This window comes from Gallinula chloropus, assembly GCF_964237585.1.
Source record: "Gallinula chloropus genome assembly, chromosome: 17".
In the NCBI taxonomy this organism is placed as follows: domain Eukaryota; kingdom Metazoa; phylum Chordata; class Aves; order Gruiformes; family Rallidae; genus Gallinula; species Gallinula chloropus.
The window spans coordinates 11,747,222-11,800,411 of NC_140102.1; the positions used below are offsets into that span (position 1 = coordinate 11,747,222).

Sequence of the window (53,190 nt, forward strand, 5' to 3'; positions counted from 1 at the left end):
CAGATCATCTTTCCAATCATAAGGTCTGGAATGTTTTATATATTTACTTCTCTGTGAGGGAAGCTTCCTACTGTCACTGAGCAACAGAGTTTTCCAAACCCACTGTCTCGTGCGTTACAGAGATAAACGAATCCATGTTCACAAAGCACTTTGGGGTCCTAAGGTGGAAATGCAAAATATCCCATGTATGTTTTGGACAGGGCCTTGGAATAAGTTACGTGGTACAGTGTCATTCCCAGTGATGCAAGTTCAACCACATCCTCCATTCAGATCCTCCCGAAGGCTTATGTTTTCCCCCTCTGACAGTCACAGATGTTAACTCATGTCGATCCTGTTCTCCCTTCACTTATTATTTCGGTGGAGAAAAAGAGAATAAAATAATAACCATAATGCAGAGAAAGATGCAATGAAGCGTTTTAACACCATGTCCTTCAGAAGGCTCTGCTCTCTCTCCCAAATAAAGCCCGTTTAAAATTACAGCAATGCACTGGTAGTAAACCAAGAGATGTTATCCTGTAGTGTGTCCAACACCCAGCTTTTGTTTCTTCCCCCCCCCCTTGTGTTTGATTAGCATTAGTACCGTGCAATTAGGTTGGGCAATTCTGGAGCATGAAAAGCTGTGCCAGGTGACTCGAACACATTAGTTCCCCCCTTTGGAGTATTTGCCATCCAAATCGACCAGCGCAGGTGCCAGGAGGCAGCGCAGCAGTGGCGAGTTTGGGCAGCGAGGCAGGCGGCAGCGGTGGCTTGCTGACAGCCCAGCGATCGGCCGGGTGTGCAGCTATCTCAGGGTGTATAAGGGGAGGTGGCTGGGATGCTGCCTCAGCACCGGCACTTCCCCTGGCAGGGCAGCCCTTCCCAGTCACTGCCAGCTGCAGTGCCACCTCTGCACAGCGTTATTTTCCTTTCTCTTCTGCACCAGCCCAGCTGCCTCTCGGGGCACCTCCACCCAAAGCGGTGACTTCAGCCCTGTGGAATGATGAGTTGGGTTGTTCTGGAGAAGCAGCTCAGCCTGGGCCAGTGGCGGCAGAAGCTGGGGCTGTGTACCTAATTTCCCAGAGGTGTTGGGTGTATTGCTGTGGCCCACTATGGGGCCAGGAGGTGGGATGGTGTCACTGACCCAGCTCAGGAAATGGAGTATGTGAATGGTGGTTTGGCAGAGCTAACGGGCAGAGGATGAGTTTAACTCAGCGTTGCAGCCACAGGCATCAGGATGAGCCTGTGTAACAAAAGATACTATTGCCAAGCACTGCTAAAACCAAAGTGTCCTGGTTCCTCTCCAGGAGGGAGATGAGGTGTGCTGGCAGGTGGAAAAGCAGTCATGAGAGAGGGGGAAGAAAGGTCAAATAAGAATGGCACAGCCGTGAGAGCTGTCAGTACCCTGTGCCAGGAGCAGAGCCAGAGATGTGTGTGTGTAGGGAGATATTTGGCAGTGCTGGCACACACACCTGGACCCTGCGATGCCCCTTGCCACGAGGGGCTCACTGTATCTGCCACCAGAGGCTTTACATACAGGTCTGTTCTGGTGCACCCCAGGTGGAAACAAGTGCCTTCACCGAGAGAGATGCCACAACTCTCACCTGACTCTAGCTTTAACAACCAGCCTTTCCATTGTTCCTCTCGGAGCTCCTCCAGCCACCCAGGCCGGGTTCCCGAGAGCAGAGGCAAGCAGTGCACAGACCTGCTCCAGGAGCCACCAACAAGCGGAGGAACTTGTGTGGCAGCGGAGAGGCTGGAGCCTGGCACCAGCCCATCTGCTCACCTGAACGGGCGAGAAGCTGCGCCGGGAGTCGGGGTCCAGCCCGACCCCCTCCCGGCCGAGAGAGCCGGCTGGGCTGCGCCTACCTGGCGCTGCGGGGGCTCCATCGCGGTGCCCGGCAGCAGCTTTGCTCGGAGCCCGCCGGCCAGCACTGCCCAGGCACCGCCGTGGGGGCGGCGAGGCCGAGCAGCCCCTGACCCCCGCAGGACCCCGCGGGCGGCGAGGGGACACGGAGGCACCGGGAGGGCGCCTTGGGTGCGGGCGCCAGGGCTCCCCGCTGCCCGGCTGGGGTACCGGGGCGAGTAGGGCAGCGCCGGTCCCACCTCTGAAGCGCCCTCGGCGGGAAGGGGACCGGTCCCGGGCCCTTCCCACGCCGGCTTTAACCCGCCCGGTGCCCGCTCGGCGGCAAGACAGCGGGGTGGGGGCTGTGTCCGGGCTCCGCCGCGGCGAGCCCAAAGCGCATCGGGTCAGGCCTGGCTCTGGCGCGGCGGGGCTGAGCCCGCCGCCCTTTGTCCGCCGCCCCGGGGCAGGTGCGGGCGGCGCGGCCGGGGACAAAGCGGCCGCGGGCTCCCGGGCTGCTCTCGCCGCGGCCGGGCGCGCTCCCCCGGCACGGTGCGGGCGCGGCTCCCGGCGCTCGGCCCCAGCGCCGCCGGCGGGTTTTATGCGCAGGGCGGCCGGCGGGCCGGCGGGGGTGGGAGGAGCCGGGCAGGTTGTGCCCGCCGGGCCCTCCTCCCTCGCTCCCTCCCCGCCCGGCGGAGAGGGGTCGGGGGAGGGGGCAGCATGGCCTGTCCGTCCGGCCCCTTTTCCAGCGCTCATCTGCCCCGGGAGTGCGGCGCCGCTCCTCGCAGGGAGAAGAGGTCCGAATGGAGACAGACGGCAGCCAGCCCGGCCTCGCCTCCCCGGACTCCCCGCACGACCCCTGGTACCGCCGTGGCCGCCGCCGGCCGGCCCCCCCCGCCCCCCCCCCCTCCCGCCCCCACCCCCCTCCCCGGTCCCGGCCGCGGCCGCCCCCTCCCCTCGGCTCTAGCCGGCCGGGCCGGGCAGGCGCGGCGGCGGCGGTGCCGCTGCCAACATGGCCGATCCGCGCCCTCCCCTCCCCGCCCGGCCCCGCCGCCGCCACCCCCGCGGGGCGCCGCGGCCCCCCGGCGCGGCCCCGCTCACGGGTCTCCCCTTCCTCCCGCAGCAAAATGTTCATCGGGGGACTGAGCTGGCAGACTACGCAAGGTGAGCGCCGCGGCGGCCCCGCACCTGCCGCCGGGGCCGGGGGTGGCGGGGCCGGGGCCGGGGCCGAGCCCGGCGGGGGCGGCGGGGCCGGGCCGGGCAGGGACACCCACGGTGGGCGCTGTGCTTGCAGAGGGCTTGCGGGAGTACTTCAGCCAGTTCGGCGAGGTGAAGGAGTGCCTGGTGATGCGGGACCCGCTGACAAAGAGATCCAGGTGAGAGGCCGGGCCCGCGCCTCCCTTCGCCCCCGCCGCGGCCCGGCCGCCACTTTAACCAACTTTCTCTGTTCTCTCCGCATCCCCTCTCCTGCCCGGGCTGCGGGGCTCAGGGGCTTCGGGTTCGTCACGTTCATGGACCAGGCTGGCGTCGACAAGGTCCTGGCCCAATCCAGACATGAACTGGACTCCAAGACGGTGAGATGACTTCTCTCATCTCAGGGGTGCGTTTGCCGGCGGAGCGGAGCGGCTGTGCTCGGAGCAGCCGTCGATCGCAATGTTTGATTTCCAGTTAGAGGTTGTAAACTATCGATTCTCAATCCGGATCGATTGGCCTCTTCTCTGTCCCACTCGGCAGCCTGGCTGCTTCCTGAGCGCCGGGCTCGCTGTCCACCCGGGGACGATGTCCTGGCGTGGGGTTTGCAGACCCCGGTGATGTTTTTTCCTCCCACCCATCAGCCCTAAGGCCTCTCCGAGGAGTGACCGTGGCCCTTTTGGAGCTGGGACACCTGAGCATGTTTGGGCCGAGGATTCACACCGGGAAATGGATGCGGTTGTGTTTGGGGAGCGGGGAGCCGCCCCTTCTATCCGCCCGTTGCTGAGCACCACTCCCTCCCCAGGGGTGCCGTTCCCCAGCACCCAGGCCCGGCTTCCCCTGGCCCTCCCCTCTGCCGGGAGCCCCTCGTGCTGTGTGCCCCAGAGACTCTCTGGTGGTTTCCCTGGGCAAAGTTTTTGTAACGGTCATGGAGGTTTAAGACTTTATTGTCTCCGAGTGTGGCCAGCACCCGCCCATGTGGGCCACTGCTGGCCTGTTGGAGCGGCCGCAGCTCTGTCCCTCGCTCTACAAGCAGGGGATGAGTAGGAGTCCTGGCTTGGGCCGGCAGAAAGGATTTGGTGGCTCCCTGGGTCGGTGTCCTATCGTGCCCGGTCCTGCCCTGCAAATCTGCGGCGCTCAGGAGATGTGCGGGCTGTTTCAGGGAGTGGGGGTGAGGTGTCTGAGTGGGAGGTCCCTTCTCTTTAGTTTTAGTGACTTGCCTTCCCCCGAATTCCTTTTCCCTATTGCTGCCCCAGGGTGAAGGTGAGGGTAGGGATGGGGGAGCAGCGGGGGCTGTGAGGGGGTGGCATGGTGAGGGAACGCCATCTGACTCTGGGCATGGGCTGCTGAGGAGTCCAAACGCTCAACTTTATTTCTTGCAGCGCATGGCTCGGGCGTTCGAGCCTTTATCTTGGCAGAAGAGAGAGGGCGGGAGAGCGAGACCCCCTTTCTTAGGGTTTACGGCGTGAGTTGCAGCGAGATTTATGTCTGTTCCTGTTTAACTGCCTGGATCGCTCCCTTTGATGTGCACAGGTCCTTCCTCCCCACGGGAGCTCCCGGTTAAACCTACCCCAGCCTTCCTGGCCAAGGCTGGGTCCCCAGGACTCCCAGCCCTCCTCTTTTCAGGAGTGATGTAAAGTGAGTTTTGCTCTGGGGGAGGGTTTTGGTAAGGACTTTTGAGGAGGGCCTGGGGCTTGCTTTTTTCTTTTTCTTTTTTTTCTTTTCTTTCCTTTCCCCTTTACTAGCCTGTGTAAATGCAGTGTCTGCTCAGCTAGTCCCATCATGAGCCTGTGGGCTGGCACACAGACCCCTCTTGGAAAGGCAAGTGATGGATGTCTGTTGTAGCACTAATTCTGAAAGCACTCTGGGGCTAGGAGCGGGCTGAAACCCATGGGTCTCCATTCTTCTCCCTGAATCACTGCTGCTGCCTGTGCGAAGCCGCTCCGCTGCCCGCTGTGCCACCCACGGGGACAGGGAGGGATGGGCAGGGGCGGACGGGCGGGTGCTGTGGGAGAACAGAAGGGCCTCGTGGCACAGGGCGCGTGGGGACCGGCCGGCCATTGAAATTCCCAGCTGCATCTGCTCTGCTCGCCCAGACGGCGCGGCAGAGAGAACGGGGGCAGTTCTACCCTTCCTTTGTTTGGAACTTCGATCCTCTCCCCTCTTCCTTTTTTAGTTTTTATTTCGTGTGCTTTTCAGCTGGGTCAGAGGTTTTGGGGTGCTTTGCCTGGTAGTTGCCGGGTGAGAGGTTGGTCCTGTGGTACCACATGGAGCCTTGCGTGTAGCTTCTCGCTGCCGGGCTGAAGGGCTCTGCTGTGAGTCATGGGTTACATGACACAAAACTCATCTGAAGCCTAATTTAGGGGTATAAGGAACTTTGCAGGAAAAGGCCTGGTGTCTCCTGGCCAGCTCCGTGTCTCCTGGCCGGCAGCGCTTGATAGACAGTGTCAGCCCAACTTGTTGCTTCATTGTTTTCTGATTCTTCCTACCCTGACGAGGGCCGTTGGCCCGATTCTCCAGGGAAACCTTGTGCTTTTCAGGCTCCTCTTTGTTTGTAAGCGAGATAGCAGCAGCCTACGGGGTTATTTATGGACATGCTTGATATGAGAATTGGCTTTGCAGTCTCAAGGTAAAAGACCGGGATGACTTTGTAAAGCTGCAGCTGGTGGCAGCCTTGAAGAGGGGTGCTGGGTCTCCCTGTCCTTTCTTTGTTGCCGTTGTGAGTTTTTGCTGGTTTGTGTTCTGCGGCGGAGGGAGCGACCCGCGGCGCTCGGGCAGGGCTGGCTAACGGAGCCAAGGTAGCTGTGGAGATGCCATGAATGTGCAGAGGTCTCGTGGGTCCTTCCCTGCCCTCCCCCTGCTTTGGGGCACCGACACCAGCCAGGTTAATGCAGGAGTTCTGTGACCTTGGCTACTAAATGGTGCTGTAGGTGGCCTGGGAGAGCGTTCCTGAGGAGCCCAGCTGGCCCACTGGTACACCTGTGCCATCAGTGGGGCTCCTTCTCCCCAAAGCCTTGCGACCTGAAGCTGTTTGTGCTCAAGTGACTTTCACTCACTGCAGCCTGATCCTGGGCTTTTTGTTTTTTGGATACGATCTGAGCTGTTCTGAATGCTCTTACTCTTAGCAGATTTCTATCTAGGCTTGTAAAAAGGATCTGTTACGTCAGCGGGTGACACTGAAACACAACTCCTCCGGGGCTATTTGTTTTAACACCAGAAACGAGGGAATAAGGTACCAGCTCCTTTCCTTTAATTAGAAGGACTCCAGCCACGGAGAAGCAGTCCAGTTCCAGTAACTTGAGTCCGGCACTGAACTTGCTCCCCTCTGCATGTTCCCAGGGCTGCCCCTGCAGTCGGTTGCCCCGGCCTCCCTCTACCTGCAACAATAGCTGGTTGTGCAGAAGAATTTGTTGAAATGACTGCCTGCTCCCTCCAGCCAGGAGGACGCGTTATCTCTGCCCAGTTGATCACACTCAGGGTAATGAGAAAATGAGGCTGAGCTTAGCATTGCTGAGTATGAAAGCATCTTCTTGGCAGGAGCTGAATGACACTGGCTGAGAAGTAAAAGACAGTAGATTATTGTTTTTGCTTATTATCTGCCATCAACCTCCTGGTCTCCTGCCGTCCCCTGTCCTCAGAATTCGCTGTGGGTGTCTGCACTAGCCAGGAAGCGGTGGGGGGGGTGTCTGCCTGTCTGTGTGGGGAGGGGAGGGACCATTCGGATGCCCTAGGGAGGCACCCCAGGGTATGCTAATCTGCCGGTGCCTGGAGCTGGGGAGGGAGGTTTATTTTTGAGTTTATTTGTGCTCTTCAGTTTTGCCTCTGTTTACTTACGTGCTGAGTTTATTTATGTTGTAGGCTGTGAGTCAGGATGGAGGTGGGGAAGGCAGGGAGAGGAGCCGGTGGAAGGGCGCAGGGAGGCCAAGCTCTGGGGCTCTGTGACAAGTGAAAGGACGTGGGACGGGAGGGCGGCCAGGCTGGAAAGCTGAACAAAGCAGCAAGGGGAGCTGGAGCAACACAGCTTCCTTTTGGGCTGTTTGAGCCACCAGGCTGATGGGACGATGCTCCGGGCTGCCCTTCCTGCTGCCTGGCTGAGTGTGGGGATGAGCTGGACCTGCCTTAACCACAGGTCTTTGTAAGCTGATTTGTAGGTCTGGATCATCCCCGATATGATGTAACTTTCCAGGAGTTGCTGTAAAAATAGGTTGTAAAGACCGAGGTGGTGGCTGAGGAGGAGAGGAGCCTTCGTGGGTGTTTTGGCTTGCAGCTGCATTAGTGTTGTCCTGGCTTTTGTGGTGGTGTGAGGCCAGTGCAGGCGCAGGCTCGGCCGTGCTGAGCCCAGCAGAACGCAGCACCTGGATGGCGGCAGGGTTACAGAGCAGCGGAACAGGCACAATGGAGAGCTCACCCTGCCGAGGGGCTGCATCGCCTCATTGTGTGCAGTGCAGCCCGGGGAGAGGGGCAGCTCTGCCCTGCGGCCTCCACAGCCTGTGTGGCTCTGGGCTCCTCTGTTCAATGTGTTGGCCTGTCTGCTCTTTTATCTTCCTCACCGTGTGTTTTGCAGGATGAAGTGTTTGGCTTTTTGTGTTCTGCCTCTTTTTTTCTTTTTTTTTTTGTCCTGTTACTACCCAAGTGAGCTCTGTATTTGTAGGGAGAGCAGAGGGGGAGAGCAAAAAGGCAGAAGAAAGCACTTCTAATACGAGGCCGGTGACGCAGGGCACCCAGGGGCAGGCTGAGTGGGAGGGTGCAGCTCAGCCTGTTAATCCCAGCATGTGATGGGCTCTCGGGTGCATCTGGCCAGAGATGGACCACTGCATGCTGGGACTTGTAGTCTCCCTGGATTACACCTTACCGAGAGGGAAAGATGTCTGCAGCCAGCTTGCTTTTGTGTACCTCAAGCTAGATTCTGTGGGTTTTTAGCAAGGTGCCACCTGGGCAGAGACAGCCGTGTGCATGGAGGAAACCCCGTGGCTGTAAATAGGCAGCAAAAGCATGCTGACCTGTTCTTCCCCACATCTCTTTCAGATTGACCCGAAGGTAGCATTCCCCCGCCGAGCACAGCCCAAGGTAAGTGCTGCAGGCAGCCCTTGCTGCTCCTAAGAGGGATGAAGTTTGTGGTGCTGAATCTTACCCCTCTGTGCAAGGTTGCCAGTGCATGCAGCAGAGTTGCTCTGTGGGGTTTGCTCAGGACTCAACCTGGAGTGGGAACTGCTGTGCTGCACCACCAGCACGATGTGCTGTGCTGTGGTACGTGTCTGTTGGGCTTCCACTGTGGCTCTAGGGGGTTGCCTGGCACTGGCAGAACCAGGAGTCCCTCAGTTGTGCCTTTGGAGATGCTAGTTAGAGCTGGTGAAATAAAGGTGAGCTTAGTCCTTGTGGGGCTACAGCTGGTGTCTGGGAGTTCCAGGCCTGAGGAGATACATCTCCACGCTGCCGTGTGATGCAAGGAAAGAGGCTCGTGTGTATGAATACGTGTATGGCAGGGATGGGGAGAAGGATTTAATTCTGTGAAAAGCCCTTGTGTGCTTCCGCACCAGAAAAGGCAGAAGGAGTTTGGTGTTGGGCCTTATCTACAGGAGGCTCTGGCACTGAAATGCACAGTTGCAGGAACTTTTTCCAGGCGTGCAGATAGAAACTTTTGACTGAGGATCTTGCCACAGGCTGGAGACAGTCTCTAGACTTTGGGTCTCCCTTTAATCTTTGGTCTTGAATGTGAGTTTTAAAGTTTAGAGTTCTATTCCAAGTGTTGTCATGTGAGAAAGAACTGGGGAGAAGCAGTGTCAAGAAGTGAAGAGGGAAGAGTTGACTGGTGCTGGGAGGGAAATAAGGGGAGATCAGGCACTGAGAACAATTGGTGAGCAGGTATCCCGAGTAACTGGAGCCAGGAAGCACATGGTAGGAATTGGGTTAATTCCATTAAGCAGTTTGGTGACAGAAGGTGCTTTAGTGTTAGAACGGGCTGCTCTCCAAGCCAGGGAATTGCTGCGGATTAGCCCTATGCTCCTTGGGGTAATTAGGACCATGTGTTCCTCTGAGAGCAGGGGTGTAGCCAAGCAGCTAAGGGGAGGATGCAGCTGGAGAGCTGGTTCAAAGGATGTTGGTGTGCCTCAGCCTGGCAGCAATGGCCCCTCTCAGGGTAGTTAGTTTTCTTCCTTGTCCCGTAGCATGAGTGACAAGGGGCAGAGGGATCTTCCCTTTGCCTTCTTGCAAAGGCAAAAGAGATTTAACTGAGAGTTGATCGGGCTCCATTTTGGTGATGGGGGAAGAGGTGCAAAATGAGGCTTAGTCCACGCAAGACTGGATGCCTTGTGATTTGCAAGCTCAGAGGGAGAAGCCTGGGGAGCCTACCTGCGCTGGCAGGCTCCTGGGAAGCAGAGCAGGCATCTCTGGAGGAGGCTGGCTGTGCAAAGTGGCAGGGCTGCAGGAAGAGCTGGAGGGCTGGGGAGGGGACAGCCATGCCCCGTGCCTCCGGGGTGGTGTGGAGGTGCCAAGAGAGTAGCAGCAGGCTGGCGAGGGGAGAGGCCTGTAAGGTGCTGTCTGATGATGAGGTGCTGGCTGGCCCCTGGCAAGCACGGTGGGGCAAGGGGAGAGTGTGCCTTGGGGTCTGGTGTGGGCCAGGCCTGCTGGCTGGGCCAGGCCTGCTGGCCGCGTTAGGCCTCGAGGGCTGGGACAGGCGCTGGAGGGGCAGCAGTGGCCGCTGGTCTCATTCTCCGCTCGTTTTGGATTTATCTGGTGAATTCTTGTCCTTCCCTTTTCCAGATGGTGACCCGAACGAAGAAGATATTTGTGGGTGGTCTGTCTGTGAACACTACTGTGGAGGATGTGAAGCAGTATTTCGAGCAGTTTGGGAAGGTGAGTCTCCTGAGGGGTATTGGATCAAAGCTGCTGTTTCTTGGGCAAAAAGGAGTTTTCTGAACTTCTGTAGAGGTGGGATTACAAGTCTGTGAGTCTTCTGCATGGGGGTTAAGTAGATGGAAGGTCAGTCACAGATGTGGAATGCCTATAATCGCCACAGCCAGTGATTCCTGCCCTGTGTTGGTTTGAAACAAAGAGTTTGTGCTTGTTCCTGGAGTCAGTAGGACCCAGGCAAAGGAATATGTTTTTAACATGTCTTTCCTATCCAGAGGCTTCTCATGGCATTTGGTCCTTCAGATGTGCAGTTTATTGAAACGCTGGGCTGTGGGTTTGTAGACACTCCTAACAGAGCAGCCGCAGTGTCAGACCCACGGCGTTCACCTGTTTCTAACTCTAAGCCTTGTGATTGATATTTCAGTAATCCTTTATTAAACTAAGCTTTTTGGTCCTGAGACTTCTCCTGCTGAGTCTTGGGCAAGCGGTGATGTTGGTTTTTTGGTGTTTGAAGAAAATTTGGCACTGTGGTTATCCCTTGCGTTGCTCCAGCTCTTCTGTGCCAGCTGGTGGCTCAGGGTAGGGCAGGCTTCTGTGGGTTGAAGTTGCTTGTGCCGTGGTCCATGAAAGCCTGGTGTGCAAACTGTGAGTTGGGACTGAACCTAGCTCAGCCTTGGCCCTTCAGTTCCCTGTCAGGAGGTTGTGAGCATCCCCTGCAGCAACCTCAGTAGTATTAGACTAAAGGATCCCAAGATTTTTAATGGGATTAGGAACTGAAGGGGATCAATGTGCTGAAATGATGAATGTGGTCACCTCTGGTGCAGGACGCTGTTGTTCAGTGGTGTTGTGTGCGTGGGTTTGCTGTTTGGGGCAGGAAATACTGGATTCTGTATCTGTTGGGACCTTGCTGCCTGGCTGGGGAGGACAGAACACAGTCTGCTGGGTGGTAATCTGGCCAGGATGTTGTTGATAGCATCATGGAATACTGAAAAAGGTCCTGCAAAGGGTGATGTTATGTTAAGGTACATTCATTGGTGAAAGGAAGGGGGGGGTTGTAAACAGTTTTGCTGTATTGTTGCCAATTTTGGCCAGAGAGGTTGGAGCAAGTGTTTTCTCAGTACCTTTGTTTGTTTCCTGAAGTCAAATCTGCATGTCCTGGGGTACTGCAAAGTGGGACTCCTTTGTATTTCTGTGGCAATAGCAAAAGTGGTCAGATATCCCCATGTTTGCAGGTTGTTAGCTCTGTGTACTTTTATTTTCTGTGAGAAATAAGCAAATTATTGTGCCACCAAGAGCTTTATTTGGCAGCACTAAAGGTGGTGCTGTCCGTGTGTCTGGGCAGTCTGAAGGTTGCTAGTTTGACTTGGATGTAATTCTGTGCTGCTGAAGGATGCATTTGATATGAAAACAAAATGTCTTGGGCATAATCCCCTTTTAACCTTAACAGTGCCTCTGCTAATCTGAAGCAGAAGCATGTCATGTAGACTGGGTTTACAAGCAGTTAGTTTCTCTTACTTTGAGAAGTTCTTTTGGGGTGTTATGTGTTACGTTCCTCCTGTGTAATGGTCACATGCTGAGAGGTGTCCTGACGTCAGAAGACTGGCAAGAACTGGTTGTGTTGGATTGTTTCCTTGGGACTGGGCAGAAGAAGGGAGAGTTCTGCATAGCTCAGTGCGATTCATTTCCCAAGAACCATCCCAGGCGACATCCTGTGCTTGAAATCTGCATGAGGCCGGTGCAGCTGGCCTCTCAGCTGTGGGAAGTTTCTGTGGGGAGAGGTCAGGGCTGATCAGATTGACTCTCGGGTTTTGGGGTAGTTTTCTGACTCAGCTGGCAGCTTCAGCTGAGGTGAGACTGCTCGGAGCTCTTGTATAAAGCATCCCTCGTGGCCTGTAACCGTCCTGCAGGATAAGCCTCAAGCAGCTCACTGAAGGTTAGGCCAGCTGTTTTCTGAGAAACCCCCTTCAGTCCACATGCAGGGGCAGTGGGAAGTGTGTTTTGAAGAAAAGCCCCCGTGTCCATCGGCTCTGGGGTTCTCCCATGTGCTGTTCTGTGGTTTCTAGGGCCGAGAAAAGCCTATTGCCTTCAGTTTCAGATGTGACTCATGGAGAAACAAGATTTTGGTAGACAGGCTCTTCTGGTGTTAGTTTATGATACTCTGGGGTCTCCTAGCTTCCAGAGGATCCCTTCTTCAGAGGTGCTCTGGGCTCCTTACTCTGATCTTCATCTCCTCCATTTATGGCATCTTTGAATGAGAGGTGGCGAAGCTTCAGTTGTGTCATCCTCATCTTGGAAAGCCTCTCTGAAAAAAATCTTTTCTGAGTAATTTGGGCCAGTACTTCTGGAATTGGGTAGGGACTGTCTGAAAAGGAATTGTTAAGGATGCACTTCTGAAGCATTTCCGTGGAGGATTTATCCACTGAAGAAATGGCTTTGTCTGCCTTCCCTCTTCTTCACAGCCCCACAGTTTTCAAGGATCTGATGGGAGAAAAAAAATCTTTCCTCTTTCCCCGTCTGTCCAGGGAGGCATGGGAATGCATAGAGCCTAGAGGAGAGAGCAGGGAGCACCAAGCCATCTTGTCGTGATTCCTTGACATCAAGGCACCAGGTTACTGGGGGCTGGTGGAGTGTGACTTCTAGTTTATCTATCTTTGAGAATCCAGTGGCAAGCTCCAGTTTGGATCTCAGCTTCAGGGAGAGATCATCCTCTGTTTCTGAGGACAAGGGAGTATAGACTGATTGAGTGGGTTTTGCATGAAGGTTATCTTCTAGGTAGCCCTCAGGCTGCAAGCCTAAGAGTGTGTTAGATTTACCACCACTTAAGGCCTTTAAATTAGGATAGATGCTTTTTGAGAAAGACATTTTAGTCCAGACAGAAAGGATGCACGTGCTGTAGGAATTACAAGAGGAAGTGCTATGGCCTGCAGCACAGACAAGGTCAAATTAGATTATCATAATGTTCTCTCTGGTCCAAATCCGTGAACTGCAGCTCACAAGTCTACCAAGGTAGCTAGTGTGGGTGTGTGTTGGGTCAGGAACAACACACCTTGTGTGCCCATTAGCAGGGAAAAAAGTGTCCCTTTGGTTGGGCTGGCAATGAAATGGTTCCCCATTTCAGAAACTGAAATTCCCGAGTCTGATTTTTCTATTTTGGGCATTTCTGCTTACGTTCCTATTTTCCTTCTGTGTTCTTTCCTTGCCATGTCCCAAATCTCTCAGCTTTGTAAAATGGAAGTGGCAAAAGAAAACTGAAAATGTGTGAGGAGGAAATCCACGAGTATTACCTAGGGATAAAGGAAGAAAGGGAGAGCCTAGCACCCCAGTTCTTCATAGCAAAATACATGGTTTTAACAGGCACAAAAGGTGAGGCTTCAAAGAGGATCCCAAATACAGTGCGAGTTTCTTGGCTTCAAAGAAGGATCACTTTTTCCTTCCAAAACTGTGAATGAAAGCTATGGACTGCTGTCTTCCTGAGGAATAAAATACAAAGGGTTTTGGTTTTGGGCTTGGGTTTTTTTTTTTAGTATCGATAGAGACTGAGAAGTGCTCTCAAGCTGGCTGTGGTTTGTCAGGTGCAGCTGGTAGGGCTTTGAACATAGTGGGATCTCTAGGAAACACTTCTGGCTCCAGAAGTCGAATCTCTCTGAGATGCAAGCTGAGGCCATGGACATGCTTTCTAAGGGAGATTAGTTGTTCAACTGTAGGACAGAAGTCCTGGAAAGAATTGCATTTGCAGTATGTGTAGCCAAGTGTCTTGGCTTAAGTTGGATGGTGTTGGAGATCTTTCGACTGCACAAGGAAGTATTTCAACAGCCTCTTTCCATTCAGGCTTCCACCCTCACTGAAACCTGAAACAGGGAGGAGGAAGATACCTTGCACCTACCACCTTGGGCGTAACTAGTCCTCTGTGTACTTCAGTGCATATGAGGATGCTGCAGAGAGGCTCAAGTCCTAGCTTCCTCCTTTTCTATTTCAACCTGTGGGACAGAACAGGATGCTCTGGGGGGAGAAGGGGTTGTCCATCAGATTAATTTCTTTTCACCTTTGGGTAAACAAGGTTATTTGTTTCAAATTATTACTGAACATACTCAGATTATTTTTCTTTTTCAAGGGTTGGTCTGATGAGGTTTTGCAGTAGAGAAAGTCAAATAAATGGCATGATAGGTGACTTAGAACAAGTAAGGTCTTTTTGCCATGGAGCTTATCTAAGCTGTGAAATCTTTTCCCCAGGATGTCGTTGCTAAACTTTGCACAGGCTCCAAAATGATCTGACAAATTCATGGAAGGCCTTTTAAACACACAGGCACCCCTTTGGGTTCAGGAAATCCCCAAATCACAAATGGCTGCATGGAGTATTCTGGGGTCTGTGTTGTAATGCCCTTGCTTTGCCTTTGTGTTCTTCTAAAGGTGTCTGTTGTTGGTTGGTATCTTGGGGGTGTTGGGCAAGACATGCCTCTGCTGTAACTTGGTGCAGCCAATTGGGGTTTTTTTTTGTCCTTTGAAGAGAAGTTGGTCCTTTCAGAAACCAGAAGTGCAGAGGGACCTGAAGAAATGGGGGTCTGGACCCAGTTCAGGTATTGGAGCTCAGGGTTTTCTTGTGTGTTTTTGCACTGGGTGAAGCAGAAGTGCAAGAAATAAATTTAGAATGTCGTCTTTGCATGACTCACTCATCAGCTGTGGCTCCAAGGCTGCTTGAGAAGTGCTTAAAACCAGTCTGCCCCTCTCCCTGGGCCTGCAGGTGATCTGCCTGTGTGGATGAGTCGGTCACGAAAGCTTGGCCTCTCTGTGAGGCAGATCATGCCTGGAGAGAGATCTGCTCTCTAAAAATATCCTGGAAGCAAACAAGGAAAAAGGTCTGCCAAGGTCTGAAGGCGATTCTGACCTTTAGGCTGCCATCTAATACACAGGCCAAATCCTGGGCTGTTTGCATGGACACGTGCTGAGATCTCTTGGGCAACAACTCCAGTCTTGTTCTGAGCAAGAGAAAACCACTGCATGTGAGGCCCTGGAATGTGATGAAGGTTTGTGTGTCTGTCACAAATGCATATTCATGTACACCTGCCAGAAAAATGGTGTGGTTGACTTGGGTATGTGAGTTTTCCCTGCTGACTAATTGGAGAACCTTTAGATACTGATGGGGAGTTTCTTTAGAGGAAGACTTGTTCCTGTGCTTATGGTGGGCGTGATTTCCCTCACTTTGGATCGGAAGAATGTTAATTAATTAATCCTTAATCTGCTGCTTTCTGGAAGTTTCGGGGATCAAAGCTACTTGTCAACCTGCTGTGGATTTCCAAACTGGATTTTTGGATTTTCTTCCACAGATCAGAGGGCAATTTATGCAAATTCTCACATGTAACATGGTTGCAATGAACAGATGGGGAGGGGAGGAGAAGGGGAATCTGATCACCTCTCTTGCGGCAGTAGGCAGTTTGGCTCCTGGTAACAATGCCACTGGAACAAAGGGTTCTCTGTGCTCCGCATCTGGTAGGCAGAGCGCCAAAAATACTGTAGCAGCAGTGGTCATTCGGGGCTTGGGTGGCTCAGATGATATTTGCCAGGTGCCTGTGGTGCAGGAGCGCACAGGAACACCTGGGCAGGCTGTCCTGCTCACCTGTGGCACAGAGTGGGCTCTGTCCCGTGGTCCAGTCTCATTCCCAGAACGTTGAGAGCAGCTCTGCAGAGCAGGGTGAGAAGGGTGGTCCTGGTGCCGTGTGGGTGCAGCCCAGCTCCCTGGAGCCACGCAGTGGGCCCATGTGTACTCCTCTCCAGATTGGCCTGTCCTGTCTGAGCAGCTGGTAGAACCACACATGGGTACTGATGGCCAAGGTGCTTCTGGATTGTTTTGGTTTTCATTCCCCATCTTGAAGCTGGCTGGGCAGTTACTCTTCAGCTGGCTTGTTCTACCACTATGTTGCCATGGCTCCTTCTAGGACCAGCCAGACATCTTTAGTTGCTGTTCAGGTGGAAGTCGCCTGTTTCTGCAAAGCCTTTGCTTGAGTATTTACAACTGTCATCAAGGTCTGCCTCTGTAGAAGTGCATTCAGTCTTTCTCATCACACTTGTGTTGGAAATTTTAGTAGCATTTTTTTAAGCATTTTTTTAATCTGCATGAGGCTGTCATTCTCTTCCTCCTTCGCAGACACCTGTGACTGTCCCAGGAAGATTGAAAGGTATTAAGAGTAGGAGTGAGCCACTGAAAAAGAAAACCAGGGCCTTTTGGCCAGGGCCAGGCAGAGCGTACTGTGGTCTGGTTTGGTATGAAATGCCAGCTCACATCTGTGCACCCGAGTACCTTGGCTAGGCTGAAGGCTGCTTTGGTGGACAACGTCTCTGTGAGACTGTGACTGTCACTTTCCCTTCCTGTCACCACCACGCTGCTCTCATCAAAACCAGGTGCTGGTTTGAGAGTGACCAGTCTCTCCTTTTAGGAGGGTGCTGCCTGCTGCCCTCCCACAGGGCTTGGCCAGGGCAGATCCATGGAGGATTAGAAGAGCTTCCTCCCCACGGACAAACCTTTTTTCACTTTCTGAATGTGTTACCTCCATTGTGCCAAAACCTTTCTCTATCTTCCACTCCTGTTTGGTTTAACAAAGCTGGAGAGAGCCACTGGAAACACAATTGAGAGGAGGGGATGTTGGACAGCTTGAGTTTAAGCCCCAGGGGTGTGGTGCCTACCCCCTGAACTACCAAGGACCTGCCATAGAAGCTGCCTCCTGCAGTTGGTTTCCTTGGGAAGGACACAGCTAGACAGCAGGAATCGCTGCTCTTGGGGCTCCCTCTATTTTCCTTGATATTTGTGACCCTTGTGGCTAAACATGGGGAGAGACACCGTTCCTCAAAATTAACAAACCTTGAACTTCTAACTTCAAATGTTGGATCACTGCAGCCTAGACCAGCAAGTTACAGAGTTCCCTGGGAGAGAGCCTTGACCACTAAGCTAAACAGTTTTCTAGTAAAGTGATCTGCTTCTTTGACTATGTTTAAAGAATTGAAACAAATATTTATTCAAGGGGGGTTGGGAGAGAATGGGGAGAAAGACAATTCACCAGGCAAAAAGGCCTTTGTTAAAAGTACAGTTATGATCATAGATTATTTCCACACCCTATTGAAAACGAACTCAGGGCTGTTTTCTGGCGCTCAGGTGCTGTTTTCTGGCGCTCAGGTGCTGTTTTCTGGCGCTCAGGTGCTGTTTTCCACGCACTTCTCCATCCAGCTCTTGGGTAGTTGATGTGTTTTGCCTCTGCCATTCATTGGGAAGTGGCTGGAGGTGGCAGCTCCCCTCCTGTCCCTCTGGGGGACGCAGACCCCCTTCCCACCTCTCTTTCCTCTCTTCCCAAACATCCCTGTCTCCGAGTCCCCTCGGTCCCTCACAGCCTGCTCAGCCCAGGCCTGCTCCCTCCCTCGGGGGGTGTGTGAGGCAAGATGGCGGCACCTCCGTCCCGCCAGAGGCAGGGCCGGGAGGGGGACGCAGTCGATGCGGGAGCGGCTCTCGCAGTGAGACCGGTGTCCTTGCGGCGCGAACGCCCTGCCTGCGACAGAGGCTCGCCTGTGGCGGCCTGCGGGAGGGCACCGGAGGGCGGCCGCGGGCCCCCGGCCGCTGCCCTCCCGCAGACCCTCACAGGCCGCGGTCTGTGTGAGGGCGCCGCCGCTGGCGGGGCGGGCGCAGCGGGGCGGCTTTGTGCGCGGCGCTAATCCGGGCGGCAGCTGCTATTGGCGGCCGCGTTGCCGTGGCGACGGCCCCGCCGGCGGCCGCCTTTGTTGGGGCCCGGCGCGGCCCAGCCGGGAAGGGCCCGGGGCGGCGCGGAACGGGAGGGGTGTATGTGTCTCGGTTTGTCGCCACAATAGGTGCCCGCCGTGGGGCTGCTACTCATGCTTGGCCGTGGCTGCCGGGTCGGCGCGGAGCCGGTTTCACCCCTGCCTGGGAGAGCCGGGGCCGGGAACCTCCATCCCCGTGCTTCGTGTGAGGGTTCGCCCGGGTGTTTGGGTGGTGCCTTTGCCTCAGGGAGTCCTCTGAGTTGAGGCAGCTGGTTCCCATCTCCTCACCTGGGTCTCCAGGAGGGGAGGTGATGGCAAGAGCTAGGAGGGATGTGGCATGAGGCCAGAGCCCGTGGTGCTGGAAATGGCTGCTCCCTGTGTGTGCCTTCCTCCCAGCTCTGTGGGGTGCTGCCGTCTGCAGCCCATCCAGCTGGCCCTTGCAGGCTCCAGCACTACCTTTGCCTGGGTTGCAGGGCCCTGCTTTGCCTCAAGGCAAGGGCTGCCTGCTGTCTGAGCTACCCGACTCAGCTCACCTGTTGCCTTGGAAGGACAGGAGAAGATGCTCATATATAGGTTTTGTTGGCAATAAAAGTCACCAGTTGTAGCTATACACAAGAGTTGGAGCCCTAGAGTTGAGTGAGTAGAGTGAGGCTATTTCACATGTTGTGTTCATGGCAAGGAACAGCTTTCAAATAGACTATTTGTGTTACTGTCAGTGGTTTTGCAAGATAAATACGTTTTGGGGTTCTGGGTAGGCACCTGGTCTCAAAGCACCAGCAGAAACTGGGAAGAAGGCTCAGAGGGAGAAAGGCTGCAGGTTTTCTCTAGGCATACGGAGCGTGGTTTGGGATGAAGCAGTTGTATGTCTCAGCTATGAGTGCTTGAGTGCTGCAGGTGCAGTCATCCATTGCCCAGGACATGGCTGTGAGGTGTGTTTTTGTGTGGACATGTGCTTTGCCACTTGGCAGCTGCTACCACTTTCCAAGCTCTGGGGAAGAAGGAGTTGTTGCTGGGGCTGGTCGGACAGAGTAAGTCATCAGCTGGACTGTGGTTGTCCTTGCTGAGTGTATTTTTCTCTTGTCCATCTCTCACTGTGATGGGTTTGTGGGCTCCAGCTTTCTGAGTTGAGGGGGAGCACTGCCACAGAGTGCTACTGACATAGCTTTCTCCCAGTGTTTACTGGGGAGGAGGACAGCGATGTCCCCAGCTTTTCTGAGAGCTGGATGGAAGAATAGGTCTAGCTTAAAAAACAAAGGCAGTAAACTGTCTTGAAATATTTTTAAGCCACATCAGGTTTCCCCCCAGCACATCACAGTTGTGCTGCCACTGTGAAGGGAAATGGTGCAGGAGGAGAAGTGAGCAGTGATGGGGAATGGCAGCGTGATGAGTTGTCCTAGCCCCCAGCTCCCCGACTGCCTTGGGAAGCTGCTGAGGAGTTGCTTTGGGTCTGTGTGAAGTCTTACATCCCCCATGGCTCTGACTGGCTGTCTGGCTCATTTCTCACGTGTGTGTTGACTTGATGGAGGGAGTCTGAGCCGGGACGGTAAGATCCTGGGATGAGTAGGAGCCAGGTTGTCTGTCACCTGGCTCTTGTGGGGTGGACATGTTGGACAGGCCCAAGGGCATTAAAGGTGATCAATCTCTGCTTGTGGTAGCACTGAAAACACTGGCAGGGGCTCCTTCAGCCTTCATGGCACTGAGGTGAAGCTGTGTCTGGGGGTGGCTGAGGAAAGGACCCCTCTCCCTTCCCTGACTGGGGCTGTGGGCTCACCCAAAGTGGAGGCAGTAGCTGCCTGTGCTGGGCTCTGGGCAGCACTTTGCCTTCACCAGCAGGCTGCTCCTGCATAGGCAGCAATACAGATGTTTCCCTGGGACAAGACAAGGGAGTAATCCTTCCATGGAGTCAGGGGTGCATGGGGCTCACTTCTCAGGGAGTGACTGTCTCGTATTGAGGAGGAGGAGAAGGAGAAGGAGGGCTGGGGCAGCTGCTGGCCAGAGACTGCTGCCGCCTCCCCTGAGCACTTGCATGTCCAGTTTCATAATCGGATTAAGGCAGTGGTATTAGTGAGGAGGGATGGGTCAGTGGGACAGGTTTACACTGGGGCTTACACGGAGGGGATTGAAGTGTATTTTTTAACCCTGTTCGGCCTGACCTGGGGAGTGGTGCAGATGCAGCTCTGCAAGGCAACACCCAGCGGGAAGATGGGGGGAAAAGTGGCACCAGGCGGTGATATGCTCGCCGGGGAGGAGAGCAGCCCCAGGCCGGCTGGGGGATGGGATCCAGCCGCCCCTCCCCCCGGGAAGGCAGCCCTGCTCAGGCCTTGCAGTAAATTTGCTCTAATTACAGCCTCCAGCAGTGGGAAACCTCACTTAGAGGAAAGGCTCCTCTGGGGTGGGGGTGGGGGCGCCTCCCAGCTTTCCCAGGCAGGCTCTGTTGTCTGAGGCCTCCGCTTCCCCTGTCGCTGGGAGGCCCCTTATTCCTCTCCCCTCTCCAGCTTTGCTTCTCTCCCCCCCTTTAATTCTCCTGTCCTTTGAGGCCGGGATTTGGGAACAATGCCTTCCCTGCTCCTTGCCCCCCGGCTGGAGCCGCAGGCAAACAATTGGGGTCGCTTGCTGCCAGGGGCCGGGCCGAGGGGCTCAGCCCAGCAGCACCTGCCCTGGGCTGGTGGGGGGACGGTGCTGATTGCGGCTCAGGGACATGCCTGGGGTGGTAACTGGTGCCTGTGTTTCCTTGGGGATGCAAGGTCTCGATCCCTTCGGGTTTGGGGAGGCCCAGGAAGCTCTGTGCTTGTGTCAGAGGATGCTCATGGCAATAGCAATAATCTGATCTGCAGCTCTGTTCTCTTTGCAGGTGGACGATGCGATGCTGATGTTTGACAAGACAACCAATCGACACCGAGGTGAGAGCGGCCTTCTGGCCCTAGGAAAGGGAACTGTGGAGGGTTTGCCTCCTGCCTTGTGTAGGGAGGGGTTAGTATCCCAGCAGCAGGGCACGCGGGTCGCAGCTGCTCTTTATCTTGCCTCCAGTCACCCCATCCTTTTGCATCTGCATCCTTTACCAGCGTCCCTTGCAGCACAGAGAGCTTTTGTCCAGTGCGTTTCCTGTGCTGTAAACTCGCCGAGTTGCAGATATGTGAGAGGAGGCGGCCCCCTCCCCTGCCCACTTACCTCCATGGCTCCAGCCCGCAGTGTTGTGTCTTACCTTGTCCTGAGTAATCTGAGCTCCAGGAAAGCTGACACGGGAGCCTGAAGAGTGCCTGCCTCTCGCCCCTTCCTCGGCTCGGAGCCCGCTTGTGCTCCCAGGTCACCTTTTCTTACCCAAGTCTTGCTGGTGGAGTTCGGTTACCAGCTGGGAGCAAGGCTGTAATAATTGTGCTCTCCAGACCCAGCCCACCCATGGGCGTCCCTGCCTCCTGCTCTTCTGCTGAGACTTCATACCCACCACCCCTGCGTGTGGCAGGGCTCCACACCAGCAAGCATTGCACCGGCTCCAAAGATTTATTGGCAACAACTTAACCTGCAAACTTAGCTTCCCTGTCTTCCAGGTGAGGGCCAGTAACAGCCCTGTGCTGGGCCACTCTCATGTCTGTGTTGTTGGAAGCTCTTCCAAGCACCTCTGCCCCAGAGCAGTGAGAGAACACTCCCTTCTGCTCTCGCTACACTGTGTGCCCTTCAGATTTGTCTTTTTTTCTAAAGCTATTACATCTATTCTGGTTGCCTGGCCTAGGATGCTGTTCCAGCTTCATCTGAAAGGGAAGAAGTGTTCACCTCTGTTCTTCCATGGATGTCTCCCAGTCACTAAGCCAATTAAAGAGTTGTTGGGCGTTTCAGAAGGAGGAGGAGAGCGATCTGCTAGCTGCCGTGTTGGCAGCGTAGGACTCTGCCCAGGGTGCAGCAGGCCTGGTGGGGGTCAGATGTGGCTTAGGACTGGTTTTGGAATTGGGATTTTGCTCTTGAATTCTGGAGTTCCTCTGTTCACGTTTTTTTGAGGTGAATGGTGTGAAACTGCTTGGGCACAGACAGCTGGAGCAGTTTATGGAGAGGCTTATGGCAGTATGGAGAAAAAGTGGGGTTCTGGGCAGTGGCTCCCTGCCTGGTTTTAAAAGTTATTTTAAAGCACCGTGGAATTGGCCAGTGCTGGAAAGGGGAGAGCTTTGCTTAATCCCAGCTTGCTTGTAAGGCAAGCTTAAAGACATCCTCCCACCTGCCTCAGTTTTCCGGAAGCACTTGCAGTTAGCTGAGAGGAGTTTAGTCTGCCCACCCGAGCTGGTCTTTGCCAAAACTGTCAGCAAAGGGGTTGGTGAGAGAAAGGAGGTGTGAGCGTGGGCTAAGGGCCAGGAACATCCTGTCCTGTCTTACCCCAGATTCTAACCTTACTTTGATGAAACTTTGCAAATCACTCTGCTCCTGTCTTATCTGTTTTGCTCTGTGCAAGTGCATTGCTGATAAATGCCTATCTGCAGGCAGCTTTATCACTGGGCACTGAGGAGGAAAGGTGGAGAGTCTTACTGCTGGTGGGGTGCGTTTAGCCAGGATGGTGATGTCCTGGCAAGCAGCTGTTCATTTCTCCACCGGCTCTCTTTGTGTGAGCGGCTGCTGGGATCCTCCTCAGCATCATCAGCCTTGTGGTTTGCCTTGCAAATAGCAAAGTTTAAAAGAAACCAAAACAAAACTTGTTTTTTAGAGTAATTTGGCTCAGAAAGAGGGGGGGGGTGTAGGGAAGTACAGGATGAAGAGGCAAGGGGAATCTGTCAGGGGAAAGTCCAGTTGGTGTGTGTAAAAGCAAGGTTTGCTGGAGAGGGAAAATGAGTGACAGCCGTTTTAGAAAGGGCTGATTGCACCGTCCTTCTGCCAATAAAAGGATGTGGGTAGCAGGTGCAGACTGCACAGAGCTCTGACCTGATCGAGGAGTTTTGCCTTTTCTTCAGGGTTTGGGTTTGTCACATTTGAAAGCGAAGACATTGTGGAAAAAGTGTGTGAAATCCACTTCCATGAGATCAACAACAAAATGGTGAGTGTCTGGGGCAGATCCCTGGGGAGAAGGAATACAGGGGACAGCATGGGGCAGGGGCACAGGGGCAGGGTGGGAGGCACTTCGGTCCCAACACGCTTTCCTCTGCAGAGGGGAACTGGATTGAGTCTTTCCCCCAAAATCACAGCAGCCAGTCTGGGGAAAGAAACACACAGTGTGGAAGTGAACTGAGCTTTCCTGGAGAAGAGCTAACTGTAACAAGGAATTGTGCAGGACTTGGAGGTTTCAAAGTTACATGAAACCTCCCGGTGGCCTGGGAGAGGGCAGGTTTTACCTTTATTCAGAGACAAGGAAAATTCAACTTTGAGGCCCTTGTGCAGCACCAGCCAGAGCATGGAGGGAGGAGAAGAGCAGTGTTTGAGCTGCCTGTTGCCTGTCATGGCTGCAGCGTGAGGGGGAAGGCTGGCAGTGTGCAGGCCAGAGGCAGGGGTGCTAGGGAAGGACGGCGGGACAGGCTGGTGGAGGTGGCCAGTGCTGGGGGGTGCTGGCCTGCAGCCCGGGCGCTGCCTGTGCTCTGTGCCACTGCTCAGGGCTGGTGGCAGCAGAGCCTGAGCCCTGATCCTTATGTTCTTGTGGCAGGTGGAGTGTAAAAAAGCCCAGCCAAAGGAGGTGATGTCCCCGACAGGCTCGGCACGAGGGCGGTCCCGAGTCATGCCTTACGGGATGGATGCCTTCATGCTTGGGATCGGCATGCTGGGTAAGCCCAAGGACAGATCTCCTCCCCAGCTCCCGGTCGTGCCAGGCAGCAGCTTAGAGGTTTTATTCCGAGAGCGGGCAGGGCGGCCAAGGGCAGCTCTCCCTGGTGCAAGGCCGGGGAAGGCGCCGAGACCTGTTTGCGATCACAACTTGCCCTCTGGTGGCACCTGGAAAAACTGCAAACTTGTCCCTGCTGCCCTGCGACAGCCGTGTGTGTGTGCCGGGCAGCTCCGGCTCTCCCCAGGTCGTTTCCCGAGTGCCACAGCATATAAACTGTCAGTCTTCAGTGCTGCTCTCGGTGTAACTGTGTAGCTGAACCGGGTGTGGAGCAATCTGTGGCCAGGCATCTTCCTCCCACGCTTCTACAGGCTTTCTGATGAATTAGCTCATTACAGAGCCTCCGCGCTTCCACTTGAAACAGTGGTCTGTATAGATGTCCTTGCTGCCATTTGGGGAGTGTAAGACTGCCCTTAAAGTCTATGTTAAGTTTGATCTCACCTTGTTCCCTCCCTCTCAGGGACAGCAGGTCCAGTATTGCAATGAAAAAAACATACACTTATTGTGGGACTGTCTTGTAAGGAGAAACCCGAGGCAAGCAGGCTGCTTTCATGTCTGTCAAGGGTTCTAAGGCAAATTTGTTCCAATAAAAGATTAAAACAAGAAAAAAAGTCCTTTGTAGCCTCCACTTCCAGGTCTACAAACCCTTGTGCCTGGATGTGAGAATCAAGCGTGGTCTTCCCAGCGTGGGTGCTGTCTCTGGTTTCTCTCCCTCCCCACGTTTGTTCTAGCCAGGCTTGACCCAGCAGCACACTGTTTGCTCAGCATCATTGCTGGTGTTGCTGGGCAGGGTGTACTCAGCCTGGCTCTCCTTGCTAATCCTGACAAGTAGTTAGTCACTGAACAAAACTCCAGAAAGGGCATTTTTCTCCTCCAATGTTTTCACTTGACTTATCGAAGGAAAATAAATCTCCAGCCTGTGGGTTTCAGTTTTGCCTTTTCTAAGTCATCTGAATTTTAAAGCAGGAAGGCTCAAGCTGAGTCACTGGGAAATCCACGTACTCGTGTCTTGGGAGATCTCAAGTCAAATATTCATCTCTGAGTCAGTGCCCTGGGTTCTCACAGGCTTGTTCTGTCTGGGTGGTCAGCTTCCTGGGGAATGGCAGGAAGTGTCCTCCTGCCCAGTGCCAGGAAGAAGCACTCTGTCTGTGCCAGCACTTCTAGTGCTAAGGCAACTCAGAACTATTCAGCCATTCAGGTCCCTCCACCTCCCTGATCTTCTCCTGTTTGGAATCCAGCTGATGCATCAGAAAGCCTTACTCTGCAGAGCTATGAGTTACTGAGAAGGAAAACTCCATATCCTTACATGCTTGAAGTGAGGGAAAAATTAAGTGGGCCTGCTAAAACTCTTCTGCAGACCTGCATGTGTGCAGACTCTGCACAGCAGTTTCCTGGGTTTCTGTTACAAGCCCTATTCATGTGTTCTAACAGTAATGGTCACGCTGCTCATGAGCAGCCAAGGCACTGAGGACGTGGAGCTTGCAGTAACAGAGGCCTTTTCTCTTCCCCCAGGTTATCCAGGCTTCCAAGCTGCCACCTATGCAAGTCGAAGTTACACTGGCATTGCACCTGGCTACACTTACCAGTTCCCTGGTGAGTGGTGCTCTCTGTTTGGTGTTTTGGTCTGCCTTCAGGTGATGGGAGTCCCTGGCATGATCCGTGACCCAGGCTCTGCCCCTTTCACCCTTTCCCCTGTTTGGTCTTTCTTTAAATTGGAGACGGATGTGGAAGGGGGAGGAACGAAGCCCTGGAATAGGTGGGAACAGCCTGTCCTTCATTAGGATTATTCTTGCACTCCAGTGGCAGGAAAAGCCCAAGGCTGCTCAGCGATGCCCTTTGTGTTAGCCTCCTCTGTAGGGCTGCTGCTGTGACACAGAAGGGCCCCTGCAGCTCTGCCTGTCTTGCTGCCTTTGTGTGTGTTTGTCTCTCTTTCCCAGAGTTGCCACTGCTCTGAAAGTAGCATGGGGTTTTAAAATGTGGCTTTCCATGGGCCAGGGAACTCCTGGGCACCTGAAATGCAGGTGCCTGCAACACTACAGCTGCATTCTGAACAGTGCCTGGACCACTTGTGGCCTCCAGAAAAGGTCTGCTGGGGTGGTGGGCTGCAGCTCCCCTGCAAACTGGGCTGTTTCAAGTTCCCAGTCCCACCATGTGCTCAGAACATGGACTCTGCGATCAATGGCTGGAGCCTGCTGTGCTGCAGCTGCTCAGAGCTTTCTGGGGCCTCTCCTCCCTCCTGTTCTCTGCGAGGCAGGGGAACGAGGCAGAGCACAGTTGGAGAAAAGGCTGTTTTCTGGAGAAGTGGCAACTCTGAGCATCCTTTCCTTGCTCCATTCCTCAGTGTGATGGTTTACATATGAAGTCTTGTTGTTAGGGGCTGGGAATGGGGAGTTTCCTCTTCGCCTGAGGCGAGCCCAGGCTGACTGTGGCTGAAAGCTGCTGTTGCCTCCTAGCTGTCTGGAAGCTCTCTGTGACTCCAGCTTATGGGGGTCTCAGCTGTGGTGGCTTCAAGCACCTCACTGTACCCCCATGCCCACGTGAGTGTGGCACATACTGAGCACCCCCTGGCATTGCAGCTGAGAGGTCAGATTGGATGGGCGCATCACAGAGCGGTGCTCCAGGGCAGACCTGAGGCTGCACAGTGAAGCTTGCACTTGCCCTGCCTTGTCCAGATTTATTCAAAGGATAAATGGATACTTTTGGTCTCCAGGGCAGGAGTCCAGCACCTTTCAGCACCAGTATAAATGAGTTTAAAGAAGACACTGGTCTGGCTGCAGGCTGCTCCCCCAGCAGACCCTGGCTGCTGTCTCTCTGCGGGGTCTCCCTCGGGGCATTTGATGAGTTCCTAAGCTGTCTTGCATTTCGTTTTTAGAGTTCCGTGTAGAGCGGACCCCTCTCCCGAGTGCCCCCGTCCTCCCTGAGCTCACAGGTCAGTCCCACTCATTTCCTACACTCACAAGCTGTAAGGGGAGAAGGGGGCTTTGGGCTGTTCCAGTGGTGTCCTGCTCCACAGCCTGGTGCAGTTAGACTGGAAGCGTTCCTCATTTCCTCTTCCATCTGTATGAGCTCCATCCAAAGCTGGGGCTGGAAAGATGGGAGGCAATCAGAGCCATGTGTATTGCCTCTGAGAAGGGCAGTGCAGGTCATACCAAATGAAGGCATGTAATCCTTCAACAGTGTTTCCTGCTGCTTGCCTTGTTTTTAGCTCTTCGCCCCAGGCTGGGTGTAAACCAGATATGGAAAACTGCAGAGAGCAGGGCAACTTCTCAAAGGTCTACGAGTGACCTTAACCTGAGCTGCTGCAAGGACGAGATGTGGAGTGCTGGGAGGCGGGAGAGGGTGTGGGGGCACTCCTGGTTACTCTAATCCCAGTTCCCTGTGCAGGAGGGGCTGCAGGGAATGCTCTCCCCACTCCAAGTGGTGCAGCTCTCCAGCTACCTCCACACAGGCTTCCTGGGCTGAAGCAAGCATGGTGGGACTGCACGCTGAAGTCCCGTAGTGCTCATAGGGAACTGAAATGAAACGAGGGCAGAGGACCATTCTCCAGAGACTAGTCCTGGCTCGGTGTCCTCACAGCACAAATACCCTTTGGATCTTCAGCCCCTGAGTTGTGTGCAGTGTGTTCGCTCTAGGTGATCCTCCTTCTGTCTACTCTCCCTTCCATGGCCATGTTTTCCCCAGCTCTGTTGTGTCCATGGTTTCTGTTGTAGAAAAGCAGCTTTCTGTAGCACCCTGCTCCCTGTGTGCCATTTCATTTCCATGGTGTTCCTCCTCCCCAATGCTTCCTTGCCTCCACCTGTTTCAGGGTTTGAATCTCTGCAGTAGGGGCAGGGGAAAGCTTCCTGGGAAGCTCTCATGGAATTATCAGTAGAAACAGGCTTGAAAGGGGATTTCTGTGGCACAGAACCATCTTGATCCTCAGGGAGTCTCTGTTCCTGAAGATGCTGAGGTTGGTAGCCACCAGTGAACGAACTGCCTCGAGAGAAGTAGGGGGACACCAAATCCTAGCTCCCTCATAAAAAAACACCCTTACACCATGTATGCAACTGCACCAACACCTGGCCCCTGCCTCTGAGCCTTTCGGTTGCTAAGCAAAGGAGATGCAGGTCCAGTGTGTGTTTACATGTGTGCTTTTTCAGCAAAACCCATCAAATGTGTAGAGGAGGGTTGGTTACTTGGCCAAAGTGCTTTTCCCTGCGAGGTCTGGCCCCTGGGTGCACTGTGCCTTTCCCTAGCAGAGGGCCTGGCTGTCACCGGCAGCATGGTGCACCAGGGCTGGGTACAACAAGAAGTTATTAATGCTGCAGTACTGGCTGGGTGCCACGTTAGCTTACAGTCCTGAGTGTCTCGCTGAAGTACCAGCTGGGGATCGTGGCATTCTTCCCTCCCCGTTACGCTTACCTACTGCTAAACAGCCCCTGCACAGCCGCTTGGCTGGGCCGAGAGCGGCGGTTCCCATGTGTAGGCTGGAGTTGGTCCCGCGAAGGGCAGGGCCCCTCCGTTGCCTACAAAGGCCCAGCGAGCTGTGCAGCGCTCGAGGGCCCTTGTGCCTTCAAGTGGCTGCGTGTGCGAGAACGGGCTGCGCTCTGGGGGCTTGGCAAGTGGAGCTGAGAAGAGGGGATGGCACAAGCAGGGATGATTGCTCCAGCGCGCAGGGGGCTAACGTGCAGGTGCTTTGTCAGCGCAACACAACTCTGGTGTCTCAGTACATAGACTGGAAAAGCAAAAAGGGTTGTTTTTTTTTTTTATTTTTCCTGGAGGCTTTTTGAGAAGACCTGGCCTCCATTCTCAGTAAAACCCTGTTGTTGGGTTGGGTGTTAGGGACTTGAAGCAGTGATGGGGCAGGAAGGGTGGCTGCCAGCACCCTCTCCTCCCCAGAACAGCATTTTTGGGGGTGATGTGAAGCAGCAACATGCTGACGTTGGCCCAGGGCCTGTAATGAGCGGCTAACCCAGATATAAGCCTCATATGACGTTTGCTGAAAACAGGCTGGTGCCTGCTACTAAATATTCCCTTATAAGCCAGTCTGGGCTTCAGCCTTAACGCGATTGATTTGTTCTGACCTCTTTTTATGGTGCTCTAAACAGAATCACAGTGAATTTCACATTCAAGCATGAAATGCTGACCCAGTCATTTTAAGGGCAAAGAGAAACATACTGGCTAGATGCCTCCTGCCCCGAGGGCTGGACGCCTGTGGCAGTAGAGTTGGGAACTGGAACCGCTACATATAAATTAAGACTTAGTGTTTTAATTAAGCTATTTCTAGTTCCTGTTCCCTAGGTATATGTTTCCTGCTCTTCTACAATAAACGGCAAGGGGTTGAGCAGTTCAGGAGTGAAACTCAGAGTAGGGAGGGCAGTACATCTTGAGCAGAGTGGAGAAATGGAGAAAGAGGCTCTTAAACTGTTATTCAAGGATAGTACCGAGGGAGAGAGAGGAGGGGCTGAGCCTTGCAACTCCTGAGCTGCCAGCTGCTGCGTTTCTCCACATTTACAGCAAAAATCTGGATCTGCAGCTTTAGTTTAACTGCATCCTGCAGGTTAAGTAGCGACAGGATACATCCCAAATTGCCCACTTCTGGTTCAGCTCTTCCATGCGGGCTTAGCAGAACCTGGCCAGGGAGTGTCCCCAGACACCCGCTGTGCAAAGGGGATACCAGTAAGTGCAGGGCTGTGCACTCCTCTGTTGTCACCCTTGGATGTCCTGTGATATGTCTGCATGGGCCTGGCATTTTGAAGCAGGAAATGAAGGCTCCTGTTGAGGAGTTTCCCATGGAGCCCCTGAGATGCCTCTTCCTTCTTTTCCAGCAATCCCCCTCACTGCGTATGGACCAATGGCGGCAGCAGCGGCTGCGGCAGCCGTGGTGCGAGGGACAGGTAACTGCCACTTTCCTCCCCAGCGCGGTGTCCTGTCACTGAGGTTTGCCATGGGCTGTGGGAGGGGGGTGGGACGGGGTTGCACTTTTGGGATCTTCACTCTGTAGTTTTGCTGCCTCCCTTAGGTTCCACCCCCAGTCGCACCGGTGGATTTCTGGGCACCACCAGCCCTGGGCCAATGGCAGAGCTTTATGGAGCCGCCAACCAGGACTCAGGGGTCAGCAGTTACATCAGCGCTGCCAGTCCAGCCCCAAGCACCGGCTTTGGCCACAGCCTAGGGGTGAGTGTTCCCTGTCGGGCTCTGTGCAGGGGGAGAAAGGTGGAGAGTGGCACAGGCAGGGGAAGGGGCTGCAGCTGCATGTGGTGATGGAGGTGAGCAGACTCCACAGCCTGCTTTCTGGTTAAGAAATGCCACCTGCAGCAGCATCCATGCCACCGCCGAGTCCCAGAGTGCAGGTGGGTGGTGCAGGATGCAGCAGTTCACTTGGAACCCACATTTGTGGGCTCTGCTCGCTCTCCCCAACCACCACACAAGGTCCTGATCTCCAGACCTTGCCCTGGTCTGGCCCCAGACTTTCCAAGACCCCATCTTGGCTCTGATGCAGGATCCTCTGAGGTGATGTGCTCTTTAGACCTGGCACCTCCAACTGAAACCAGCTTTCACAGAATCACAGAACTGTAGGTGTTGGAAGGGACCCCAAGAGATCGAGTCCAACCCCCCTGCCAAAGCAGGTTCTTCAGGACAGATCACACAGATAGGCATCCAGATGGGTCTTGAATATGTCCAGAGATTTCTCAGCATCTGAGCTATGACTGAATTTGTGGTGGTAGTAATTCTCCATCGCTTTTCTTCTGTTTGCTTAAGAGTGGGGTTTTAACTCTTTTTCTTCACAGGGTCCCTTGATTGCAACAGCTTTTACCAATGGGTATCACTGAAGCTGGGGACCGAGGAGGCAGGAGGTAAGACAGCTTCAGATAGGACTGGGTAATGAGAGAAGTGAAGTTCTGAGCTGGCCTCTGTGCTGAGGCTCTCTGCAGGAGCTGTGGATGCCGGTGTGAGGCTCACCAGCCTAACCCAGCCCACAGGAGCAGTCCTGCAGCCAGCCTGAGGCCCTCTTTGCACCACAGGGTTGGGTTCCTGCATTAGGGTCCCTGGGCTGGGAGTGCTGTGGAGAGATCACTTTGTGCCTGGATGCAAAGGGAAAGGAAATGGGAGCAGTGGCAGAAAGAGGAAAGGTCTGCACCCTTCCAACCCAGTGAAGGGTCCAAGAGACAGGCATGGCTCACCTGCCTGGCTGGGAAGCCTCTTCCACGTGGCTGGTTGTTCTCACTGCTGCTGGGATCCTGTCTCCGGGGAGCAAGGTGTTGCCTCTCCTGCCTGGGAGAAGGGCAGAAGGAAAATCTGAGGCTGATCAGTTGTGTTCCTGAGGGAACTAGTGGATAGTCTCTGTTTGCTTTGCAAAGGTGGCTAAAAATGAAAATAAAACCCCAGGTTTTTTAAACAGGGGGCAAAAACTTGTGGGGATCAGTGTCCAGACAGGAGTCCGAGGCAGCCTGGCAGGGCTGTGCTGAGTGCTGGAGAAACAGCTGGGCCCTGGCATGCCACAGGTTGGGCAGGCAGGCTGTGTGGCCTGTGGGGCCGTGTTTCCCAGGCCTCCATCTTGCCACTAAAGATGGAAGCATCCCTGCTGTCCCCCCAGTCACTCTGCCAGCGAGATGCAGAGCTGGAATGCGTTTGGGGTGAGAGGGGGTACGAGTGTTTCTGTCAGAGCACACCGGAAGGAAACCTCGGGAGGGCAGCTGGTGGTTGTTCTAGACCCTGCCCTTTCCCTCCCTGCTGTGTCCTGCAGATTCCCCAGTGACCGAACCGAGGAGAGCGGCTGGAGGATCTGGTGAGCCTCGGGGGATGAGCCAAGGTTACCTTTTTCTTGAATCAAACTGCACACTGCCGGCTGGCTGCCAGGCTCCTGCCGCCCTGCCCTGATCTCTCCCTTTGACCAGACCACACTGGACTGAACCCGAGGAGATCATCTCGCTTTCATACTAACCACCGACGGTTTACGCTTCCCCCCTCCCTGCCCCCAGCCCACCAATTCTTCTTTTATTTATTTTATTAGCTGTTAGTTTTATTTTTTTATTTTATTTTTTTATCTTTTTTTTGGGGGGCTGCCCCTTCTTTTTTGTTGTTTGCTCTTTCCCGAGCTAGTAGACATATTTTATGAATTGGCTTTGTGATTGTGTTAGGTAGTTTTTATTGAGGAGTATTTTTATTTGGCTTTGAAACTGTTTTGAATATTTTCAACTCTGTTGTTGTTGTCGTCAGTGTTTTTAAAGCACGGTATGTAACAAGAATGCAGTTCTGAAGGGAAGATAGAGACACAGAGAGAGCAAAGGCTGAGAGGAACTGATGTATTTCTATTTTTTTTAAAGAAACTGTTTTTAATTGTTTCTGTTTTGTAAATGTGAGGCTTTGAAAAGTGTGAAACTCCAAGGATCCGAAAACGTTGGACATCGCTATGGAACAAAACAAATGTATATTTTGCTAAGTGAAAAACACTATCCTTACAGCTGAAAGATTTTTTTTTTTTCCTAGATTTAGTTTTTATGTGGGGTTTTCTTTTTCCTCCTGTATAATATGTAAATATCGCGAGCTGAACCTGGCTGCTGCCTGCAGCCTGGCTCCAAGGAGCAGCTCCAGGTCCTGGACTTGGTGCCGCAGTGTGAGCAATACTCTCCAGCAGAATCCTGACAGGACTCCGTTCTTTTTTTGTACACCTTTTACTGTAAGATTTTAAGACCTCTGATGAGATGAGAGGGGGGTGGGTGGGGGCAGGGGTGAAACGTACCGGCCATCGGCTGTGTTGCTGAGCGGGTTAAAGCTGCTTCCGATCGCTCAATGTACAGACTCCATCACTGGGCTCCGTAGTGCCAGCGTCTGGTTTGGCTTTAGGTAAAGGGCTTTACTGCCTTTGCTTGTCTTGGTTACTTTGAAAGGAATTCACTCTCCAAACACTATCGCTTGTGTCAAGATTTCCTGGGAAAGGGGATCCTCCTCCTCCGGAGGTGAGGGTGTCGGAAGGGGTGTGTTGGCCAGGGGGAGATTTGGGTGGTCGTTCTCTGAAGGGCAGGGCGCTGGGTTGGGGAGTCATTAACGGGGGAGAAAAGCATTAGGGTGGTGATTTGGGGGCGGGTTAAGGGCTTCTCAGGGATTATATGACTTCTAGAATTGCAGCTTCCCGTTTGCTTTACTCTGTGTTCCGAAGACTGTGGGAATTTGTCCGTTGTCCTCTGTGTTGGGTGATCTGGTCTCTTCTCCAGACCCTGCCAGGGCTTCCCCTGGTGCAGTCCAGGCCCCTCCTAACAAAGCCTGCTGCCAGGGGAAGCCTCTGGCAGGAGGTACAGGGGGCAGGTTTGGGTCTGGATTTCAGTGAACCAAAGACCTTGTTAAGAGGGGTGATTAAGCCTTTTATTAAGATGCAGCCAAACTCTTTTCCCAGGGAAATAACAGCTTCATCTTAAGTTTTAAGAATCATTCCCTCTCTTCCCCCAAACTAAGCCCCCTGTAAGGGAGAGGGGTGTTTAGAAAAGGACCAGGAGGGCTTCAGTGCCTACAGGGCCCTTCTCCTCTTCCATCCCTGCCCCGTCTGCCGGAGCTTGTCCTGACCTGGGCGATGCGTTTGGAGAGTTCTGTTTAGGTAAGAGGGTACTTAACAGATCAGTACTGAAAACACAAAGCAATAATTTTTGTTACTGAGACAAGAGTCTGTATGTCTGTTTTTTTAAATATTTCCTAATTAAAGAAGAGCTGCATTTTATTGGGTTTATTTTTATTCTATATACTTCAAATTTGGGTCTGCGGACAGCGCTTTCCTCCCTCTTGGTGTATGCGCTGAACTGCTTCCGTGCCCCCTCCAGACATCCAAGGCCAGCTGTGCTGCTGCTGGGCTGTGATTCACTCTCTGGCCAGTGCTGCCACTGCCTGGAGGCTGGGGCTCCGGTTTCAGGGTGGGCATTTTTTTTAAAAAAAAGAAATAAAGCTGTGTTTTTAAGCCAGTAAGTTATTACACTCCAATGTTCTCTCCACACCTGTAACCCTTTTTCCAGATTTCAGTTTTAAATTCCTAATAAATTATTTGAAAACTGTCCTCTTCTGTCTTTATTTGAGGGGTGGGAGATTTTCAAATGGAGGAGGTTTCAGGTGCACTTGGACCCAGCAGGAGCTGCATCCTGCCCTTAAGATAAAAGCCCCAAGCAGGGCTCCGTCTCTGTGTTCTCCCAGGCTTTGGCAGTGGCCCAGTTTATAATGTGAGGCAGATCTGGTTTTAATGGAGATCATGTCCCCTCCTCTAGGTTACAGAGGTTTTGTACAGGTATTTGTAGGTTCAAGAAAGGCTCAGCTGCTCTGGATTCAGCGACTGGTGGACCATGGAGTAGTGCTAGATCTAACAAAGTGAAATAGGGAGGGAAGAAAAGTTCTTCATAGAAAGAAAGGTGAATTCTAATTGAAATGGTAGGGAGCCCTGTACAGCAGGTCTTTAATTACAGAGAATTCTTACAAATAATCTACAGCTCAAACCTGTAGGTGTAGGAACCAGTTGTGAGCTGTAATGTCCTCACAAGCACACTGGGGACCAGCAGCTTTGTGTGCAGCACAGGTTGGAGGAAACCAAAAATAGCATTGGTGGAAAATTCTTTACCCTGCTGGGATTTTTCTCATGAGGCACTGCTGTTATGCTCATGTGCTCACTTTCCCACACTTAGTGATCTTCTTGTTGAATTAAAACGTATGAAATCCAAGATAATGACAGTATCTTTGATTTGTGATTTAAGAAAGCCAGTTTATTGGAAGTTTTCTTGGCAATGTCAGTAACAGATACTGAGAAGCAAGGAAAAGGAAACTGTATACAGAGTCTTAAGGTTTGTGGGCAAGAGAACAGAGAAATAATTAAAAGAAGAGCAAAGGTGGCCAAAGTAGCAAAAGAATGTTTAAATGGACCTTGAAGGGGAAGTCATCAAGTTGTTCTGTGGGCAAAGGATTAAATTCTTTTTCCTGAACTAGCTGCAGTACAGGCTGTCCTTCACATCAGCCTTTAATGTTTGCTCAGTGTTCTTACTCTTAGGACATGAGAATCTTGAATCTGTAACATGGTGTCTGTTTGGCTTTACAGTGGGGAATCCCACAGAATCTGCTCAGGACAGTGGGAGTGGTTCTGGCTGGTCATCAGCATGCCTTCCTTTAGCTAGATGTGTCAACATCCTATGGGCAGGAGGGGCACCCTGGCATAGCTTCAGCCACTGTGAGGGGGAAAGGGTCCTCATCGTGCCTTACACAAGTGTCTGAACCTACTGAAGTGAGCTGAGCCCTGAGCTTCCTGAATAAGCACTCTGGTGTGTTGGGCTGTTGTGGAAAGCAGCCTTTGCCCCTTCCCCTGCTCTTAAAAGCTGAAGGCTTGCTTTGTGCTTTGGAATAAGTACAGACTGTAAATACCAAGTTAGGAGTCCAGAATCTGTATTCTGAGTGTGTAAAAATGCCAGACCTGTAGCCCTGACAGCATTAGAGCCTCTGTGGTTGGATCATGAGTGCTGTGTTTTGGACTTAACCCCCGTCTGACTCTGGGAAGCTTTTTCTCACCCATTTTTAAAATATTATTTCAGGGGTCCCAACTCACCTGATGCCTTGGCATAGAGAACAGAAGGTGTAACTGGTTCTGCTTTGGTGCTGGAGAAAGAGAAACTGCTGTCTCTCAGCTACTGAAGTCTGCTGTGTATGTCAAAGCTTCCAAGTCCAGGTCATTTCCAGTGGTAACTCTTAAGGTCATATAAAAAAGACACTATTCCATGTTGAAGCCAAACACAGAGGCTTTCCAGGTTGCTCTTGACTAGTAGAACCTATTCCTCCTATACAGTTTCTAAGTAAAAAACAGCTTTTTCTCTTTTTTTCAGCTCATGCCAAACAGCCATTTGGGAAGAGAGGATGACCTGTACCTTTTTCTCTGAATTATGCCAGTGGAACCCATGGAGAGACACAGGATTAATGAGAAGTGGCATACCACAAAAAAGGGATGCAAGTATTAGTAGGATGGGTTTTGGTGTGCCACGCTGCTGCCATTTTTTAATAGAGAGCCCTTAAAAACATCCAGATCTTTCAGGCTGGCTTCTAGTAGAGGCATTAAAAGAATTTAACAACAAAAAAAAAATCTAGATAGCAAATACTTGCATTCCTGGCTTTCAGAGATTTAGCTGAACTGGCCTTCAACTGGTCGTGTCCCAACCTCTGATAGATGAATTCTGCATTTAGTAACGTAAATACTGATGTGCTTATCTCATACCCATGTCAAGGTGAGCTGCTTGTATAAAAGGCTGCATTTCCTTTGGCAGCAGGGTCTCTGTCAAGTCTGCAGACAATGAAGTCCCTGGCCCTGCTTTTCCTGCTGTCCGGTGTGTAGGCAGCACCCCCTCCAGCACCCAGTGGATGGGTAACCCTGTGCCTAACTCTAACCTCTGTGTCTCTCCTCAGTGGGTGCAGCCAGCGCTGCTCTCTCACCCCGGGCTGTGTGGGAGCTGCGCGAGATGATCCAGTGCACCATCCCAGGCAGCCATCCTCTGCTGGAGTTCGCGGACTACGGCTGCTACTGCGGCTTGGGAGGCAGCGGGACACCAGTGGACGAGCTTGACAGGTTTACAAGGCTCTGCTTTTACAAACCTCTCTCCTTGCCTCTGCTTTCACAGTCCCACATGTCAGCTGCATCTCAGCTGGTCTCGCCTACAAATGTTGACAAAACTCTCCAGCTGCTGTGAATGAAACATTCTCTCAAAGGATAAAAGGTTGTGTAGTATCTCACCTTGATGCCTTATTACTAAGATAAAATATAATCCAAATAACTTTATTTTCTCTTCTGTGGCAGTCAGGCTGTTTTCATTCCAGCATTTCTGCATTGCAGCAGTGCTGCACCAGCAGCCCAGACCCAGCTCTGGGCACGCACTGCCCAGTGCTTGACCATCAACACCTGCAGGGCTGAGCTGCAAAATGCTAAGTGGCTTGGGCAGTTTAGAGATCACACTCAAGACTGATAGCCAAGGCATGGTGAATTGTGTTAGCTCTTACCTCTTCTGCTGCCAGGCACTGATGGGGAGTGTAGGGTAAATTCTCTGTTGCTTCCCTGCTGCCCAACAGGGAACTTTGTGGAAGTTCCTCCAGGAAGCACACATGTACCAGGGACCCCTTGGACCATTAACTGGCAGAACTGTATCCTTCTGAGTCTCTTGTGTTTGTTCTCTTATCTCTGGGTATCATTTTTTTGCAGTGCAGTGCCACGTTGAAGCAATACCAGTGTCTTTGTGTGTCTTACAGGTCAGCTGAGATTGCATCTCTGGTATTTTTTGACCTTTTCCTCCCTGTTTGCCAGGTGCTGTCAAGCACATGATAATTGCTACACGCAAGCCAAGAAACTAGACGCATGCAGGTTCCTTGTGGACAACCCCTACACAGAGTCCTACAGCCACAGCTGCTCCGGCGGGCAGATCACGTGTAACAGTACGTCCAACTCCATGTCAACTCTGCTTCAAATGGCACTCCAGTCTCCCTAACGAAGGAACGGGGCCGCATTAACGCGGGAGGCTGGCGTGGCAGGAAGGCACAGCTCCCGTCCCTGCTCTGGGCTGGCTGTCAGAAACAGGGTGCCCGCGTATATGCTCCGTATACCGCACACTGTGTACGGACATACGGCTTCGCAGTAGGCAGGGCAGCACGTCCCCTCTCTGGGGGATTGCGTCTCCCTGGCGCTGCTGGGCAGTGGCTGTAATAACGGCAGCGTTGAAGCCAGCAGCACGCTCAGCCAGGAGCCGGCGCGGCTTCTGCTGGGCATGGCTGATGTCAGGGTGGAGCTCGCACAGGGCTCCCAGCGGAGGTAAACAGCAGACAGGCTGGCAAACGGAAAGGGAAGGAGGGAAGGGGCCAGAGGGGAGACGGGGAGAGGCACACACACCCCAAAAGCCGATGGCAGCGCTGCCCCCGCAGCAGGGCGCCTGCCCGAGGGTCTGCCGCGCCCGGAGCAGCCGGGGGCCTGACGGGTCCCGCTCTCCCCTCCAGGCAAAAACGACGAGTGCGAGATGTTCATCTGCAACTGCGACCGCACCGCGGCCATGTGCTTCGCCAAGGCGCCCTACAACACGGAGCACCGGCAGCTGGACACCAAGAAGTACTGCAGCTAGTGCTGCCCTGCCCTGACCCGGCCCGGCCCGGCGCGCCGCAATAAACACCCCGCACGAACCCTGCGCCTCCGCTGCTCCCTGCGCCGCGCTGGGGTGGGGACGGGCGGGCGGTGAGGGCCCCGCCCCTAACGGGCCATTGTGGCGCGTGCGGCGCCCCGCGTTCTTTGATTGGCCCTTGGAAGCGGCGGGGGGGGCGGGGCCTGGGGGGGCGCGCTCGGGAGGTCGCGAGCAGGTGTGTGGTGCGGGGCGAGCCCGCCTTTCTCTGTCTCTCTCCCCCTGAGGGACCGGCGGGCTGAGGGGGGGCGGTGTGGCGCGTCGTTCCCTTTCGGGCCGCCTCGTAGTGGCCCTTCGGCCCTGCTGCCCTCCCGATGAGCGTGGCGGGGAGGTCCGGCGTGTCGGGCCGCCCGCACGGTGGCTGCGGGGCAGCTGCCCCTCCTGAGGGTGCGTGTCTCTTGGCTGCGGGTGCAGGGGGCGTGAGCCGTTCGGCCGCTCGCTGCTCTCAGGCCCGTGTGTGCCTTCCCTGTCCGGGGCTCTGCCTGGGCCGGAGCTGTAGGGGAAGGGGTAGCGCTGGCCTGGAAGTCAGGGGATGGCAGGGAGCTCCTTTGAGGGACGGTACCTGCCACAGTTTCCCTGTCCTGACAAGGTCCTTTGCCAGAGCTTCTGCCCAGACATGGGGCTGTGACACTACAGAGGCGGTTTTACTGGCAGATCCTCCTATAACGGTGTTGGTGAGATCCCCTGGTGTCTTTGTTTGCTGACAGGGCAGGAGGAAGGCCCCAGTTCATCACCAGAAAACAGCTGCCATCAGCTGAAGTAGAGCATAGACCCTGCCCTGCCATCTTTGATCAGGAACAGAATGGACATCTTGGATGAGTTTGACAACGAGTATCCCCTCAGAATGTCATTTTGCAAGCTGATCTCCGTAGAGGACTTTGAGGAGCAGTCTGTGTCCTACACTGAGCAGTGCCTGCGTGACCTGTATGCAGACATGGAGCAGAACCCAAGGATCTGTGAGAGGGTTTTGAGGAAGCAGAAACAACTGCAGAAGGAAGAAGCTGGTTTGGTATCTTATTTGAAGGTACTTGTAATGCCTTCCTAGTGAAGGTCACTGCATCCTTAGAGGTATTCGGATAATAATGGGATGGCAAATTCCATTTTGTTCCTTAAAAACAAAGAAGATACATATCTCAGCTGGATACTCCATCTTAAGGCAGTTTGAGTCCTAGTTTTGTACCAATATTAATTGATTATTTTTACTTAGGTGTTTGTGTACATGAATTTTGCTGGAAACCATGAGCTCTTGGGGTCCTCCACAGAAATCCAGAGGATCCTGGATGCATTCCCGTCATACAGCTGAGATGAATCATTCTTAGGGCTTCAAGTGCAAGATGAGGCTTCCTGTCCTCACACACTGGCTTTGATTTCAAAATTATTGTTTGTAGAGCAGTAAAGGTCCTAAGTAATGTAAATGTTACTGAAATCCCTTTGTAGTGATAAATGATAAATCCCAAAGTAAAATACCATCACTATCTGGAAGAAACACTGTACTTTTGAGCTATATCATCACAAGCAGGGAAGAGAGCTGGGGTGCAGTTGGAAGCATTTCAGAAATTGTTGGTATAAATTTTCCCTGTGGTAGGAACTCTAGATTTGAGGTGAGTAGTATATCTACTCCTAGCATCCACTGTGCTAGCGTTCTCTAGTAGATAGATGAAGGCACCAATTCATTTTGTATCTGTCGTATTCCATACAGATTTTTATAAGGCTGCACTTATGTTTGGTGCCTTGATGATACTTCTTATTTACATGCTGTTTTGTGCTGTGAAAGACCTAACAGTAGATTTAAACAGTACCCTAGTGAGCCCAATACATAGGAAAGGGTCATGGTGTAACCCCAGCTACCAATGAAGCACCATGCAACTGCTCACTCACTCTACCCTGCCCTGTAGGATGGGGAGGAGAACTGGGGGAAGGGAGGGGGGAGAAGGAAACTCATAGGTTGATATAAAGACAGTTTAATAGGAAAGAAAAAGGAGATAATAATAGAATGTATAAAACAAGTGATGCACAGTACAGATGCTCACCACCTGCTAGCCAATGCTCAGCTAGTTCCTGAGCTGTGGTGACCCTCCCTGGCCAACTCCTCCAGTTTATATACTGAGCATGAGGTCCCATGGAAAGGAATATCCCTTTAGCCAGGTTGAGTCAGCTGTGCTGTCTGGGCCCCCTCCTGGCTTCTTGTGCACCTCCTCACTGGCAAAGCATGGGAAGCTGCAAAGTCCTTAACTCAGTATAAACACTGTTTAGTAACATCCCAGACATCAGTGTATTATCAACGTCCCTATCATCCTAAATCCAAACCACAGCACTGTACCAGCTACTGGTAAGAAAATTGATTCTATCCCAGGTGAAGCCAGGACAGGAATCTTCCCACGTAGTGTGAAGTGGCAGGCCCTAGGCAATGGCAGAGGTGGGGCTGCTGAAGGGGTTGTGCTCTTGCAGGGTTCCTTTTAAGGCTTTGAGGAATGTTATGGAAAGCAGAGTCTAACAGGAGGCCAGTGTTGCTTGGTCTGACTTGGTGCCAGCTTATGTGGAGTACAAAGAGTAGAAGAACGTCTGCTGTACCAGTCTGTATTTTTGTTCCAAGACCAGAAACAGAGCACCTGAGACCAGGTATCCCTGTGCTCAGCAGTGTGGGAGCACTGAAGCCCTCCACACCCTCACAGCCGTTGCAGCTGTGAAATGCTGTAGGGGTGGTGGCTCCGTGGGCTTATGTTGCAGAAGTGAAGCCTCAGCAGCTTATCTTCCTGTTCTCTGTTGTTTTCTAGGCCAAGATTTTTCAGGCTCTGCAGGGAGACCTGAATTACTCTAACTATATGGGCATTGCAGAGATGAAAGAGAAAGCACTCCAGCTGAGACAAGACATGCAGAGAGCAAACACCTATGCGTGTGGTAATGACCGTGTTTCAGTCTCCATTTGGGCCCAGAGACCAATACTAGACAGTTGCACTGTTGCTCTTTCTCTTAGGCTCAGATTTTCTTCTCTGCCACTGTCTAATTAGTGACACAGTAGGGAGGAAGTGCAGAACGTGGTAATGGGGTATCTTTCACCAGTGGGAAGGGAAAGGACAGGGGGCTGCACATAGCATTGCAGATATCATCTGGAACAGTGGCTTTAAACCCCAGCTGGCTTGACTCTGCTTTTCACCTTCCTAAAGCAGTTTTGTTCCTGATCATTCAGGAAAGATCTCAAGGAGTGTAGTGATACTGTTTGTCTACCCTCACATGTTTTCTCTTGGTGTATCTCAGAATTCCATACAAAAAGGCTTGGGCCACAGTACTGTGTCTCTTACATTATGGAAAACAGATGCAAAGAGGTGAAGTGGCTTTCTGAATGTCACAGTGTGACTTCTGGATTGATAAAGGACTGAGAATTCACTCTGGTCTCACCCTTCCAAGCCTAGTGTTCTGCCCCCTGAGCAACACTACCAAAGTTTTCTTCTGTTAGCTATGCTGTCACCTCCAGAAATTAAGAAACATAAAGAACATGTAGAGCAGAAATGTCAGTTACAATAGATGGGGGAACATTTCTGAGCAATTAATACCCAGCATTTCAAAAGCACCTCTTACTGCTGGAGTGTTCCACAAATATGATGCAGAAAACACCACAGTCAGTGGTGGGTTTTGAACACCTTTCCCTTTTAATTGAAAATACTGCTTTGACTTTATTTTCAGAGCAAGCACTTAACGGCTCTTGCAGGCAGTATCAAAACTCTCTTAAGTTAGGAGAGGAGCTGAGGTGCCTATATGATATTTGCTGCTCTGACTCCAAGCTGAGTGCCTGGTTTTTGGTTTCTGGGCCATAGTGTAGGTATATATAGGCCTGTTAGACAGTTATTCCTACTCAGCACTGACTGTTCCTGCAGTTTGGTGTCACTGGGGGCAAGGTCCTTACAGAGCAATAAATCAGATCCTGTGTGGTTCATAGGCCAGCTGCTGCAGAGATGCTTCTTCCTGCTTTTCTCTCCTCTCTGTGGACTCTTGAGGTCCCTCCATGCTCCCTTGGCTGTCCCAGCTCCTGTGGTGTGTGTCATTGGCCTGCAGCTCCAGACACCTGCATGCCCCAATATAAGGAACTGCACTACTTACACTGTGTGTGCAACACCACCAATCTCCTGTAGCCCATCAAGCTGTAGCTTGGGCCTGGCCAACCCTGCCAGACATGGAGAAGTCTGTGATGTACAGAAATTCTGCAGAGCCAGTCACGCTGCTCTGCAGGCATCAGCTGAAATAACCAGCTATTAAAGAGAGTGCTCCCCAGGGTCTGCATGGCTGGGCCTGCTGGTGGGATGCTAAGGTTCTTGCTGTTGGCATAGGAATGGGGATTCATGTATGTCTCTCAGGTCACCCTCTCACCCTGTTTCATTGTGGAGAGTGGTTCTTGAAAGACAGAGATCTGAACAAGGCTCAGAATACTTTTCTTCATTATGATTTTGGGAGACCAGTGAGCGTTTATTGAGGACTAAAAACTTTACCCAGCCTGTCTCAAATCTTTTTAGTGACTTTCTGGACTAAGTGAGACTGCTCCTGTCTGCTAAAACGTGCCTGTCAGAGTTTGCTTCCTGAGCCAGACACTGTTTTGCCACCTGGAGAGAAAAGAAGCAGGTTCAATACCACTGTCTACAAATACAGTCTTTCTGCTGGGGCTGTTTGTACAGTGGTTATTTGCAGGATGGTGGAGGGCATGCAATTTATCCTAACTTGATAGATGGAAGAATTCAGAGAACTGAATGTAGGTGGAGAGTGTTCTGAGTGAGGGAGGAGAAGTGATGGCTGCAACAGTAAGTACAAGGACAGGTCTTGAACCTGACTGACTTCCTACATGTGAGGGCTTGCTGAGCAAACGCTTAGATGCTCAGCTGTCTGTGCCCCATGGAGCTGAACTGCATGCTTCTGGTTAGAAAGAACCTAGATGTTCTGTTGATTTAATTGCTCTGTCATGCATCCTTCCCTCCTTGAACTGCTGTGGTCTCCTGGCAGTGAGGAGGAGCTGAGTTCCCAGTTGGTCATCTGCTGTTTGCTCCCTGCTGAGTTCCCCTCTGCGTGGGGGAGGTGGGTAAAAGGAGTCTGAGAGCAGTTTCTGCTCCCTTCCCCAATACACCAAGCAGTAGTGTTGCTGTGGCAACTAGCAGGGCAACTGCTGCCGACTCCAGTTCTTCTGCATCCCAGCAGTACACCCCACAAAGGAAGAGCAAGGCTGCCTCTGACCAGTATGGGTAGCTGTATCTCCTTCCCTAATTGATTTACCTGCTAAATGCTGTGTACAGGCACTGTCCTGTTTTCATAGCTGTGAAGTAGTGTACTGTGGGGTTTGGTAACAGCCCAAGGTATTTAGTAGATTACTTCAGCAGAGGGTTAAGTGTAAGAGCACAAGTTGGAGAGGCTCTGTGGTGTTACTGGGTTCTGGTGGATGGAGGGTGTTGGTGAGAGGAGTGGTTCAGCCCATACCTTTCTGAGATAAATGGTGACTGGCCCTTTTGGTCAAAGGGAACTTTGGAGCTGTGAAAAGCTGATCCTAGAGGAAAACTTGTTTTAAATTGGGTGATGGAACATGGAGCTTAATCATACCTTTCTCTGCCCTGCTTGCTGCTCCCAGATGCTTCTTGACACCAGAACTGCCAGTGTGAACTGCAGAGGAGTTCAGGGAAAGCACCAGAAAGATTGCTAGCATTCTGTGTTCTTTTTATTTCTGAAGATATTACCCTGATTAACTCTTTTACTGTTGGGTATCATGCCCCTCTTTTTTTAAATTTTTTTTAATCCTCACCTGAGCAGAAATCACTTGCTGCAGCTGCAAGTTTCTATAGGAGAAACATAATCACTTGCTTTGCAAGACATCAGATTTTTCTTCCATTTTTTGCAGGGCACCACTAAAACTTATTTCCTGGATTTTTGTGGAAGTTTTCATGAGTCACAAGTGCCATGTTCCATCACCTAATTTAAAAGCAGCTTTCCTCTACGACTGGCTTTTCACAGCTCCAAACTTCCCTTTGACTGAAAGGGCCAGTCACCATAAACCTGGCAGAGCTTTAGGAATTGTCTTTGACCCATTTGGCAGTGTGCAAGTCAATAAACAGGGGTTATTATTCCCCCTCATGCTAAGCTGTGAAAATGCATCAAAAAGCATTTCCTTTCCTCCACTCCAACGCTGTTTTCCCAAGTAACAGAGGGACTCAGCTTAGTGAGAAGGCAGCCTTAACCCCACTTGTGTGACAGCCTTAATTTCCTGAGGATCCTCCAGCTTTCCTTACTAGTAAGCACAGCTTCTTTATTGTAATAGTAGGTGCACAGAGAGATGAGTTGTCTCACTGCAGCCATGGTCTCTTCTGTGCACAGGAGTCAATTGTTAAACCCAGTTAAGTTCTATTTAGCACTTGGCATGACAGGGGTGGGTATAATCTGATTTTTGTCATATGCCACCTGCTTGAGTAAGAAGCCAAGCATTGCTGCCCTCCCACCAGCAGCAGCTTGTGTCAGACAATGAACTCTGGGGCACAGGTGGACTTGCTGCAGATATTCAGGCTTTAGAATTAAAGTCCAGTTGGATTTTCTTCATCCTTGGCCCTTGCCACTGTGAAGATGTGGGATCACACTGGAAATCTGGATGGAGCATGTGTCTAACTCTTTCTAAAGTTTCTTTTTTGCAAGAGTCTTCTGATAAAGGAATAGCAGAATGTCCCAGAAATCCTCTTATATTAGCAAAAAGGCACCATTTCTGATTTGCATATGCTGAAGCTGCATATGCTGTCTGGGTCTTGGCAAGGGCAAGCAGCACTTAGGTCACTCACTCCCAACTGCTCGCCTGTGGTGTGTGAAAGTCACAGCTCTGTATCATGAGGGCCACCACCACTAACTGCTTTTTTCCTTTTTTTTTTCCTTTTCTTGTATTTTCAGGCTTAGTAATTGTTACCTGCTTGTCTAATTATCCTGGCAGGTGAGCAGATACGAATTCCTTACTGCCTGTCTGTGTCCCCTGCATCACTGCCCATACCTATCAGGACTTGGGTGCAGAGGTGACAGAGCTCTGTTGGGGACCCTTGCAGGTAGCAAAACTGATACAATAGGAGGAAGAGGACTAATGGGCTCCTTTGTGGTAGTATTCCAAATGCATCATCTACCTCTTTTTTTTTTTTTAAGGCTCCAACCAAACAAATTAAAGCTAATTAACAGCCCCATGTACCAGGATTTCCTGTCCCAATAGAAAGCAAGCATCAGCCAGGAGGAATCTGGCATCTGAAAGATATTTTCACAGTATCAGTCAGTGATGAAAATGGCCAGACCAGTAGGACTGGAGAGGCAAAATCCTCTATTGTAAATTTACTCTCTCAGCACTATTATCTTTTCTGTAATCTAAAAACAGAACTGCTAAGGATAAGTTAGTTCAGCTTTCAGAAGCCTTGTACTGAGACACTATAGAGGGTGGCTGGGTGTAGTAATAAGAAACTCTGACTTCAAGTGTTTATCTGAGACCCTCCTCATCCCTTTCCCATTGACCCCATACAGCCTCCAAGAACTATTTCTGTTTACCTGGGGCAGCCCTAGGGCAGGTTCTGTGAGAGGAAGCCTTCATCTGTCCTGCCCAAGCCCCAGGTTTTGAATGAACAGACTGAGGAAACCAGTAAGTTGGCACTGGTTTGAATATTTTTTTCCCTTCTCTTCACAGCTGCAAAGATGGGGAAAGGGCAACATCCAGGGCAGTCTCAGGGGGAGAAGCATGCTCTGGAAAGGAGACCTAGTTGCCTTCACTCCAGTGTTCCTGAACCTCTCAAGTTCACCATGCCCAGGGTCTTTGGTCCTTTTCCAGAAGTTATGAATCAGCAGGTTTGTCAGTAGGAGCAATCTGACTGTAAGCAAGCTGTGCTTACACCATACCCACCAGGCACAATTCCCCTGGGCCATCCACAGTCTGTGCTGCCCTCACTAGAGCACAGGATGGGAAACACCTCTCAGGCTGCAGCACTTAATTACAGAGTTTGCTTAGAAACAAAGATGAGATTTGCCAGATAGGAATTAGCTTTTATTTGCTTTGAGTAACTCCAACTCCACTTTCAAAAGAGCAGCAAAACCAGCTACTATCAGGAACTCTCAATTTCTCTATCCAAACCTCAGGAGCTTGTCCTAGTAGGAACAGCTGTAAGAAAAAAGGGAGAGCACAAGCTGCTGATTCAGCTAATTTCATGGTAAAAGACCTGACAGTGTGCTGCTGTCTGATGTGTACCTTTGCCACTCATAGGTGGGCAGAGCTATGACTGCAAGCCCTCATCTGAAAGACTGGTGGACTGGTCTAACAACAGTGAGCCAAAAAAGGTAGGAGGGAATTGAATCATGTGGTGGATAACCAGGCAAGGTAGAAAGGACCTGCACTTCCTAACGATGACACTGCTTGGGCTCTGTAACACACTGCTAGTTTCAGGCAGTAGTACAAAGATTACCATCCTTTTTTTAGCCTTTTAAGAACAGTATTTCTCCCCTTTTAAATCCCTCCTCCCCTGCACATTCTGCATAGGCTGAGAGAATAAAGCTGAACACAGGTCAGTTCTTTTACTGAGTTTGTTGTTTTCCCACAACACAGCTGATTCACATCCTATATTGCTCAACCTTGGAGGTTTCTGTAATTCCCTGGTAACTACATCGGTAAGCTGAGAAACAAACTTCTCAGGGTAGGTCTTTGCTAGCTATCTGCAATGACACAGTTATCTTCTGATAGCTGTTGTCTCTGCATTGCATCACCCTGCACAGGGACTCCTCAAGGAGTGACAGGGAAAGGTGTCAATCAGCATTAGACTGAAGCAGATCTCACTTTTGGTGTAGGAACTTGAGGCTTTCTCTGTAATTTCTCAGTTGAGTGAACTTACTACTCAGTGGTATCTTGGGGAATATGAAGAGGTGAAGTGCTCTGATCCTGCTGTAGAAGAAGTCAGTTTTAGTATTCCTGGATCAACTTAGCAGAAAAAATCCCAACTCCCATCTTAACCTCATATACTTGTTGTATATATGCTAATTAACATATACTAATAAACCATCCACAGAAGTTTAACATAAGTGTTCATTTACTGTAAGTCACTCTCCTAGTGACTTAAAAATATACAGTGTAATCAGTGGAGGGTCAGGGTAACATGACTCATCAGTGATGCTGAAGAGACCCCCTGACTCCTCTCCTGCAGGCTCAGCTGCTCAGCTGGGAGAAGAGGCAGGGACAGATGTGGGAGGTTTAGTTAGCCATCACATTGCTAGTGCCAGGTCCTCACTGGAAATGTTCTCTTGTTTTAGACTTCATGGCAATGCTCCCACACCTGAAAAGGCTGGCTCTTCTGGCAATAAACCTGCAGCCTCTGTTTTTAACACACCTATGTCATGCAAATTTCAAGGTGATGAAGAAGATGACATGGATAGTGAGAAACCCAGCCACAGTTCCTGTTATAAAGAGTCATAAATGTCTCCTTACACGGAAAAACCTATGGGAATAAATGCTCTCTGCAAACTCCATGGCCATGTGTGGAAACTCTTCAGTGCCTTGTGATTTCTGTAAAAGCTTTGGTTAGCAGGACAGCTGTACTGTGCTAAAGATGGAGTAACATCTGTGAGCTTTCTCCATGTCCTGGTTCTGGCCAGGCCAGAGTCAACCTCCCCAAGCAGCCAGCACAGGTGAGCTGAGTCAGCCTGGGCTGTTTCCACCCCACCTGACACCACTTCCCCATAAAAGGGGCTGGTTGGGGCAGGGTAGGGGCTTGTTGCCTCCAGGACAGTCTGAGTGTGGCTGGGACATTGGGCAGCACTCTGTAATCATCAGGTCAGTAAGGTACTCTGTGTTAGCACTGGGGGTGAGTGTAACTGGCTGTTGTTGTTCTACATTCATGGTGATTTTTGTCAGTAACCTGTCCTTATCCCAACCCATGGAGGCTCTGCCTGTTTCTCCTCTGGGAGCGAGTGCGCGGCGTGTGGTGCTCAGCCACTGTCTGAGGCTGAACTACTACACTTCACTGCCACATAGCAAATACCTAACTGGCTGGAAAGCAGGATCTATTAAATGAGAGAAGAATGCAGGTAGGGATCCTAAACTTACCTTGCTTGGCATCTAAGTGAAGCACTCTCTCCTCTGACCCACAATAGCCACATTAACCATAGCTAATTCCACTCTACCTTCTGCAGAAACTGGGTACCTAAGTATCCCTTAGATTTTGTGCTTTACTTGATCCTGTCTGACATGGATTGGAATCAAGAACAAAGTAAAAAAGAACTTTGCATCAGGTGGCCAGTTGTCCTTGCTCTGCTACTTGACCTTTTGGCAGATGGCTCCGTCAGTCTTGTTTCCAACTGCTTGTTACAGTTCTTGTCAAAATAGTAATACAGGACAGGTCTGTGGAGAGGAGGGCTGGGGCATCTGAAGACCCCCAACAATTAAATCTTTCATAGACAGAAGGGGAGTGGTAGATTAATGCAGAAGGTTGGGTCAAAAATGTAGCATTCTAGTCTGGGCAAGACTGTCCTTTACTCCATAAATGGTTTAATATGCCTTATGCCATCACCCTAAGGATCAACAAGAAATGGTTACCCAGTAGTGATTGATCTCCTGTTAGGAGCGTGGAAAATTACATCTATTTATAGCTTGAGATTACCTCCTGAGGGAGACCTCCTGTACAGATTTAATTGTGTTTCTCCCTTAACTCATCAGCTGTTAGTAATTACATCCGGTATTTCTGCCATGGAAAAAAAAACAACATCTAAACTGGCAGCAGAGACTGTACTTAAATAAATCACAGGAGGGGGAGGAAATGACGATGCAAACAGTACCAGTCTTGTAAACAATTTTAATTCACTACTTAGTTATTAATTAAATACTGTCTTCCAAAAATGCATTCTGGAAAATGTAGCCAGTGCTGGTCAGAGTGCCTGAAAAGAACTTCTCTGGCATCTCAACAATATGTAATTTTTAAAGGGTTCAGATAGTAAGCAGTTTAGCTTGTCAACTGTCAGTTGAGAGAAATGCTGACTTCCCCAGCTTGCTAGAAGAGGTCAGCCCTATGGTCTGTGCTTTCAAATAATCTCTTACAAAAGCAGTATTCTGGTTCAGCTTCTATTTTGAACATTTTTTTTTTAATGACAACTGCAGTTCCTTTGGCCTACTCCACAGCTGCCCACTAGTGGTACTGGATCCTCCAGCATATATCCTGGTTTTCCATATCCTTGTCCTGTGTTGTAGCCTCAAGTTACTTGGTCAAAATCCACATCCTTTATTCTTCTCTAGGGACAGTTATGAGAAACTGTTTTTGTTCTCGGATATGATTATGCTGTCCCAGTGAACAAAAAGAAAAGGCTCTGTTTACAATAGCAAGGGGAGGCAGAAAAGTACTTTTCTCATCATCCTCCTCCTGTTTCCTGGTAAGTGGAAATGGCTTCAATGGATAAAACTAGTTAGGTTAACATATGCGAGGCATGCTGCCCTCTCCTGGCGTCATCAGGGGCCATGCACTGGATCTCACAGCTGCCTCTTAAATTGAGGTTTTCCCCTTTTGAGATGAGTCCTGCAGGACTGGAGGGAAGAAGCTGCTTTATGGTGGGGATTGATTGTTTTAAACAGCAGTGTTTTGATTAGGATTAGCTGGATCAATTTTACCAGGCACATCTTTCAAAGGCAACACTGTTGATCAGGTCCTTTGAATCTGCAGATGATCCCATGTAGTTTTCCAATTGTGACAAATGGATCAGAACTCAATACCAACGAGGCTTCTGGCCACTCCTACCCAGTTTTCTGGGAGCATTAGCACTTAGCATGCTCTGATCATGGGAAACATCAGAGCACACCAGCTACAGGTGAAAATGTACAGCCATGTTTTGGTGTGCACTGGGGGAACGTGTTTGTAGACAGTGCACCTCAGTCCTGGCATTTGATGGGAACCCATCGTCTTACCCTGTAAAGAGGCTGACCAGGGAAGGTGCTCACCTTGTTGAATATTTACTTCTTAAGATCAGCTTGTTGGGTCATGTGCATCAATCAAAGGCAGCAGCTCACCGCAGCGGGAATTCAGTTTTAAGGATGCAAAGTGATCCAACCTTGTGGGACCAATGTTAAGGATGGCGATTGGCAGCTGCTTCTCCCGGGCAGCCAGAGCAAACCTATAGCCAGAGTATACCTGCAGGAATAGCAGAAGGCAAAGTTACTGACAGCTCAGGCAAAAGAAGACCTACAGAAAGGAGAAAAGGAACTAAAGTAATTGGTGATAGCAGTGGGAAAAGGGGCTGTATGTACATGCTGAATCCAGGCTGGAAATGTCTTCATTCAGGAACACACAGGAAAGAACAGCTTTTAACCTGTGCCAGTGAAGGATTTGCAGATTCATAGAAGCTGAAACTTCATAGTACACTGAATGGAAAAGTCCTTGTCTTGTAGCAAATCTCTGCAGCAGTTTTTATTAGTGATCATAGGTACTTAAATGTTTCTACTTTGATGGTTCTCACATGGCCTGGCTTAGGTAGTACAAGAATGAACCTAAGGCATTTCAATCATTCCTGTACAAAGGATTATAAGCTTAAGAAGTGCAAGACCAAGGAATTGGTCTCCAGTTTCCTGAAACCAAGAGAATCACAATCAGGCAGTCTTGGGTTTGTCTCCGAGGCATCACAGAAGGGTTTTTTAAATGTAATACAACTTTTTCCTGAAAACAAATTTTCTCATTAAAACTCTATTCCAAAAGCTTCCATGAGCTAAACAACAAGGGTTTCTACCTTACCTTACAGATAAGAGGCCAATGAAGAAAATGCACTGTGATACAAAGGATAATCCTCATCAGCAAGCAGAGATATTTCTGTTTCCTTATTGAGAATTTAAATAGGAATTAGAGGTCCTAAAATCTGGTATTTCTCACAATGTGCCATGATGCCTAGAAAGCTGTCAAAGGCCAAAAATAAAATCAAGCAAAAAAATGTGAGGTGGTGATCTCTGCAGGACTGAATTCTATCAGGGATCTTGTCTTTATGGGCAACTGCAAACCTACAGTGTACTGATGGAGGAGGCAGCAGAGAGATGTCTGAATGGAGTTATTTATAGCAGCATGAGGTAGACTGGCAATAGAGTGACAGGGAAGCCCAAACAGGCTAACTGTGAAGCCAAGTTCCAGCCACAGTAAAAAAAATACAAACCACTGTGAGGCCAAGAACCATTGCAGGCAGAGCAGCACAGAAACAGGAACACAGTGCTGGAGGAAGACCCGCTTACCTGCATGGAGGATCCTGCCACCAGCATGGAGTCTGATTCTGCCAAGCGTTCGTGCACAAAGTTCACCTTCTCACGGCTCACTGTGTCTCCAAAGAATGTCACCTCAGGCTTCAGGATTCCACCACATTTGTGGCAGGCTGGGACTTGGAAACCACACACCTGCTCATCCGTCAGGAAGACATCCCCATCCGGAGCCACACCGAATGCTTCAGCTTTCCAGGTAGGATTCAGGGCTTCAAAATGCTTCTGAAGCTCAGAGCGCAAGATTTGGTTTCCACAGGCCAGGCAGAAAACCCTGAAATTCACAGCAAAGTCTTAATGGAGAGTCTCATGTCAGCTGAAGATCTGCAGTCTGTAACTTGTTCCTTAGAAGGCCTGGAAGGTCTGTTGTCATTATCCACATTTATTTATCAAATAGTGTGGGTCAAGGAGTGGTCTTTCTACCTCTTGGTGTTGCTCTGTAGGAATGCTCTAGAGGAAGCCATTTGAATGCATCCTCTCTCCCAGTTTAGGCTTTGCTTTCTCATCTGGAAACTTTGGGTGTCACAGCCTCTACTTCATGTGGTGACCCTCCCCAGTCTGCTCATGCTGTGCATTTCTGGCACTATCCACTCTGCTTGGCCCTAGGTAATCCTTGCATCCTCAGGATTCCCTTTGCTGCAGCAGGGAAAGGGGAAATTCTGACTGACACAGGCTGCAAGGGTCAAATAATGCCCCCAGAAGATGGACTGGTGTTCATCTTTCTCAAATGGTGTTCTGAGAATGACACTGTTTTATGTTCTTTTCTCCATCCCAGCCCACCACCACCTTTGAGCATGTAATCTCCAGGAGCAGAGCACTGACATTTTGCCTCCTTTCTCAGCAGCTAACACTGACTGCTTGCCAGTCACCCCGAAGGAGAGACTGGAGGGTTGCTCATCCTCCCTCTGCTGACAGATACCTGTGCATGCAGCCGTGTAATTCTGTCATGCGCTGGCTCCCAGCTTTGCTGTGAAGGGCGTCCACGTTCTGGGTCACCAGCCAGTGCAGCTTCCCCAGCTTCTCCCAGTCTCTTAGTACCAGGTGTGCTGTGTTTGGCTGGTGGGAGGAGAACTGGGGCCAGCCCACAAAATTCCTTGCCCAGTACCTCTGCCGGACACTGGCACTACGAATGAACTCAGCATGCTGGATGGGCCGTCTGTTCGTCCTGGTGTAGAGCCCCACACCTTCAGAGCGGTAATCTGGGATCCCAGATTCCGTTGAGATTCCAGCTCCAGTCATTACAAACAGCTTCTTGGCATTGGAAACAAAGCGTTGCAGCTCCTCTACTTCGGTGGGATCTGGGGGAAGACAGGCTGGCACGAAAGTCAAATCTAGAGATGTTCTGGATACAGAACGAGACCTGAAACGATGGAATCCGATGGCTCTGCAATCTCCAGACAGCTTCCTGGCAGAGAACATGCTCAGCTAAAAGCCAAGAACAGAACACATGGCAGGTGTAAAAGCAAGCAGAGAACATGTCTGTTTTCTTGGCATTCTCCGGAAAATGATGCTGATAAGTATTCTTTGCTCTTTTCTTCTCTTTTTAGTAAAGCAACACAAATTATTTTGGAAATATTAACTAAAGCCACTGTCCAAGGACAGTGTTTCTATGTACCTTTAACAGAGAGCAGACCTGAGGACTGCTGAAGGTACAGGGACAAAGTTAGCACCCCAGCCTTGCAGGAATCCTGCTCCTCTGTCCTGGTGTGAAGGATGGCTGCCTAACAGGGCTTGTGAAGAGCCCGGAGAGACCTGAGCATGCAGTCTTTCCCAGCTATGTGCAAGACAGCAGAGAAGATGGCAGGAAGGCCAAGCACCCAGTCCCGGAGGCACTGTCTGGCTGGTTCATCCCCAGAAGAGACCTTTGTCCTGCTTGCTTTCATTCTGCCTCCTCCAAATCGGTCCTTTCTATCTACACCCCCCCTCCCCCCTTTGCACGTGTTCTGGGAAGCGAGAGAAGAGCAATGGTGAAATGTTGCTTTTTCAGGACAAAGGCCTTGACTGGAGTTACTCCTGGATTTGTTTTGGGTTTTTTAACGAAGTCCTGGTACAGAACAGGCCTTGAAATTGGCCTGAAGATGAGGAGCAGACTGCCTAAATGCCTCTGGCATGTCCTCCTTTGTGGGTGCCACCTCACCAGAGTCAGCGGTGAGGTGGAGGGTCCTGCGTTGCTTCTCCAGAAGAACAGGAGGCTTTGCTGTGAGAGAAAGATCACCCAAACATCGGGGGTGTGGGGGTGTGGGTGTGTCAGAAACAACTGCCTGGCAGGTAGGTGTATCCTCTTTAATGGCAGTGGCATGCCCTGTCACACTCAGGCAGGATGGCTTTGCTGACAAGTAACCTGCAACTGTGTGCAGGACCTGTTGTGACAAGAGATTGGCCTGGACTTTGATTTTGTTTGGTCTTCCTA

General features: G+C 51.5%; 3 protein-coding genes across 5 annotated transcripts; 2 read left to right on the top strand and 1 right to left on the bottom strand.

Moving 5' to 3' along the window:
- Positions 1–2,420: 2,420 nt before the first annotated feature.
- Positions 2,421–32,412, top strand: MSI1 (musashi RNA binding protein 1; the record flags this gene model as incomplete). Of its 2 annotated transcripts, XM_084271963.1 has the most annotated exons (15): positions 2,607–2,681; positions 2,943–2,983; positions 3,114–3,195; positions 3,309–3,393; positions 8,036–8,077; positions 9,770–9,862; positions 20,466–20,514; positions 22,543–22,625; positions 23,226–23,343; positions 24,912–24,992; positions 26,272–26,328; positions 29,207–29,275; positions 29,401–29,555; positions 30,170–30,235; positions 31,126–32,412. In XM_084271963.1, 14 exons carry the CDS (start codon positions 2,623–2,625, stop codon positions 30,209–30,211), a joined length of 1,056 nt encoding a protein of 351 aa, XP_084128089.1. In that variant the 3' UTR covers positions 30,212–30,235; positions 31,126–32,412. The 2 variants fall into 2 exon arrangements, with proteins under 2 accessions (XP_084128088.1, XP_084128089.1); XM_084271962.1 differs by having other exon boundaries at positions 2,421–2,681; positions 3,114–3,393.
- A 3,267-nt stretch (positions 32,413–35,679) lies between these two features.
- PLA2G1B (phospholipase A2 group IB) lies at positions 35,680–37,486 on the top strand (the record flags this gene model as incomplete). The annotated part of the gene is made up of 4 exons (XM_084272150.1): positions 35,680–35,713; positions 35,793–35,952; positions 36,682–36,809; positions 37,365–37,486. The coding sequence occupies 4 exons, from the start codon at positions 35,680–35,682 to the stop codon at positions 37,484–37,486; spliced, it is 444 nt and encodes a 147-aa protein (XP_084128276.1).
- Positions 37,487–45,610: 8,124 nt separating this feature from the next.
- SIRT4 (sirtuin 4) lies at positions 45,611–52,201 on the bottom strand. 2 transcript variants are annotated; one of them, XM_084272105.1, is made up of 4 exons: positions 51,700–52,201; positions 50,760–51,054; positions 49,488–49,677; positions 45,611–45,677 (listed from the first exon to the last, which is right to left on the bottom strand). In XM_084272105.1, the coding sequence occupies exons 1-3, from the start codon at positions 52,197–52,199 to the stop codon at positions 49,513–49,515; spliced, it is 960 nt and encodes a 319-aa protein (XP_084128231.1). In that variant the 5' UTR covers positions 52,200–52,201; the 3' UTR covers positions 45,611–45,677; positions 49,488–49,512. The 2 variants fall into 2 exon arrangements, with proteins under 2 accessions (XP_084128231.1, XP_084128230.1); XM_084272104.1 differs by lacking the exon at positions 45,611–45,677 and adding an exon at positions 48,377–48,834.
- Between the last annotated feature and the right edge of the window lie 989 nt (positions 52,202–53,190).

Coding starts and splice junctions, on each gene's coding strand:
- SIRT4 (XM_084272105.1), bottom strand. CDS start 52,199: ATGTTCTCTGCCAGGAAGCTGTCTGGAGATTGCAGAGCCATCGGATTC. Junction 51,055..51,699: donor TTACACGGCTGCATGCACAG/GTATCTGTCAGC, acceptor TGTGAATTTCAG/GGTTTTCTGCCTGGCCTGTG. Junction 49,678..50,759: donor TGGCAGGATCCTCCATGCAG/GTAAGCGGGTCT, acceptor CTATTCCTGCAG/GTATACTCTGGCTATAGGTT.